General features: G+C 41.9%; 1 protein-coding gene across 1 annotated transcript; it reads right to left on the minus strand.

Annotated features, from left to right (window-relative positions):
* Positions 1 to 5,596: 5,596 nt before the first annotated feature.
* LOC126141633 (potassium/sodium hyperpolarization-activated cyclic nucleotide-gated channel 4-like) lies at positions 5,597 to 58,452 on the minus strand. The gene is made up of 2 exons (XM_049915271.1): positions 58,121 to 58,452; positions 5,597 to 6,164 (listed from the first exon to the last, which is right to left on the minus strand). Exons 1-2 carry the CDS (start codon positions 58,450 to 58,452, stop codon positions 5,597 to 5,599), a joined length of 900 nt encoding a protein of 299 aa, XP_049771228.1.
* Between the last annotated feature and the right edge of the window lie 13,637 nt (positions 58,453 to 72,089).

Below are 72,089 nucleotides of genomic sequence, written 5' to 3' on the forward strand. Positions count from 1 at the left end.
TATCAGTAGGTCCAAGATGTTATCTCCACGAGTCGGTTCTCTGTTTAATTGCTCGAGGTAATTTTCGGATAGTGCACTCAGTATAATGTCACTCGATGCTCTGTCCCTACCACCCGTCCTAAACATCTGAGTGTCCCAGTCTATATCTGGTAAATTGAAATCTCCACCTAAGACTATAACATGCTGAGAAAATTTATGTGAAATGTATTCCAGATTTTCTCTCAGTTGCTCTGCCACTAACGCTGCTGAGTCGGGAGGTCGGTAAAAGCAGCCAATTATTAACCTAGCTCGGTTGTTGAGTGTAACCTGCACCCATAATATTTCACAGGAACTATCCACTTCAACTTCACTACAGGATAAACTACTACTAGCAGCGACGAACACTCCACCACCGGTTGCATGCAATCTATACTTTCTAAACACCGTCTGCACCTTTTTTTAAAAATTTCGGCAGAATTTATCTCTGGCTTCAGCCAGCTTTCTGTACCTATAACGATTTCAGCTATGGTGCTTTCTATCAGCGCTTGAAGTTCCGGTACTTTACCAATGCAGCTTCGACAGTTTACAATTACAATACCGATTGCAGCTTGGTCCCCGCATGTCCTGACTTTTCCCCGCACCCGTTGAGACTGTTGCCCTTTCTGTACTTGCCCAAGGCCATCTAACCTAAAAAACCGCCCAGTCCACGCCACACAACCCCTGCTACCCGTGTAGCTGCTTGTTGCGTGTAGTGGACTCCTGACGTATCCAGCGGAACCCGAAACCCCACCACCCTATGGCGCAAGTCGAGGAATCTGCAGCCCACACGGTCGCAGAACCGTCTCAGCCTCTGATTCAGACCCTCCACACGGCTCTGTACCAAAGGTCTGCAGTCAGTCCTGTCGACGATGCTGCAGATGGTGAGCCCTGCTTTCATCCCGCTAGCGAGACTGGCAGTCTTCACCAAATCAGATAGCCGCCGGAAGCCAGAGAGGATTTCCTCCGATCCATAGCGACACACATCATTGGTGCCGACATGAACGACCACCTGCAGACGGGTGCACCCTGTACCCTTCATGGCATCCGGAAGGACCCTTTCCACATCTGGAATGACTCCCCCCGGTATGCACACGGAGTGCACTTTGGTCTTCTTCCCCTCCCTTGCTGCCATATCCCTAAGGGGGCCCATTACACGCCTGACGTTGGAGCTCCCAACTACAAGTAAGCCCACCCTCTGCGACCGCCCGGATCTTGCAGACTGAGGGGCAACCTCTGGAACAGGACAAGCAGCCATGTCAGGCCGAAGATCAGTATCAGCCTGAGACAGAGCCTGAAACCGGTTCGTCAGACAAACTGGGGGGCCTTCCGTTCAGCCCTCCAGAATGTCTTTCGCCCCCTGCCACACCTTGAGACGACCTCCCACTCTACCACAGGTGAGGGATCAGCCTCAGTGCGGACAGTATCCCGGGCAACCACAGTCGTAGTCCGATCGGGGGATGCGTGGGACGAGCTGGCCGTCCCCGTCAAACCCCCATCCGGACCCCCACAGTGATGCCCATTGGCAACAGCTTCAAGCTGTGTGACCGAAGACAACACTGCCTGAAGCTGGGAGCGAAGGGATGCCAACTCAGCCTGCATCCGAACACAGCAGTAGCAGTCCCTATCCATGCTAAAAACTGTTGTGCAAAGAACGTCTGAACTTATCTACAGAGAGCGCAAACAAATCGACACAAAATTTAAACGGTTATTAAAATACAAGTTTGCCTAGTAAATGCTGCTACTTGCGCACTGCTGACATACTGCTCGGCGGCGGAAGGAGACTACGCGATTTTACACTATTCAGGTACTAAAACGCGATGCTACAACTCTCAAATACTATAATACGCCCGAAATTTATGAACTAAACAATGCAAGTACCAAAAACACGCAAAGAAATTAAGAATTAAACTATGTAACAAATGAGTGAGCTAGGAGTATACGACTTGCTGCTGCAGCTGCTTATCCAACAGCGGCAGGGAGCAGGGAACTACGCAGCGATTGTTTCGTTGAAATGGTTCAAATGGCTGTGAGCACTGTGGGACTTAACTGCTGAGGCATCACTCCCCTAGAACTTACAACTACTTAAACCTAACTAACGTAAGGACATCACACACAACCATGCCCGAGGCAGGATTCAAACCTGCGAGCGTAGGGGTCGCGCGGTTCCAGACTGTAGCGCCTAGAACCGCTCGGTCACACCGGCCGGCGATTGTTTCGTGCGCGGTTTAATGTCGGTCGACATGGAGCTGTTCCGAGCCCTAACACAATCCTCGGATGGGCGGAAAACTTTAGATCAACTGGAAACATACTGGATAAGAAGCATCTTGGCCCGAGACGGAGAGTAACGACACCAGAAAATGTAGAAAGGGTGGGGCAAGCGGCAATCAGAAGCCCAGGACGGTCAGCTAGACGTCATGCTAGTGAGTTACGAATCAATCGTGAATCGGTTTGACGAATTTTGCATAATGAATTAAAATTCCATCCCTACAAAATGCTCATTGTCCTACAACTTAAGTAATCTGATTTTGCTGCACGAGAAGATTTCGCTTATAGAATGCAAGTGATTTTGGGATCAAATGAAAATGAAATTTTATTGCTAAGCGATGAAGCTCATTTTCATTTAAACGGGACCGCGAATAAGCAAAACCTACGTTACTGGGCTCCAGAGCGTCCACACCTTATCCACCAGTGTCCTCTACACTCTGAAAAAGTAACAGTCTGGTGTGTTCTTGGCTCTGTTGGCATTATTGGAGCTAATTTTTTTTTAAGAGAACGGGGCCACAGTTACGGTTAATTTGGTTCGTTACATTTGTATGGTTGAAACACTCTTGAAACGAGAACTAAGAAGACGACGAATCCCTTTAAAACGCGTTTAGTTCCAGCAGGATGGGGCAACATCGCACACCGCAAACACTTCAATGACAGTTCTTAGACCACGAAATTTCGACGAATTGAAGAATACAATCATCCAAGAAATTGCTGCCATCCCTGCAGAGATTTCAGTTCGTGCGATGGAGGATTTTGAGAAGAGACTTGAGTCCTGCATTCGAAATGATTGACATCACCTTAACGACATTATTTTTCACAAATAACTTTGTTAACTAAAGATTAGATTAGATTAGATTAATACTTGTTCCATAGATCATGAATACGACACTTCGTAATGATGTGGAACTTGTCAGGTTAATAAAAGATGTCTGTACAAGATATTACATTACACAAAATATTGCATGTCACTAATGTTTAACTTGTTGTTGTTGTTTTTCTTATTTCCCTTAATTTATATCTAAAAATTCAGCCAATGAGTGGAAGGAGTTGTCATCTAGAAATTCTTTTAATTTAATTTTAAATGTTAGTTGGCTATCTGTCAGGCATTTGATGCTGTTTGGTAGGTGAGCAAAGACTTTTGTGGCAGCAAAATTTACCCCTTTCTGTGCCAAAGTAAGATTTAACCCTGCATAGTGAAGATCATCCTTTCTCCTGGTGTTATAGCTATGCACATCTGCTATTACTTTTGAACTGGGTTGGATTATTAACAACAAATTTCATAAGTGAATATATACAGGGTGTTACAAAAAGGTACAGCCAAACTTTCAGGAAACATTCCTCACACACAAATAAAGAAAAGATGTTATGTGGACATGTGTCCGGAAACGCTTAGTTTCCATGTTTGAGCTCATTTCAGTTTCGTCAGTATGTACTGTACTTCCTCGATTCACCGCCAGTTGGCCCAATTGCAGGAAGGTAATGTTGACTTCGGTGCTTGTGTTGACATGCGACTCATTGCTATACAGTACTAGCATCATTCACATCAGTACGTACCATCAACAGGTTAGTGTTCATCACGAACGTGGTTTTGCAGTCAGTGCAATGTTTACAAATGCGGGGTTGGCAGATGCCCATTTGATGTATGGATTAGCACGGGGCAATAGCCGTGGCGCGGTACGTTGGTATCGCGACAGATTTCCAGAACGAAGGTGTCCCGACAGGAAGACGTTCGAAGCAATTGATCGGCGTCTTAGGGAGCGCGGAACATTCCAGCCTATGACTCTCGACTGGGGAAGACCTAGAACGACGAGGACACCTGCAATGGACGAGGCAATTCTTCGTGCAGTTGACGATAACCCTAATGTCACCGTCAGAGAAGTTGCTGCTGTACAATGTAACGTTGACCACGTCACTGTATCGAGAGTGCTACGGGAGAACCAGTTGTTTCCGTAGGATGTACAGCGTGTGCAGGCACTATCAGCAGCTGATTGGCCTCCACGGGTACACTTCTGCGAATGATTCATCCAACAATGTGTCAATTCATATTTCAGTGCAAATGTTCTCTTTACGGATGAGGCTTCATTTAACGTGATCAAATTGAAAATTTTCACAATCAACATGTGTGGGCTGACGAGAATCCGTACGCAATTGTGTAATCACGTCATCAACACAGATTTTCTGTGAACGTTTGGACAGGCATTGTTGGTGATGTCTTGATTGTGCCCTATGTTCTTCCACCTACGCTCAATGGAGCACGTTATCATGATTTCATACGGGATACTCTACCTGTGCTGCTAGAACATGTGCCTTTACAAGTACGACACAACATGTGGTTCATGCGCAATGGAGCTCCTGCACAATTCAGTCGAAGTGTTCGTACGCTTCTGAACAACAGGTTCGGTGACCGATGGATTGGTGGAGGCGGACCAATTCCATGGCCTCCACGCTCTCCTGACCTCAACCCTCTTGACTTTCATTTATGGGGGCATTTGAAAGCCCTTGTCTACGTAACACCGGTACCAAATGTAGAGACTCTTCGTGCTCGTATTGTGGACGGCTGTGATACAATACGCCATTCTCCAGGGCTGCATCTGCGCATCACGGATTCCATGCGACGGAAGGTGGATGAATGTATCCTCGCTAACGGAGGACATTTTGAACATTTCCTGTAACAATGTGTTTGAAGTCACGCTGGTACGTTCCGTTGCTGTGTGTTTCCATTCCATGATTAATGTGATTTGAAGAGAAGTAATAAAATGAGCTCTAACATGGAAAGTAAGCGTTACCGCTTTGTGTGTGAGGAATGTTTCCTGAACGTTTGGCCGTACCTTTTTGTAACACCCTGTACACTGTGAGGTTACTGTGAGGATCCCTAGATCCCTTAATAGATGTCTGCAGGATGACCGTGGGTGTGCACCAGAAATTATTCTGATTAAGAAATGGGAAATAATGAGCTTTGATTTTGTGTAAATAAACATATATTAATTTTAAACTTGGCCGAGTATTATTTCATTAAAAACCGTTCGTTCCACGTGTCTCACCCTGTATTACTTCCCCCCTACAACATCTTGCGTATTGACCAGAAAATTCAAGAAATTGGAGCCAATACAGAGGCTTACCGACAATCATTCTTCCCACGCACTATTCGCGAGTGTAACAGGCTTGGAGTTATCAGATAGTGGTACCGAAGTTACCCTCCGCCACACACCATTTGGTGGCTTACAAAGTACGATATATATGTAGATTTCACAGTGTGTATGAACGGTCCTGTGATTCCAATTTCCTACCCCCAATGTAGTCTTTATTTGTACTACCCATTTCGGGCACATAAGATTCCTTTTGGTGCGCCAGCTTCGAAAAATTTGCGGTGAAAATGTTTCAGATGGAACCAGCGTCTGGTGGCAGCCGCAGACCGGAAGGCGAACGCCGCACCGTCGGCAGCCGGCGCCCCCGGGCTACCGGGGTCTTCTGGCAGAGCGAACGGCCCCGGCGCGGGCCTCTGTGTGCCTGCAGCGACAACTTCCGTTTGCCCGCGGCGGCCTGCGGGGTGTAGGCACATCAAAGCGCCGCCATCATTAGGCGCGGCTCGTGTCAACACGCGGCCTGGCCCCTGCGCGCCTCTGCCGGCTCCGCCGCCTCCGCCCCCGCCGCCTCCAGCGCCGCCTCCCGCAATCGAATCGCGGCCGCAGTTTGCCCGCCGCCCTGCGCCAACACCAGTCCCGGCGACCACAGCAGCCGACACCAGCCGAAAGCACTTCACAGGCGGCGCTCCGCAAACAGCCGCGCCGCCCTGTGTGGGCGGCGCCGGCGGACCGCGCGCTGCCAGGCGGGACCGCTTTTTGTCCCGCCGCAGGACCTCTTCCGCTGTGCTACGTTCACTGGAAGAGGCGGTTCTTACAGCACGAGGGGTTTTCGCTCTTTTCGTCCACCGCACCGGCGAAATCACGTATAGGCTCCGTAGGCATAGCCTATGTAACGGTACAGGTCAGTATGTTGAGTTAGAGGTACGAAAAGTGGGCCTCTTGATCTGAAATAATCACACTGCCCCCGCCAAATTAACCGGTAAAGAGATGCGTGGATATAAAATATACGACGCTATAGCTTTGTTAAGTTGGTAAATGTGTAGATTAATTCTACCACTGTCTTCCTATACGTACGTTTCAACAAAGTATCCCCACTTGTAACAATGTTGTTAACTTCCCCATGTTCACGCATTACCTTTCTGGTTAGAGATGTGTCTTGCAGTGTGTGGGTAAAAAATCCCACTGTAGCCACTGAAACGTCCCCTTAGAAAAATTGTACATGACTGTGCTTAAACTGACACACAATATTTTAGCGCAACGCAATCTGACTTTCAAAAATCCCTACAAAAGAATGGCCCTGACTAACATTAACCTGTACGTTTCACGAATCACTTACCTCACAAAAATCATGGTTACTCGAACTACTGCAATACAGCGAGCGCCACTACTGCCAGCTAAATAAAAGATTCAAACTACGGAAGGCACTAACTACTGATAGGCATAGTTAGCAAATGAAAGATTCTAATAGAGAACAAACAATGTATTCACCTTAATAGTCATCAAAAGTCATAATATATATCTATAGCGGTTCATGACATCCAGTCTTACAAATTTCAAAACTCCGCCATTTCTCTCCCCACATCCACCACTGCTGGCGGCTCACCTCCAACTGCACAACGCTACGCGCTGTTAACAGCCAACTGCCCAAGGCTACAATGGCGAGTATTACAACAATGCCAACCAGCCACAGACTGCACACAGCGCAGCCAGTGATTTTTGTACAGAGCGCTACGTGGCAGCGGCGTTACCAATATAAGAACCTAAACAGCCTACTTACACAGCCCTCATGCTCCCCACAAAAAATTTTACAAATGGTTTTAGGCAGTGGCCAATAATGATTTGATAAAATTTTTCATAATTAAAATAACAAAGACATCAAATGCACACACTTATTGATACAATGTTGGTCAAAAGCTAAAATTTTCTCGCAGTCCATAAAGACAGTCCTGATCATTCATCACAGTAAAATTGTAGTGTTTTTTTTTTTTGTCAAAGTCTGAGCAGTAAAAGAGAATGCACACGGAAGTAGTGCATTTCCATGCAGTCTTGAAGTGGTATTGTCCTTCCAACGGAAATACAGTGCTGACTCTTGATATGCAGACGGGTAATGGGCCACAACAGAGCAAACCCACAGCAGAGTCAGTCGAAGCTGAAGAATATTGGTAGGTAAGTCATCACAGAGCAGACCACTGTAGTCTTGTTAGAGATTACGGTATTGGTGGGCCACCAGAGGTGCAGATCCATTGCTGTCTTTGTAGAAATAATGGTACTGGTGGGCCATCAAAGATGCAGACCCACTGTAGTCCTTGTAGATACGGCCAGCAGCCATCTGTAGCGACTGTGCAGGAGCACAATCAACATCGAAGAGTCTTGCGGACAATATAGCAAGTCCATAAACCATCGCTTGTGCAAAGTTTTTGGAGTTGACCTTAGAACCAGCAATGCTGTTAACCAGTCCCTTACTGAATTATTAACACACGTGCAAGCACTAACAGTCCTCTTTTTGTTTCACATATTGTACATATACTACGACCAACAGAAACGTGAGCAGTGAAATGATACTTAATTTGAAGAACTAGTGTCTATACAATTATAAATTTACAACATAAGAATACAGTTACAAAGGTACAAAATACATCATTAAAGAACATAACAGTACAGAGAACATTTGTAGTAGCACAGGCTTTACAAAATAATAGAAATAGACATATACATCAGTGTTACAAGAATAATGACATAAGTACATACATAAAAGATCAGAATAACTTTTGTAACATCAACTTCACACATGAGCATAAAAACAGAACAGAATTAATAATGTCTAAACATCTCTACAAAGTAAATAACATATTATTACAAAAAGTCTACAACATAACTCTTATTAGCTAAACACATGAAGACAGGAAAAACACAAATTGACATAGCATAATAACACAGAAGTACAGGACAGGGTTTGTTTTCAGTGTGACATTTGGTACTGTAGTCCACCCCAAAACTTCATCCCATATATCTTTCCTCTTATTTCAACATTTGTTTCCACCAAAAAAATTCTATCCAAGCATGCTTTCTGTATTTATATGTTCACACATTTCTTACCTCATTATTTATTTTCCATTATCTTACCTCATCATTTATTTCCAAGAAAATCCTACCTAAACCTGTTGTCCCTAAACCATACTTTTTGTTCATATTCTCTTTCATTATACTTTCTTTGGCCAAACCATTTTCTTATAGCTTCTCAATGCATTTCTTCCAATTCATCATAGTTAGTTTCTTATATAGTCTACCCCCTCTTAAGCTAACTTAAATCTACTGAGCTCAGATCTATATACCAAGGGACGAGGCAATGCAGCAGCACATAAAAAATTAACACAAACAGCGATGACAAAAAAATGAAAATTGGCAAAGCAAGCAGCAGTAAATCTAAATTTGGAGAGCAAATGCCACATTATCACTAATATGAGCCAATCTGCAGCAACAAGAAAAATAAATCAATAGTAAAACTGGCTTAACAGAGTAATACAAAGTCAAATTCAGTAGCACTATGCCTGGCAAACAGCAGCAGCAAATGAAATAACTTATACCTAAAGATGACATAGCTCAAGCACAAAAATTTTACACTAAAAATGGCCATGGCTAATACCTATGTGACATCATAATACTAGAGTGATGCATCACAAAAACTTAATCTGCAAGTCAGTTACCAAGTCATTAAAAATTATTTATGCAATTCCTGTGAAGGGAAATGTCTATTTGTGCTCTCTTTTCTAAGAAAGTACATCATAAACGTATTCTTTACTGAGTCTGTAGACAGAAAATAGTGATATTAGTACATCTATTAAATTTTATTTTAACCAATGCTGCAGTGCAGCTAGAAACTTGATATTAAACAAAATGAGCAAATATATATATATATATATATATATATATATATATATATATATATATAAAGCAACATATGAAACGTTATTCACAAGGCAAATGGCCTCTCCAAAGGCAAAAAAATTCTCTCAACTAGAAAGACAATAGATGTAAAATGTTTCTCATCATTTCATTAGGCATTTTAGTAAATATCATAAATTAAGGGCTCCACAGTGTACTCATATGTTTTCAAGTTTGAGCGTGTCGTATTTGCAATTCTTTCTACAAAGGAATGTCAGTAGCGAGGATAATGGCCCCTTTTTTTTCTCCACCTGTGCCTCTGAAAGGCGCACACTAATGGCTCCTTTCCAGGCGACTGTCACACAGCTGGGTGCCCACGACTCATTACGTGAAGATGGTCACTTAACTTTCTTACTGAAATATTTACGACACCAGTTTGCATTACAGTGACAGTCTCATATAACAAATTTCATGGGTCGAGAATTTGCGTTGCAAATGTGTAGAAACAAAATCCTATGAATATAACAGTGTGCAAAAAATTTTCGCCTGCATTGTGATACATTCACGCATTTACACACATTTCATAACTCTTAAAGTACGATTCTGGGTTTCCAACATCCTTTTTCACAAGTCAGAGTCGCTAACCACTACTCATTATTCCTTACCTTATTACACATATACATATTCATCGACACTTCTTCAATATTTCATCTTAATAAATACATAGCACAATCAAATTCCTCATATAACATCAGCTTATTGATCATAAACATACCTCAACATCATAATACACATTGTCATCGTAATAATAACATCATAAAAACTCAGACAAATCTAAAAAATGTCGTAGCTTTCTGCAATAATTTCAAAATCTAAAAAAATTCTCTGCTCATTTCAATAGTGTCATCTACCTCAATCGTACTTTAAAAATCGTGATCCCATACGAAATATATCATTCAAAGCTCTCATAATATCACAATGGTTCCGAAAAAAAAATGAGCGGTTCACAAAGTACAGACAAAATACAATTTCATAAGTGGGAAGTTACCCAACTGTGTAATTGGGTAAACATATGTCACTGATATAGTAAAAAAAATGTTTATCTCTCAGTTAAAAGAACAGTTAACTGTGTAATTTGTGTGTTAGAGAAATATGGTACCAATGTGTAAAGTTGTATAAGCAAATACCATATTAGCTAGGGCTCCTTGTGCTTGCCAAACACATGCTACACAAAGTAGCGTGTACCCCCTGAGGATTAATGTAATTATACCCTTAGGTGTTACAGATTACAGCAATGGAATGAAATGTATCACGGAAAACCATTGTATCATTGTACTTAAATATCTTTAAAAATAAATGATTTAAGTACAAAATTAATCACTCAAAAATGTGTATTGTAGCGCTAAATGTGCTTCTTGTTGTAAGATAATCTCTGTGGAAGTGTTGTAGTGATTGTCCTCCGAAAGCTAAGTTCTGCAGAAGCCAATGTACTTACCTCATGATAAACAAAAGTGAAATGCTTTGCGTATAGGTATCTTAGTTATTACGCTTATTGCCGTGATGAAGAAAGTACTGTGCTGTAACGTATTGTTGTGCTACGGAAAAGGCTGTCTCATTGAAGCTATACAACAAAAGTTACTAGTAAAACATGTTTTACTTCCCAGAATAATACATAAAAACTGTGCAGATATAAAACAGAAACACTGCAAAAGCCACATTGTAAATTGTCACTCATTAGTAGCGTCATGATAAAATCGTGTAGCTGTTACATAAACTAACCACTGTGTCATCTGGTATCTCATTGAAAGTACTTTAAATCCAGAATGTATTTTCAAGTAAACCAAAATGTTGCATTAAAATCTTATTAGCAGTACCAGTATATGTTCTAAGTATGTAAGCCCAATAGTCGTTATGTAATCGTGCAACTAACAAGCAAGAATGTACACACACAATAACATTGTGACATCTGTTCACTATAACAATGCATTCGCAATTTCTGTTTATATAAGTTCTCTTGGTTCTTGATTGGATATTTAACTTCAAACATTGTTGCATGGTAACAGTTTCTAAGTCTGACAATGCATACTAGAAATGTGAAGTGAAAAGTTTTATGGCAAAGACAAAGTTAAAATGCAGATTATCTTTAGATCAAGTTATCATGTACTATACATCGGATTCTGTAAGGTCCATTGTAAACTAGAAAGAATTTGTGACTCAAGTGTTTCTTCTTATGTGACAATGAATGAGCTTTAATGAGAACTTTCTGACCAACATATAATTTCTTTGCATTTGCTTTACCGTGTAGTTTTCTCCTTTTGTCTGCTGCAGATTTTATATTTTTAAGAGCCAAATTAATTATGTCTTTGTGTCGAAGTTTACGTATATTCGGGAAAGGTACAAGCTCTCTGATTCGGTTCGGTTGGTCTTCATTCTTCAGTACAAGTAGGTGGTAAAGCAGTGGAATCATGAGGCATTTCATTCAGCACATTTCGAAATAAGTGAAAATATCTGTCCCAATGCTGATGCTTTCTGTGACAATAAAGTCTGCAAAGCTTATTGATTTCTTTCATAATCCGTTAAGACGGATTACAATGTGGTGAGTACAATGAAATACAAACAGGTTTGATTTTATGATTCCAAAGCATGTGTGACCAAACAGCAGATCTGAATTGCGGTCCGTTATATGAAAAGACTTTACTAACGTGTCCAACTTCACGTAAGAAATTTTTAACAAAGGCGTTGGATACAGACCGTCCAGTGCCTTTACGCAACGGTGTGAAAGAAACAAATTTTGAAGTAAGTTCAACAGCGACTAGAACGTACGAAAATCTATTAGATGTTCTGACAAGAGGTCCCAAGAGAACGACAGCAGCAACTTTTTTTAATTTAGAAGGAATAATAGGAAACAATGGAGCACGATGTGAGGTAATTGATGGTTTCGCCTTTTGACAAAGTTTACAAATAGACAAGACTCTTAGAATTCTCTTTTCCATATTGTTAAAATAACAAGTCGTTCAAAGAATATGATAACAATTCCGTGGACCAAAATGTGCGTAGGTGAAATGAATGTACCAAATGAGCTTATTAACAAAATCGTCTGGAATGCAAAGTACCCATAGCTTGTCATCAACAGTGCAGCTTTTGAAGAGTATGTTGTTTCTAACCAGGTAATAATGCCGAATCTGAGTGTGTGTCTTTTCATGCCATTTACTTTTGATGTCTTTCCAAATCGGATCTTTATCTTGTTCATGAGCAATGTTCTTTAAAGATGTGGTGATGAAGTTTTCAAAGGTGACTTTCTGAATGTAAAGAATACTGAAATTTTTCTCGAGGTTGCCTTCTGTGTTACTTTTCTCAAGCCCAGCCGGTGCGCTTGACAGTGCGTCCGCAACAATGTTCTCCTTGCCGGGAATGTAGACTATTGTGAAGTGGAATTCTTGCAGAAACAATGTCCAACGTTTTAACCTGTCATGATTTAATTTTGAAGACATAAGGAATTGTAATGCACGATGATCACTGTATACTTTTACGTGCTTACCAGAAAGAATGAAACGGAATTTGTTAAATGCCTAAACGATAGTTAAAGCTTCTAGTTCAGTAACGGAATAACTTTTTTCAGATTTTGTTAGCACTCGGCTAGCAAAAGCAATGGTTTTCTGAACAGTAGTGTCATTTTCTGTGGCCTCTTGAAATAAATAGGCACCAAGACCGACTTTAGAAGAATCCGTGCTAAGGCAGAAATCTTGTGACAGACCTGGATGAGCTAGTATTGGCGCGTTAAGTAGCGATTCTTTCAAAGAATTGAATTCCAACTGTGCTTGTTCGTCCCAGTTCCAAATAGTATTTTTTCCAGTGAGAGAACAAAGTTTTGGTGTAACTAGAATTTGCATATTCGGAAATCGACGGTAAAAATTTACGAGACCTAGAAAACTGCGAACTTGTTTTTTTGTGGATGGAACTGGAATGGCTCTGATTGCTTCTAACTTTTCAGGATCCGGCTGAATGCCTTCAGAAGAAATAATATGTCCCAAAAACTTCACCTTTGTCCTACCGAATTCAGACTTTTCCAAGTTAACTGTAATTCCAGATTCTGCGAAAATGTGTAATACGCTGTTGAGGATGCGATTATGTTGTTCCCATTAGGCTTCTGCTATCAGAATATCGTCCACATATAAGGTGACGTGACGTTTTAAGAACTCAAGTAATATGAAATTTAGCCCGCGAATGAACACTGCCGAAGAAATGTTCAAACCAAAAGGAAGCTTCCAAAACTGATAACAAACGCCGAAACAAAGGAAAGCTGCGTATTTTCTACATTCTGGATTAAATTCGATCTGATAAAAGCTGGATCTGAGATCAATGGAAGACAACACTTTTACACCATTAAAATTTTGTGGAAGTTCTTCCAACGTTTACGGCCGGTCTGTTTCAGGGATAATGATAGTATTGATTTGTCTCGAATCTAAGACAAGCCTGATCGATCCATTTTTCTTCTCAACAACATGTAATGGATGGTTGTATGAGTTTACTGCAGGCTCAATTATGCCCTCGTCAAGCATAGATTGTATTTCCGTTCTAACACGGTTCCTATAATGTGCTGGAATTACGTATGGTCTAACACAAAATTTAGTAGGCCCACGTACACGAAATTGGTATTGAAATCCCTTGATTGTTCCTGTTTTGTGAGAAAAATTGTGGAATGTGCTTCTAAAATCTTAAAATGGTCCTGCCTATCAGTGTCATTGCAATTCTCAATTGTTTGAATTTTGTTGAGAATTAACTCATTAGTATGAAATGCGCCGTCGATATCATCCCTGTCAGTACTTGCAGAGTGATTGTTAGTGTCAAGTTCCGTCGAAAATTCCGGACTGTTGTCTAACAGGAGGTAAAGCCTATTAATTTCTTCGTCATGGTTTGAGAGCCAATCTTCAAATTTCAAAGCTATTGACCTACCTTCTTTCTCTAAATTTATTTCAGCATCGTGAAAGTTTAAGATTACTTTGTATTCATTCAAAAAGTCTACTCCCAATATAATTTCCGTCGACAATAACGGAACAATAAGAAAGTTAAAAGAGAAGCTGTGGCTTTGACAAAAGAATTCTAAGTTGGTTTGTTGGCGTACATCTACACTTTTTCCAAAGATTGCACCTTGTAATTTAATCTTACGTAACGGAAGTGTGGGACAATCGTTCGATTTGTTGCATTTGCTAAAAGCTGTTTCACTAATTACTGAAATGGGACTGCCAGAGTCAAGTACTGCCGTAAATTTTACGTCATTTACAGTAATGTGAATCACAGGATATGCAATGTTGTTATGTCGTGCTCTTGGAGTAAGATGTCCCTAATGTCTTCCATTTTTACATAATTACTAACTACGGCAGCTGCGTCGTCAGTTTCAAAAGTACGTTTTGTGGCTGCCAGCGGTATGAGTCATTGCCTATTGTGTCTTTGTTGGCGCGCGTCGTTTTTGGGATTTGGAGACCTAACTGCTACAAATTCACCTTGTCGAGAGGGCCCTGCTCTGTTTGAATCCCTCCAGTTCTGATGGAAAGAATTTCTCCCTGAATCGTAACTGCACGCTGGACCATTGCGTCTAAAGTTATACTGTCTCCCTTGATAATAATTATTTTGGTTCCCAAATTGTCTGTTTCTCTGATTGTCTCTGTGATAGTTACTACCACGTAGAGGTGATCTTTCCCTGCAATTATTACTACTCTGCCAATGGTTGTCATACGGGTGGTGTCTGTTTTGGTCACGACTTCTGTTGTGAGAATAGCCTTGTCGTCTCCAGTTATTATTTCTTTCATCGTGAAATTGCGACAGATGTGACCTGTAATTGTTGTGTTCCTGATTTCGCATTCCGCGATTGTCGGTGTCAATTTCTAATTCTTGTAAGAGTCCCTGAAAAGCTTCAATGTCGCCGTTGCAACGTCCTGCCAAAATAAAATGTCATAAATGTTCAGGTAATTTGATTAAGCAAATGCGGATGAGTTCTGAGGGGCTGTATGGGTTTGACAGGAACTGATTCTTGTGCAACATGTCTTCAAAATATTTCACAAGACTGGAAAATTCAGATTGTTCGAAATGTTTCATCATTATGATGCTATGTTTTACACGGTCTTGTGTAGCTTGAGACCAATATGCTGAGAGGAAGGCATGGTAAAATTCTCCTTCACTTTGACAATCGTGAATGACCGGTCGCATTCTTACAGCTGGTTCATTCTCTAAATAGCTACACAAAAATTCTAATCTGTGCTCTAATGACCAGTTGGGAGGAAAACAATGAGAGAATTGATGGAGCCACGCTTGTGGATGAATGTCGTTGCCAGAATTCTTAAATGTTTTAAATTTATGTGTAGTAATGAACAGCTTATAGTCAAAATCATCATGTCGGCAAGTCGCATACCGGTCATTGTTACGTCGTTTCGGCGGTTCCATTTCAAAATTCGGTGCACCTTGCCAATGTCTTTCATAATTTCCGAAATGTCCTGTGCTATTATTTTGTGGTTGTTCCGTATTTCTATGTCCCTCTTCCCGTACTGGAACGCGAGTGTCCTCTGAAATACGTAATTATTGTATTACTTGTGCCAAATGATCTTGTACTTCCCGGATTTCTCTTTTGTACTGTGTATTGATTTGGTTTTGATTTTGTTTGAATTTTCTAATTTGTTCATACTCTTCAGTGTCCGTGTAGGCTACACGTCTTGTGTCATTCAGATCATCATCTACCTTTGTAGATAAGTTAATGAACTGATCTGAAAGTTCGGCTACTTTATAGGATAGTGAAATTATTTCCTCTGTGTGTTTTTCTGAACCAAGTTTAAGAGTGTCCATTTATGTTGAAATCGTATCTAATGTGTCCTTTAAGTTTTCCTGAGTTTTTGCAAGTTGCGTAACCGAATCGGTAGATGCCACTGAATCAATTTTAGCTTGCAAGGTGCCGTGATTTTCATGAACAATAGTTTGCAGTTCTTTTATGACTGCTTCGCGATTCTGTAATGCATTTTCATGACGCGAAAAAATAGGTGGGAAATGCTCACAAATTTGTGTTTTTATGTCATTACAGACTTTTTGACACTTCGATTCAATGTTATGTAACTCAGTAGTTAAATCTTCACGTGTTTGTTCAAGTGTGGTGTCTAACTTCCGAAGATTTTATTCCATAGTGCCTAACTGTTGCTGTGTTTGTCTCTTGTGTTCGTCCATTGTGTCTAACGTTTGAAGATTTTGTTCCATTGTGTCTAACTTTTGAAGCTTTTGCTGTGTTTGTCTCTGATTTTGTTCCACTGTGTCTAACTTTCGAAGATTTTGTTCCATTGTGTCTAACTTTTGAACCTTTTGCTGTGTTTGTCCCATTTGTTGTATTAATTGTAATAACAATGCACTGGTGTCTGAAACATGTTCCTCAGTGCTTTTCGGCAGTGAATTTGCACCAGCAACATCACATTTTGACAAGCAGAAAATGTGTCTAGACTTATTTGAGAAAACGTTGAGGACCCAAAACCTGAATCTACAGTATTTGCGAGATTGTGTCCTGTCATTTTGGATTCCTGAGGCGAGCTATAGCCGACCGATCGATCGATAATGCTTCCCTGTTCACTAATTGTTTCACTGTTTACGCCATTATTTGCCGCCCGCACCTTTTCCCTATGCACAACTACCAAATTACTAGTTTGACCATTAGTTAATTCATTACACGGTGGCACTTACACACTGCTTTCATCTTCACAATATTTCACACGACAACACAGAAAAGCACAATTTGAAGAGCAAAATAAGAAAACACATTAACATAGCACTGAAAATAATATCTAGTTAATTGCAAGCGCATCTGCGAAATACTTGGTGCAAATCTACATGCATGCCACAACAACAATGAAAGACTGCAACTACAAAGGAGATTATCTCTACAATTATGCGCTAGCAATAAACAATAGCTACACTAATTACACAAACTACAAGAAGATAATCAAAAGATTCCAGTGAGGTATCCTGACAGCGTCTCCATATGAAACGTATCCTTCGAAAAATTGAACATGATTGTGCTTAAACTGACACACAATATATTTTGTGCAACACAATCAGACTTTCAAAAATCCCTACAAAAGAATGGCCCTGACTACCATTAACCTACACGTTTCACAAATCACTTACCTCACAAAAATCTTGGTTACTCGAACTACTGCAATACAGCAAGCGCCACTACTGCCAGCTAAATAAAAGATTCAAACTACGGAAGGCACTAACTACTGATAGGCATAGTTAGCAAATAAAAGATTTTAATAGAGAACAAACAATGTATTTACCTTAATAGTCATAATATATATAGCAGTTCATGACATCCATTCTTACAAATTTCAAAACTCCGCCATTTCTCCCCCCGCATCCACCACAGCTGGCGGCTCACCTCCAACTGCACAACGCTACACGCTGTTAACAGCCAACTGCCCAACGCTACAATGGCGAGTATTACAACAATGCCAACCAGCCACAGACTGCACACAGCACAGCCAGTGATTTTCATACAGAGCGCTACGTGGCGGCGGCGTTATCAATATAAGAACCTAAACAGCCTACTTACACCACTAAGCTTTGGGAGCTGACTGCATATTCCACTATGATAAGGGAATGTTCTATACAAGTGCGATGTACTTCAGGACAGTATTATGGAAATGGAAGAGGATGTAGATGAAGATGAAATGGGAGATACTATACTGCGTGAGGAGTTTGATAGAGCATTGAAAGGCCTGAGTCGATACAAGGCCCCAGGAGTAGACAACATTCCATTAGAGCTAAAGACAGCCTTGGGGGAGCCAGTCCTAACAAAACTCTACCATCTGGTGAGCAAGATGTATGAGACAGGCGAAATACCCTCACACTTCAAGAAGAATATAATAACTCCAATCCCAAAGAAAGCAGGTGTTGACAGATGTGAAAATTACCGAACTATCAGTTTAATAAGTCACTGCTGCAAAATACTAATGCGAATTCTTTACAGGAGAATGGAAAAACTGGTAGAAGCCGACCTCGGGGAAGATCAGTTTGGATTCCGTAGAATTGTTGGAACACGTGAGGCAATACAGACTTTACGAATTATCTTAGAAGGAAGATTAAGGAAAGGCAAACCTACGTTTCTAGCATTTGTAGACTTAGAGAAAGTTTTTGTCAACGGTGACTAGAATACTCTCTTTCAAATTCTAAAGATGGCAAGAGTAAAATACAGGCAGAGTAAGGCTATTTACAATTTGTAGAGAAACCAGATGGCAGTTATAAGAGTCGAGGCGCATGAACGGCAAGTAGTGGTTGGGAAGGGAGTGAGACAGGGTTTTAACCTCTCCCCGATGTTATTCAATCTGTATATTGAGCAAGCGGTAAAGGAAACGAAAGAAAGATTCGAAGTAGGTATTAAAATCCATTGAGAAGAAATAAGAACTTTGAGGTTCGCCGATGACATTGTAATTCTGTCAGAGACAGCAAAGGACTTGGAAGAGCAGTTTCACGGAATGGACACTGTCTTGAAAGGAGGATATAAGATGAACATCAACAAAAGCAAAACGAGGATAATGGAATGTAGTCGAATTAAGTCGGGTGATGCTGAGGGAATTAGATTAGAAAATGAGACACTTAAAGTAGTAAAGGAGTTTTGCTATTTGGGGAGCAAAATAACTGATGATGGTCGAAGTAGAGAGGATATAACATGTAGACTGGCAATGGCAAGGAAAGCGATTCTGAAGAAGAGAAATTTGTTAATATCGAGTATAGATTTAAGTGTCAGGAAGTCCTGTCTGAAAGCATTTGTATGGAGTGTAGCCATGAATGGAAGTGAAACATGGACGATAAATAGTTTAGACAAGAAGAGATTAGAAGCTTTCGAAATGTGGTGCTACAGAAGAATGCTGAAGATTAGGTGGGTAGATCACATAACTAATAAGAAGGTATTGAGTAGAATTGGGGAGAAGGGGAGTTTGTGGCACAATTTGACAAGATGAAGGTACCGGTTGGTAGGACACGTTCTGAGGCATCAAGGGATCTCCAGTTTAGCATTGGAGGGCAGCGTGGATGGTAAAAATCGTAGAGGGAGACCAAGAGATGAATACACTAAGCAGATTCAGAAGGATGTACGTTGCAGTAAGTACTTGGAGATGAAGAAGCTTGCACAGGATAGAATAGCATGGAAAGCTGCATCAAACCAGTCTCAGGCTGAAGACCACCACCACCACAGCAACAACAACAACAACAACAACAACATAACAGCTAGTATGTAGAACATCGTGCAAACGATTATGAGTCAGAGCGAAAAAGACCTCAGTTTCTCATCATTGCTTTAAAGGAAAAGTGGTTAAAAATTGCACCATCAAGAAACGCCTGCCCTCACTTAACAAATCTGCTGTGAGGTCATCACTGGAAGGGAAGAGCCAAAACAGAAGAAAGCTAAATTGTCTTCTTTGAGATGAAAGATATATCCTGAGAAAAAAGACCAGAATACCAAAAATAACTGTAAGTTAATATGTAAGGAAGATTAATTTTCAATTTACAAACAATAGATCGGTTATGATTCAGATTCAGAAATAAAATAAGGGCAGCAGAATGTACTCTCTTTGTCAGATTTAACTTTTATCATTATGAGAAGTGTTCGTTTACATTTTAAGTCACTATATACATCTTTAGAATGTGCAAAAGTTATGACAGACATGTTACTGTAAAAGAAAATGATTGGTAAATCCTAGAATTAACTGGTGAAACATAAGATTTACATCACGGTGTGGTGAACGCCCTAAATTTATTATTATGTGCATAGATGTAGAACGAGTACCAAGAGACGTTGGTAAATCTTAGAATGTACCCATACCAATAGGTAAAACCGTATTCATTTAAAAAAAATCAGCTTAGCGATTTATTGAAATAGTTTGTACGTATTGTAAATTTTTGTATTTTAAACATTGTTGCATTCCAATATGATTATAATGAACAATATTGCATATTAGTCAAAAAGTTGTAAAAATGTTACCTTGTGAACATTAATTTTTGTTGCAACAAGTCTGACTACTGTGGCATTTCGAATTACATAATACGAAAGACTATTTACACAACCATGTTTTAGTTGAACACTTTTTTAAGCAACTGCACTTTTTGAACCCTTCCCCTCCAACGAAAGATTATTTGGCAACCACTTCCCGCAGACTAATTTCTTCCCTTGCTACTTCTTCGACGTCGAAAAAATTTTCCTTCCACAATGTAATTTGGTTCCAGGATTACAACGACTTCCGCTTACCAGCTTTGGTTCCAAGTTGATATAATTCGTTATCTAGAATATCTACAGGTTAATTCTATGATTTACCAATTATCTTACTTTTAGTGTAACATACACATACATTCAAGTTTCCCGGAAAGTTACATCAAAATATTTTTGTAAGTAGGTTAAAATAGCTCCATGCATTGAATTAACGTTACAAAAATACACGAATGTGCCTATGGGTTAGTGATTAAGGAATTCGAACTCCACGGAATTAAACAGGAATTACAATTAACTCAGTTTCTTACGTTAAATGTACGTGATATATCACCTGAAAATATGCTGACAAAGCTAGACTAAATCTTTGCCAAAGTCCGACTGAGGTATATAGGGTCTGATTCTAATAAATGAGAATCAGTATAACACTATAATATTCATGAAGTCATACCGTGATTGCCGAAAAGTTACTATTAAAGGCGGATAGCGTTACAGAAGAATATACGTTTGCATCTGAGGTCATAAAGCATAATAATCGTAAAATGTGCAAGAAAGTCTTCAGAATGAAATTTGATGTTACCGGCTCAGTAAAAATAATTTGATTCTTCCTACGGATCATCTCGCTGTTACGTAAGATTTCACCTTGGTAGTCTGCAGGTGGAGGTTGAAGTGGCTGCAAAATTCAGCCATTGGTATGCGTATGTGGCTAAGTTCAACTCACCTGGAAAGTAGTGTGAGTCCCCTGCTCCTCAGCTCAAAGAGGCACCTGGCTGCAGAGACACTAAGCTGACGATATGCCTGGAGGAAGGGACATGGCAGAAAAGTCAGCTGGAGAAGTGATTATGTATTATCCAATATACATCAGTGAGAAAAAGTCTAGATCGAAATGTAGGTTTTATTTAAAATGACTGGCTTCGGCCTCGTCTTAGGCCATCTTCAGAATAACACTGAAGGACAGAGATCGTGCTAGTTACATTAAGAAGGCAGTGACCTAAAGTAATTTATGCTCACTAAAATCAAACAGTCGTCACCCATCAGCTGAAATTGACGATCTCCAGAAGAGTCAGTGGACTTCAGTCGCTGAAACAGCTGTTGTTGGCTAGGCAACACTGCGTCATGCAGATCTGGTGGGGGCTTGTTTGTGCTATATGACGTCAACGTCAGCGAGTGAGTAACGTTTCACACAAATTGCCTATCATTTGAAGATACAGTTCATCTAAAAGTGAATAATTATACAAAAATAGTGCCTATAGGAGAGAACAGATAGTTAAAAATAGCAAGTAACTGTAAGAAGATTATTTAAAGATTATTTCTCTTTTTTCTCCTTGTGGCATCTGGTGGAAATAATTTATTTCACAAGTAAAATACATCCATAGCATCGGCTATATAATCAACACAACGTGTATATAGAATAAACAAATCGATTTATGTAAAATAATTTTCATCTACGATAAATATACAGTAATTACACTGTGATCTGAATAACACGAAATTTAGTAGAACATTGGCGCACTCTTCTTGCCTGAACTTGCTACGTACGAACGCCGTTGCCATGGAGACGTCGTAGTATGATGGCCAGCAAATATCAAACATATATAACAGGGACGCCACGTGTTACCATAGCGACTGAGGTCGATTGCAGCTGTCAGAGATAATCAGGATGGTATCTTCTGAAATGGCGCCAGTACAATTTTTTCTATAAGTTACCAGGAAAAAGCTTGTCATATTCGTAATGAAGACCTGTTTTGCAAAAGAACAACAGTACTTGGAAGCCAATAACCCGTTATTTCTGGTGAAATTAGGTCAACGTATAAAACCTGATTATAAAACAGCGTCTTATCGTATAATAAAACTGGAATGCTGGTCACATTGATTAATACAGAAGTATTTTCCCACAAAAAGTACTTAGAAGCCCAAAAACCGTTATTTATTATGAAATTACTACCCACCTATCAAAAGATTGACTTGTGGTTCTCATAACTTTGATTGGCTGAACTATGAATATTTCGAAAGCTGACCAGTAAAATGATACCTTAAAAGAAGCTGGTTCCATTCCCTGAATCTTCTTTGAAGCAGTTAACAACTATCACCTCCCACAACACTTGCCATGAAAAACTAACTCCTCTTTCAATCTCTGTCCTGGACAGTCAGGTTTGACCTACGCAGCTCAGTCGAGTTTCTCACATTCTAAATCGATTTATGTTAGCCCGCTCTCGCTGATCTCACATTGGGTTAAGCATTTGGGTTTTGCAGTGCCTGAGCTTGGCGCAACCGCACGTCCTCACAGGTGTCATTGGTCCGAGGCTTTTGCTCCACTTCATGATATCAGTAGAGGTCAGCGTGTACATCCTATTTACAAATACGTCCTTCCAGGTCTACTTTTCACGTGTGCAGGTGCAGGTTGTTAAAATAGATTCTGCCGGTGGCTCTGCACTATAGGATATCGTGTCTGTATTGACTCCTGGCGAACGGCGCATAGGAACGGCTCTTCAGAGGAAAGATCGGTCTGACCGAGCACCACTGACATTAGCGGCTGCTGGCAAGTGTTTCTGTATAGTCTCCAGGTGGTGGCCTTTACTGGCTGGCCAACGAGACTCACTGCAAAATCGATTATCTTGCAGCCCAACTCAGTATGATTACATAGGGGCCACTTATTCAGCTGAACCATGCAGTTCTGTACGAAAAACGTAACCTACGTTAGTGAAGTAATGGCAATCATTGGCACTGATACGCACCTCATTTATCAGCGGGGATTCATTAATCCAACTTGATTAGTCTTTTTCATTCTAGTTTTAGGACCGTTATGGGACGGTTTCGGAAATATCAGTCGTGTAACAACAAATATAGCGGTTCACATGCATCTGCTTAATCCACCGACAGTAAAATAATTTTACACTACTGGCCATTAAAATTGCTACAGCACGAAGATGACGGCTACAGACGCTAAATTTAACCGACAGGAAGATATGCAAATGATTAGTCATTCAGAGTATTCACACAAGGTTGGCGCCGGTGGCCACACCTAAAACGTGATGACATGAGGTAAGTTTCCAACCGATTTCTCATACAAAAACAGCAGTTGACCGGCGTTTGCCTGGTGAAACGTTGCTGTGATGCCTCGTGTAAGGAGGAGAAATGCGTACCATCATGTTTCCGACTTTGATAAAGGTAGGACTGTAGCCTACCGCGATTGCGATTTATTGTATCGTGACATTGCTGCTAGCGTTGGTCGAGATCCAATGACTGTTAGCAGAATGTTGAATCGGTGGGTTCAAGAGGCTAATACGGAACGCAGTGCTGGATCCCAACGACCTCATATCACTAGCAGTCGAGATGATAGGCATATTATCTGCATCGCTGTAACGGATCGTGCAGCCACGTCTCGATCCCTGACTCAACAGATGGGGACGTTTGCAAGACAACAACCATCTGCACGAACAGTTCGACGACGTTTGCAGCAGCATGGACTATCAGCTTGGAGACCATGGCTGCGGTTATCCTTGACGCTGCATCATAGACCGGAGCGCCTGCGATGGTGTACTAAGCGACAAACCTGGGTGCACGAATGGCAAATCATCATTTTTTCGGATGAATCCAGGTTCTGTTTACAGCATCATGATGGTCGCATCCGTGTTTGGCGATATCACGGTGAACGCACATTGCAACCGTGTATTTGTCATCGCCATACTAGCATATCAACCGGCGTGATTGTATGGGGTGCCATTGGTTACACGTCTCGGTCGCCTCTTGTTCGCATTGGCGGCCCTTTGGGCGTTACATTTCAAATGTGTTACCACCCGTGGCTCTACCCTTCATTCGATCTCTGCGAAACCCTATATTTCAGCAGGATAATGCACGACCGCATGTTGCAGGTCCTGTACGGGCCTTTCTGGATACAGAAAATGTTCGACTGCTGCCCTGGCCAGCACATTCTCCAGATCTCTTACCAAATGAAAACGTCTGGTCAATGGCGACCGAGCAACTGGCTCGTCACAATACGTCAGTCATACTCTTGATGAACTGTGGTATCGTGTTGAAGCCGCATGGACAGCTGTACCTGTACACGCCATCCAAGCTCTGTTTGTCTCAATGCTCAGGCGTATCAAGGCCGTTATTACGGCCAGAGGTGGTTGTTCTGGATACTGATTTCTCAGGATCTATGCACCCAAATTACGTGAAAATGTAATCACATGTCACTTTTTGTATAATATATTTGGCCAATTAATACCCGTTTATCATCTGCATTTCCTCTTGTTGCTGCAATTTTAATGGCCAGTAGTGTAATTACAAAACGTAAAGCCAGTGTATCGAAATTCAAATGTGTGCTGAGTGATGGAAAAGTGCCGCAGCTGGAAAGAAAATCTTGTTAATAACATTTTATGTGAATCTTTTGCATGAAGTGAACATTTGAGCCAGCATGGACCAAAGAACAATGGAGCCCCCACATAGCAGTACATCCCAGGGCTGGAGTACCCGCGAGAACAACTTAGATGCGCTGTGGGAGGTGGTGGGGGGGTGGGGGGGGGGGGCGCAACAGCCAATGGACACGGCGAGCACAAACAGCAGATAAGGAGGAAGGTAATTAATTTATGTTCCATTTGAGTACAGAGTGACTTTTTTTAATTGCTGTGTTGATTTATGGCATTTATTAATTTATTTTTTTTAAGCTGGTGTTCTCTTGAGTTGAGTCATGCCAGAAGCAGCAGAACTTGATTGACATAGTCAAACGCCTACTCAAGATCACTGTTCATGATTTTTGTGCTAGTAAATTAACATATTCGGGGTATTTTTATTTGGCGGCGGCTCATTCGAGGTGAACTTTAATTTTTACTCTACCCTCAGGAAAGCGAAGGTTGAAGTAATTTTTAATAAACTCAACCATTCATATAACAAATGAACCACCACACTAGGAACTATAAGAAAGAGGGTAGATTTGAAAAAAAAGATACTTTATTGAAATTTGAAAACATGGAAAGGAAGACTGCAGAAAGGTCGTTACCGTAGCATTTGCTTTTTTGTTGTATTCAGATGGAGGGTGTTTGTAATTAGCATCGATTCGAATACATGTGGACATTGCTTTGGTTGTCAGTTTTCGTCATTGCGTGTATTAGCTCTCATTCTTAAAAACTAATAATAATAGTTCTGTTCAACATGATGAGGGGTGTGAAGAAACTAACCAGTATAGAGTAGGAATGAACTATGGAAATGTGATTCTGCCTTGAGCAAACATAAATTATTTTCATTTACCTCCCAAAGACGTTTCGGTAAAGTTTCACCATTGTCAGTTGAAAAATCTATTCTCTGTCATGTAACATACTGGTGAACCCGACATTGCTTTGCAATTACTAAATACATGCGGGTACTGCATGTACGTCCTAATCTCCTTCTCCTCTCTCTCTCTGTGCAAGTCTTTCCACACCTCTCTTCGTCCATCTCTTCGACTTCTCCCCTCTCACTGTCCATTTCCTACTCCTCCCCCTCTCGCAGACCATTTCCTTCTCCATCTTCCTTTCTCCATCTCCTTCTTACCTCTCTCTTTGTCCATCTCTTCCTTTCCCTTCATCTATTGTCTCTCTCTCCTCCCAACCGAGCGGGGTAGCTTAGTAGCTTGTACACTGGACTCGCATTCGGGAAGACGACGGTTCAATCCCGCGTCCGGCCGTCATGATTTAGGTTTTCCGTGATTTGCCTAAATCACTCCAGGCAAATGCCAGTATGGTTCCTTTGAAAGGGCATGGCCAACTTCCTTCCCCATCCTTCCCTAATCCAATGGGACCGATGACCTCGTCGTGTGGTTTCGTTCCGCAAAACAACCCAACCCTTTCCTCCTCTCTGTCCATCTCCTCTTCCCCTCATTCTCTGGCCAATGAGCCTTGTTTATAGTTACTGCAAATGAAACCTAGACTGAGAAATGAAGTCACTTAAAATGAATGAATAAATCGGTTATAAGAGGTACAGGAGATACCTCTACAGCTGCTGGATCTCTGAGGGTAGTAGTTTCAACGACAGTATATTTTACAGCTTTCATCTTTGAACGAGTACGACTGCAAAGTTTCAGATGTTTCAGATTCCGTAGTAGTATTCTAATCATAAGTCGATAAGCCATAAATACAGCATTCCCCTTTTCTCTTAAAACTGACTGCGACGAAGAAAACATAATGATCTGAATAACCGAACACCACCCATTGGGATTTTTTTGTGATCTCTCAAAGACTTTTGATTGTGTGAATCATGAAATTCTGCTAGACAAGCTCAAGTATTGAGGCATGAGAGGGACAGTGCACAAATGGTTTAATTCATACCTAACTGGAAGAGTACAGAAAGTTGAAATAAGCAGTTCTCATAATATGCAAAGATCAGCACATTACTCAAACTGGGGAACTATCAAGAATGGGGTTCCACGAGGGTCAGTCTTGGGTTCTTTGTTGTTCTTAATATATATTAATGACTTGCCATTCTATATTCATGAAGGGCAAAGTTAGTTCTCTTTGCTGATGATACAAGTATAGTAATCACACCTGACAAACAACAATTAACTGATGAAATTGTCAATACTGTCTTCCAGAAAATTACTAAGTGGTTCCTTGTAAACGGACTCTCACTGAATTTTGATAAGACACAGTACATACAGTTCCATACAGTGAATGGTATGACGCCATTAATAAATATAGACCTTAATCAGAAGCATATAGCTAGGGTAGAATATTCCAAATTTTTAGATGTGTCCATTGATGAGAGATTAAATTGGAAGAAACACATTGATAATCTGCTGAAACGTTTGAGTTCAGCTACTTATGCAATAAGGGTCATTGCAAATTTTGATGACAAACATCTTAGTAAATTAGCTTATTACGCCTATTTTCACTCATTGCTTTCATATGGCATCATAATTTGGGGTAATTCATCACTGAGGAATAAAGTATTTATTGCACAAAAGCGTGTAATCAGAATAATAGCTGGAGTCCACCCAAGATCATCCTGCAGACATTTATTTAAGGATCTAGGAATATTCACAGTAGCTTCTCAGTATATATACTCTCTTATGAAATTTGTTATTAACAACCAAACCCAATTCAAAAGTAATAGCAGTGTGCATCACTACAATACTAGGAGGATGATCTTCACTATTCAAGATTAAATCTAACTTTGGCACAGAAAGGGGTGAATTATACTGCCACTAAAGTCTTTGGTCACTTACTAAATAGTATCAAAAGTCTGACAGATAACCAACAAGTATTTAAGAAGAAATTAAAAGAATTTCTGAATGACAACTCCTTCTACACCATAGAGGAATTTTTAGATATAAATTAAGAAAAAAAAAGAAAAAAACAAACAAAAAAATTATTTAAAAAAGTAAAAAATAAAAAATATAAAAATCACAAAAAATAAAAAAGTTGTTATATTAACTTAAGTATGTCGCTAAATTAACTTAATTATGTCATGTATTGGAAAATTTGACTCATTCCACATCATAACGAAATATCGTATTCATGATCCATGGAACTAGTATTAATCTAATCTAATCTAATCTAACAGCATAGGCTGTTTGCAAGCCTTCTTTGTTTAAAATTATATTGGAGGCCGTGCTGCTAAGTAATACTTCAGAATTTTTTTCTGTGAAAACTTTTATAACTTTTTAAGAGAAAACGAACGTTATTAACATTGTACGTCTTTATTCTTCAGGATTACATATTTATTTTTCAACTTAGTGTCCCTGGTGTCGAACACAAGTCTGCCGACTAGAGACCTGTTCGTTGATACTGTCACTGTAAAATGTTTACAGAGTTAGCATTCTATGGAGCTGATTCACTGCAGGAGCAGCACAACTTGACTGACAGTCAGACGGATATTCAAGAGCCCCACTCATGAGCAACATCACCTCTGTTTCCCTCTCTTCACCAATACCAAAGTAAAGGCCTCGAAATCGTTCTTTAACTATTAGAAACAGATGATAATAGGATGGTTGGGGGGGGGGGGCATGTTGGGATTTTATGAAAGATGACTGATGATAGTAAGCCAAAGACGTCGGATTGTAGGTGATGTTGCAGTGCGCGTATATGGTCTGGCATTTTCATGCTGAAGGAGAGGGTACTCCACATGTGGATGAACTCTTCCACTTCGAGTAGTAATCATGCGATACTTTTCTGTGAAGATGCCGCACCTCTCATTCATCAAAACGTTACAAGAAAATAGTTTACATGTCGTTAAGTTAACTACGTTTCTGGTAAAACCTACCTTATTAACGATAAACACAATAAATGAGTTCATTGTGCTGGATTTCGTACTGTATCACTAGTCGGACACTTACTAAGCAGCTAGGGCTGCGTAATGTATCGGCCTGTAATTCGCGCAGATCACACTACAGTGGCTTTTTTGAGTCGGCTGCTGGATATATCATCAATGGCAGTGGTTTTCAACTGCCCATTGGAACCTTTAGCACTGTTTCCAGTCTGCCGAGAAGCAGTGGAATCACTTTCAGTAATTTACACGGCAGTTGCTGTTCTTTGGTATTCATCTCCTCGAATCTGACAAGTTTTACAAGATGTTTGTCGTCGATTCTGCTATCACCAGAGAAGGTAAAGTCAGTGGCACATACTTCCATTTTCTCTACAGTTTTGTAATGTCTTGTGCGCGGTGTTCCAGCATTTGATTAGTCTGAAGTTGTAAATCTCACCGCAGTTTATTATGTTCCTTTTCGACAAATTTTGTTTCTTGTGGTCCCAGCATTCCTTTGCCGCCGACAGATGGTAATTTTGACTTCAGTTATAGTGGATCATTCTTGCCGCATCACTGTGCGTCTTCTCGTAATCAGCCTAGGAGGTCTTTTAGCAGCAGCTCACGATATTATAAGCTGTTTTGTCAGCTCCCTTGCAGACTTTACTTCGAATTTTTTTTCTGATTTATCAATCCTGTCTGATGGCATTAGTCCTTATGACTCATTCGACTGCAGCCAAACTCAGTCCTTCAGTATTATTTTTTAGGGTTCCGTTGTTAACTGAAGACAGTTCGTTTCTTTAACTTCCACAGAAGCTGGTCATTCGAAACGAACTGTCAGTACGGTCTTGAATTAAACCTTTACGCTTTGATTCTTGCTTTCCTCTACTCTGAGAAGCTTCCCTTTGTTTACTTTACTTGTTATGTACTAAAGACTTTTCTTTTATAGTCGTTAGTCTTCAGACTGGCTTGATGTGTCCCTCCATGAATTCTTCTTCTGTGCCAATCTTTCCATCTCAAAGTAGCACTTGAAGCCTACGTCCTTAATTATTTGCTGCATGTATCCCAATCTCTGTCTTCCGATACCCCCTTTGGTTACCTCTAGTAACGTGGAACTTATTCCCTGATGTGTCAATAGATGTTCTATCGTCTTCTCCCTTCTTTTTTTAGTGTTTTCCACACATACCTTTCCACGACGATTCTGCGGAAAACCTCCCAATTCTTCACCTTATTGGTTCACCTAGTTTTCAACATATTTCTGTAGCACCACATTTGAAATATGTCTATTCTGTTCCGATTATCCCACAGTCCATGTTTCAATGCCATACAGTGCTGTGAACAAACGTACATTACGAGAAATTTCTCCCTCAAATAAAGATCTATGTTTGATACTACGAGATTTCTCTTGGCCATGGATTCACCTTTTCTAGTGTTAGTCTGCTTTTTAGATCCTCCTTATTTCGTCCAACATGGGTCATTTTGCTGCCTAGGCAGCAGAATTCGTTAACTTCAGTTACTTCGTGATCACCAATTACATCATTAAGTTCCATGTCGTTCTCATATCTGCTACCTCTCATTATTTTAGTCTTTCTCTCAATCCATATGCTGTACTCACTATACTGTTCATTCCATACAATTTCTCCTGTAATTCTTCACTTTCACAGTGGATAGGAACGACACCAGCGAATCTTAACATCGATATCTGTTCACCCTGAATTTTAATCCGACTCTTGAACCTTTCTTTTATTTCCGTAATTGCTCCTTCGATGTATAGATTGAAAGGTAGACATGAATAACTACACCTCTGCCTTGCACCCTTTTCAATCCGTTCTTTCCGTTCTTGGTCTTCCATTCTCATTATCCCCCCTTGGTTCTTGTATACATAGTATATCACCCGTTTTTCCCTACAGCTTACACCTATTTTTTTCAGGATATCGAACTCGTTGCACCATCATAAATTTTCGAATGCTTTTTCTCAGATCTAAAAATCCATTGAAAGTTTCCTGACTTTTCTTCAGTCTTACTTCCATTATCAACCGCAACATCAGAACCGCCTCTCAGGTGACCTTACCTCTCCTAAAACCGAACTGATCGTCATCCAACAGGTCCTCAGTTCTCTCCCATTGCTCTGTATATTAACGTCGTCAGCAACTTGGATGCAGTTGTTGGCTCTTGCAGTCTTGGAGATCTTGTGAATGATGTTTTACTGAAAGTCTGATGGTATATGGCTAGTCTCACACGTTCTACACACCAGTGTGAGTAACCATTTTGTAGCCAATTCCTCAAGCGATTTTAGAAATTTCGGTGGAATGTTATCTATCTTTTTTCTTTATTTGATTTTAAGTCTTCCAAAGCCCTTCTAAATACTAATCCTAATTCTTGATCACCTACTTCTTCTTTTCGACTCCTGTTTCTTCTTCTATCACGTCACCAGGTAAGTCCTCCCTCTCATAAAGCTCCTCAACATACTCATTAAACGTATGCTCCCTCACCTCTGCATTTAACATGAAATTGCGCTCATAATACAACCACGCTTTCTTTTAATTTCATCGAACGTTGTTTTGACTTTTCTATGTGCTGTGTCAGCTCCTCCGACAATCATTTCATTTTTGATTTCTTCACATTTTTCATGTAGTCATTTCGCCTTAACTTTCCTGTACTTCCTATTTATTTCATTTCAAACTGTCTTGTATACTGCATTCCTGAATTTCATTGAACGTTTTTGTACTTCGTTCTTTCGACGATCAACTGAAGTATGTCCTGTGTTACCGGTGGTGTCTGCGCAATTATCTTTCTTGCATCTACGTTTCTTCTTAGAGATGTTCATTCCTCTTCAGCTGAACTGCCCACTGGGCTTTTGACTATCGCAGTCTCTATAGCCTTAATACTTTCGTATCCCACTCCTTTACGCAATATCCAACTTCTCTGCGCATTGATTCTTCCTGACTACTCTCTAAAACATCAGGCCATTCTCCATTATAAGAAAATTGTGGGATGGGTCAACATCTGCCTCTGGATACACAAAAAAAATCTGATTTCGTAATCTGTGCCTAAGCATGATGGAATCTAATTGAAATTTTCAGTATCTCCCGGCATTTCCCAAGTATACAACCTCCTCTTGTGTATTCTTCACCAGGGTATTCGCTATTACCATCTGAAATTTATTGCAGAACTCCATTAGTCTTTCTCTTCTCTCATTCCCACTACCAAGCCCATATTCTCCTGTAACCATTTCTTCAATCCCTTCTCCTACAACCACATTCCAGTTCCACATAGCTATTATACTTCCAACTCCCTTAACACACTGAACTACCCGCTCAGTATGCTAATATCTTTTTTCTATCAGTTCATTTTCTGCTAGCGACGACGGCATGTATACCTAAACTACTGTTGTCGGTGTTGTTCTGCTGTCGATTCTGATGAGAACAGCCCTGCCACTGAACTGTTATCAGCAACTGATTATCTATTCTTCCTCCCTATTCATAACGAATCTTACTCTCATTATACTATTTTCTGCTATATTTGCATATGCTCATCTTTCCATAAATCCATGTCTTACTTCTATTTCACATCACTAACAATCACTATATTTAGAGTCAGCCTTAGCATTTCTCTTTTCGAATTTTCTAGCTTCCCTGTCACGTTCAAATTTCTGACATTCCACGCCCCGATTCGTAGAACGTTATCCTTTCGTTGGTAATTCAATTTTTCTCTCCTGGTCACATCCCCTGTGGCAATCCTCTCGTGGAGATCCGAATGGGGGACTAGTCCGGAATCTTTGGTCAATGGAAAGATCTTCATAACACTGTTTCAGTTACATGCCACGTGTCTTGATGATATACGTCATTCGTCTTGAATGCAGTGGTTTTCCACTGCCTTCTGTACCCTCGTGCCTTTGATCATTGCTGATTCTCCCGCCTTTAGGGCAGCTTCCCACCACAAGGGCAAAAGAGTATTACACATAGTATGAGCTATTAAAGACGACTGGTGTTTGAGGGTCCTAATCTTTTCAAATGAAATAAAAGCATAAATAAACTATGCTCCTGGAAATTACTCCTTTTCCCAGAGAGACACAATGCACCTCTTTATGTGTTATTATCTACATTGTTTTACAGATATAGCGAGCATGTGGCCCCGTTGCACATTACGCGCATCATAAAATAATAATAATTTATTGCTCTCAACAAATCTGTCGCTCTTCAGAGGAGTGTGTACTGTGTACTAAATCATTTCTCCATGTAGCTCTCTCCTACAACTCAAACATCACGTAAGTTCTCCTGCACGTCTTGTTTGACCAGCATTTGTGAAAGAAGGCGAGGTATCGCATTCAGTTCTCAGTTATATACAGTATCAGTTTGCCAGGACGTTTGAAAACAGTGTGTACTCCAGTACTGAGGTGTGTGTGTGTGTGTGTGTGTGTGTGAGAGAGAGAGAGAGAGAGAGAGAGAGAGAGAGGCCCTCTACAAACAGTACCCTGTGATCTGAGTATGTCACTTGTGCTCAATATTCTTCCCTCCAGGCGTATTAAAGCAGGTGGGTACGCATGAAATATGACTGTACTGGCTGGTAGACTCAGGGAATGCTGATACTGATCTCATCAAAGATCCCTCCACAACATATGCTGCCACTCTGCTGCCATGAAGTCCCATTTTAAGAGGGAAAATGCACCATTAAATTAAATGTAGATGGCACTTCTATAAAGAGTGTAACAAATGCTAAATTTCTAGCAATGAATATTAATTCTCAGATAATCATCAGTGTGTGACAGTGAGAGAGGACAAGTTACTCTCTCACCTATTTCCACATACAGAAGGTTATTAAGGATTTTATTACAATAAGACTCACCTTCAGTGAGACTCAAGAAAGTTAATGGCCTGAGCAGATATTGATGGAGCCTTGTACAGCACTAAAAGCATGAGGTATTTTTATTGCTCTTAGATTGCAGGTTGGGAATTGAAAGCAATTGGCGGCGACCCCATCCATTAGTAAATCTTTCCCAACAGGCCCACAGCCATACAGGCCAGACGGGGCAGCCCCTTGTTGAGAGAGGTCTCCAGCAGAACAATGCCGCGATACCTGCTGTGGCGCCAGCAGAAGGCCTGGGCTGGAGCGACGGTCTGTAGGAATATGTCTACACAGTGGAGTCATAAACTGGGCATTGTGTGCAGAGCCATGCATAATCACATTTCACAAGTTTTCGTGTTCACCGAAGGTGTAAATAGGATGGGGAACCACTCCCCCCGGACGCCTTGGTTGTATAAGGAAAATCTGGCATCTGAGAAACGTTTAGAGATAGAAACTTTATTACATCTCATAGCTAGGACTAACAAGCACCAAGGCAGCGGCGATTTAGATAAAGATCTTTAAGATTGTATCTGTTTGCTTGTTGCTGTCTCTTCGTCCTCTGAGAAAACTTAAAAAAGCCAATAATTGGCGGTTTCTTTTTCCTTCAGAGACGCAGGTTTCTTAACTCTTTCCCCCGTTCTACATGAGTTCATGCTGTCGAGTGGGAGGGGCGATTTAGCGCCTCTAGAGCCCTGTGATTGGTTCAAGACGGCATGAAGGCGATGTCGTTCGTGCACTTTCTGGGAAAACCGATTTTTTTTTTTTTTTTTTTTTTGTGGAAAGGTGCGAAGCACTTCGGTGGACTACTTTGGCCTGGAAGCACTACTTCTGGTCGAAACTCTGGCATGTGTTATTGGTACTTCGGAGCTGTCCTAAGACTGACTTCACTTGTGAGTAATTTAGACCAGCCTGCGGTGTTCTTACTGTACTGACAGTGTGGCTTCCAACGTCTCGAACTACTCGTTTGCTGACGGAACACTTATTCGTTTTGGTTTACCAGTCTTGACGTTTGGTACCCTTGAGCGTTCTGTCGTATAAGTGAGCCAAATTGGTCCTTGGTACGACCAGCGAATGGGTATGTCACACATTGAAATCTACCGTGATTTCAGGGCTCTGGTAGAGAGTAAATTGCGATCCGTCTGCCTGATCACTAGACCGTGAGATTTTACCATTTCTTTCTTTTCCGCGATCGATTCACAGGTTCCGCCTCCAAGTCTCACCTCCGCCGCACACATCTCGCCAGCTGCAAGTTACATTGCAGCACGAAGCAAACAGGGTAAGGTACTGCCGCTCTGGCATTGTCACGGCGTACAGATCTCAGTCGCCACTTCCTCTCAGCTGCACCTATGTAGAGAAACTACAGTAGATTTTGATCAGTCAAAGTCTGCTCAGCTTCAGATCAATTCAGATTGCGTTATTCACGTTTTTAGGGCTAGAGTACTTGACTCACTCCACTAGTCAAACTATCTCTGCCACCCAGGATCTTTGTCCAGTGTAATCTTGAATCACATGTTACTTGTTTACGATATTCGATCAATAACTGGTTTTACATGATTTATGTCTGTTTTAAAAAAAACATAAATGTTGTTAGAACACTAAAATTATGACAACATTTTCAATCAATTTAAACAGTCGCCACTAGGGTTACCTTTCAACAGCCAGAATGTTGCAGGTGAAAAATAGGTCCGCAACTTGTAACTGAAATAAGTAGTTGTAGCTCAGTCATAAGTTGCACTGAGAAGAATTTTTTTATTTCTTGATGGTGACTAGTTTTGGACGCCTGTGCCCATTTTCAAACCGTTTTGTGCTGTAAGTGTGACAAATACAGGCGATAACCCCTACAGTGTACATATACGGCATTGAGTACTTCAGGGTCAGTTTATTTACATGGGCTGTCACCCATATTTGTAACTCTTACTGCACAGACGACTTGAAAATGGACACAGATATCCGAAACTTATCAATGTCAAGAAATAAAAGAAATAGGGTTTTCTCTATGGAACTCATGACTGAGCTGCAACAATTCAATTCAGTATCTTTTAGTTACATGCTATTCATATGTACAGCAAGTTAATAGTTTTGGCATTCTTATTTATGGATCATACTCAAGAAATGTGAAACCACTTTCAAACGGCAGAAAAGAGCCGTAACAATAACGGCGAAAAACAGTAGTCGGGCTCATTGTAAAGATCTGTTCAAAACACTGGGGATTTTAACTGCGCCGTCTGAATACATCTGACAAACGGTTGTACACATCAAAAGTAACATTTTTAACTACTACACAGACAGCTCTGTCCATGATCATGGAACAAGATATAGACTGAACCTACGTTTACCACTAAAGAATGAACACAAAACTGAAAACATAATTCGGTACCACAGGATGAAACTGTACAATAAATTACCAGAGGAGGTTAAACAAACTGCTACAACAATTTAAAGATGCATATAAAATGTGCCTGTTAACAAAGAAATTCTATGGACTGAATGGTTACTTAGGTAACATAGAATAGTGATTTGATAAAAAATTTAACAGATATTGTAATATAACATCTCATATTCCACATACATTTTCACACTGTATTTCATTCTTCTTTTTCTTACCTTTCCTGGAAAAACGTATTCCCAAGGCAATGGAATGTGTAATATTAGCACCTTATCCTCTTCATGAGTCGAACCTCTCACTCGTTATAGAGGGATGCTGATCAAGTTTTTCAGGCTAGCAATTGGGAAGTTGGGTTTCACAAAAGCGAAAACAGATAACATCGCTTAGTTCTTGCCATCAGCTGGTAGTGTGTGAAATCTTACATCATAAAACAGTATGTGTATAGTGTGCGTCGTGTGTGGCAGTGACTGGGTGTTAGGAATGAGTGAACAGTGTAGCACAAGGCTTTTGCATTATTAAATAATTTCCATGAAAAACAGTGTACCACACTATGAATAAATCGAATGAAGTATCACTGCTTTAAACAGATTAGCTTTGTACTCGCGAGAGTGGAGGCTCCCTTCAGAAACCAGCTAGATTTACTTTTTTCGCCGTTTCCCTAAATCACTTCAGGCAAATGCCGAGACAGTTCCTAATATAAGGCCATGACCATCTACTTTTCCCATCCCGATCACTGTAAATGTCGATATATGTGAATTACATTATTTCTGTTTCTCCCAAATTGTAAATTCAAGAGATGTCCAGTATCCTTGAAAAAAGAGATCTACCGCTAAATAAAACTACGACTACCACTAGTGTTACTCGTTCTAGTTAGCGGTTGTTATGAATCATAATTGGTCGTTACTGTCCGCACGGCAGAGCAACGGAATATTTGTATTTTCTCGTAGAAGTACGTTGGGTAAATTAGGAGATATGGTATCTGGGATAGTTTGATAAAGATCGCTTCTGCCTTCGTCTAACATGACGAAGATATTATGGTAATTACAGCTACTCGGGCGCGTATGCAGATATACCGTCAGTCGCTCGTCCCCAGATCCATCCAGGAACGAAATAGGGAAAAAGCAGGTGTAAGAACGTCCGTCTTGCACTGTAGTGGTATGCAGCACGTACAGCGCAAAGAGAAATTCGCGCACTCGGACACTTCAAAGTGCTTCCCTCGGTGACGGCTGTCCTGTAACGAAATTTTGCGGAGCGACATGGCGCCGCGGCCAAACACTGGACCATATTCGGAAAGAGGACCCTTTAGATCCCCAACCGGACATACACATTTAGGCTCTCCGCTATTTCGCTTTACTGCCTGAGGCGAATGTCGAGATCTTCCCTCTCTCTCTCTGTCTGAGTCTCTTTTAGTTTCATTTCTTGCCGTAACAATATTTAGGTCTGCGAATATTTCCGATAGCGATCAAGGAACAGATATTTGAAAACGCTGTAATCACATTTACAACATCAAACAGTACGATGTAACAGTGCTGAGACTGGTATTACAGTGGGTGGAATGTTGGATTAAAATGCTGGAGTTTCTGCGGACTCTATATCCTCTCCACATCTTTTATAGAATGTTTAATATTGTACTACTGACGTAACAGGTATGGTTGGTCGAATTGACATACAGGCGTGGAAAGTAGTAAAGTCGCATTACCGCTAATATCTTCGCGGTAGTGTTACGAAGTGGGTGGAAGATCCGATTAAGAGTTTTGCTACTCCTTAAATTTTTCTTTAATTGATTAATTCAGGAAATAGTTGCAGTTTATATGCATTTTTTTATTCTGGTAAAAGTTGTGCATCTGAAGCACGTGGAAGCAATGCTGATAATGGAATGGAAAGGAAGCATGAATATTACACACATTCGTTTAAAAGTTTGCACTTCTAAAGGCAAAATACATCTCTAAATGGCGAATAGTAGAAAATATTGTGTTCCCATGTCTGTGTGATTATTAAATAACCTCATATGTAATGTTCACAGCCTACTGTAGTTTTTGTGTGCCGATTTGGAGGCCAAATACTAAAGAGGAAGGAAGATTAGGATTTAAAGTCCCATCGGTGATGAGCGATGAAGCACTAATTCGATTTTGTGACGGATGGGGAATAATCTCCGTCGTCACTTTGTGTAAGAAACAATGCAGCAATTTGCCTTAAATTGTTTAGGAAGATCGTGATAAGCACAAATTCTGACGAATGGACTAGGATTTGAACCACCTGTCTTCCGAATGCGAGTTATAACTACAAAAATTTTCCGCTCTTCTGCTTTTGTCCGGTTTCCAGTGCCTGCTGAGCTCGCAGTATTTGAAAGTATATTAGTATGAGAACAGAATTCTGAAAACACAAATACGTATAAACACACGCTTATTTTGAGTGCAATGAGATACAGTTCAGAGAGCTCTTCTAGATTATGTATGTTCGCAGCAACTGCCAACAGCAGGAAAGCAATCTGTAAAGATCTTCATTTACTTTTTGAAAAATGAAAGTGATGTGACAGTAGGGACATAAAACGAACATAAACAGTCTCGATTGTAAGAAACATTTATTTTTGTGGTTTCTGGTTTCGGTCAGTTTTGGGCCATCTTCAGACCTCACATCATGATGGTAGGCGATGGCGTAGAAGGGAGCGGGCGTCACGACTCCACGAACGTCAACTGCTCCGATGTTCGTGGAATCTTAAAGACTGTTCCGTTCACCGCCACCGCCTATCATCATGGTATGAGGTCTGAATATGTTGTAGAACTGACCGAAACCGGTAACCACAAAAATAAGGATTTCTTACGCTCGACACTATTTACGTTAATTTTCAAGTACAAAAATAAATCGGTGTTCTACACGACAAATGTTCTCAAAATTTACTAGTTTAGACACAGTTCTGCTCATGTCAGCGCCTAATCGACTGGAGAGAAACACTACATTACAACTACGAGTCCCGGCGCGGCCGGGTTGGCCGAGCAGTTCTAGCCGCTACAGGCTGGAACCGCGCGACCGCTACGGACGCAGGTTCGAATCCTGCCTCGGGCACGGATGTGTGTGATGTCCTTAGGTTAGTTAGGTTTAAGAAGTTCTAAGTTCTAGGGGACTGGTGACCTCAGAATCCAAGCCCCATAGTGCTCAGAGCCATTTGAACCAACAACTACGAAATCAAAAGGCATCAGTTCTATATCAGTCGGGAGAGGTGCACTATTGCAGTTGTTGAGTGGTACTTAACGTAGGTAAAGAAATTAGTGGAAGCAATGGGAAGTGAAGTAGAAATTAGAAAATAAATGAAAAACTTCGTTTAGTTTAGAAGAATTACACACTGGGAAACAGCAGACAAAGCAGCAGTGGCAACGGCTGGCGCTTGCAAATCAGTCAGCACGTTAGGAAAAGCCATCGCCCTTCCGTTATAAGCCGACGCTGTCGATTCAGCCGTCAGGACATCACCCAACTGGCTCACGTCAAGAAGATTCTTCGAGAAGCTTTTCAACGTGACAGAAGAGGCCATCGCCCTTCCCACATAAGCGGAAGCTGTCGATTCATCCGTCAGGGCATCGACCGACCGGCTCACTTGTATCTCAATTGTCACATGTGATCAAGGGCCCTCGACTACATTCCAAGAGCCAATGACCGATGTTAAGAAGATTCTTCGAGAAGCTTTTCAACGTGACAGAAGAGGCAATGACCGTGAAGTCCCTCCAGTGAACTGAAGTGAACAAATACGCGAGACGCAGTGGGCCCGACGAGAGTACCAGTAGTTTTCAGTCAGTTTCGGTGCTGAAGACCGTCATGCAAGAAGAGACTACATCATACACAGACGCACCAAGTCCGCCGCTGTAACGGAATAGCAAGCAGCAGCCTCGGCGCCAGAAGACAGAAGTTAAAAGGTATTTGAAGACTGATTTTTACGTACCCGGGTGACTCGTGAGGACGGGAAGGAGACGGCCTCACATCAGCAGTCACCTGTGAGCTGGGATGAAGATCTGACAGCCGAAGACTGGCAAGCGGGAGTCCGTGGTTCGAATCCGGGACACTGGCCTTCCCCCGCCGCGCCGATTCGCTGGCCGACGCACAACACTGACACACGCGGCCGCTTAGAGAGAGAAACACTGGGACGCCACATCCAAGGTATCACCATCCGATTCACGACTTCGTTCTCAATAATTAAACGGGCCACAGCACGATGCGCGTCTCCAGTCAGCTGGGCGAGACGGCGACACGAGATACACACCGCGACGCGTAATCAGACGCCGCCGCTGCCGCAGCAGAAGGTTTAGCAAACGAGACAGCTGCCGCTCTCCGAACCAGAACATCCAGTAAGGGAACAGTTGTACAAAACATTTAATAAAAGTTATCTTATGTAAAAATACTGTTTCATTCTACCTCATACCCGAGCCAGGGAAGAACCCACCCCGCCCACATGTTGTTAAGAGAGTAAAATCAATTTATTTAGTATTTACACCCTGACATAATGCTTTAGAATCAAATGCCCTTTGAAGTAATGCTCATCCTGACAATTGACTAGCATCAAAAGAGAAAACCCAGTTAAATTTAGTATCAAAAGTGTTACACAGTGTGCAGTGGCTGAAGCTCGCACTGCCTCACGCAATATGCCAGATACCATACCACGCGGATCGAAATTAGCAAATAAGCAGAAATTCTCGTACTACAAGAATCAAAATCTCTTCCTTACTACGTATCACTACCACCTCCCCAGATGAGGTAGCGCTGATATGCCGTACTGAATAAATGTACCTGCCTTGTATGTTGTGCGTTTATGGAATCAGTCCTCCTTCTTAAACTCTGACACATAATGGTACGGATTTCCGTGAGTATACGGACCTGGATGAAGATAATAATCGTGTGATTATTTGCATACCAGTGTAACTATCACAGTATTCTAGGTAATCGTATTCATGACAAGCGCCTTACGGAAGAATACGACTCTTTTTCAGTGCTGTGTAGGAATGAGGTAGTACACTTTAGGCACAGCATAAAATCGCAACACAAGTTAACTGAACTAAGTCTGCCAACAAACGGACACTCTTCTAACAACCCACAGACCCGTATACTTATGACAGTGCTTTGGACGCAAGACATTACTTAAATCTACAAATAGGGTTCGGAAAGTGCGCGCTAGAGGACAATTAGCATTGTACCATATGTTTGGGTTTCTTTCCGTTCCGATCACATATGAAGCACGGGAGGACATCCTCCTTAAATACTTTTGTTCACGGTGTGATCGCTCTAACCTAGTCTACACGGTTCCTGTTGAAGAAACATATAGTGACATGAAGAATATCTCTAGATTTTTCACCTAATACTGGATTTTCAAATATTGTAAGTAAACTTTCACATGAAAAATTTCTCCTACCTACGAGGGCCTGCCAGTTTGGCTTCCTCACCAGTTGTAATACGAATAATAATAACTGGACTCACTAAATGAATTTTAATCGGCATGCATACGACAGCAAGTGTACCTAATATATTCCAGAACGCTGAATATAAAAACGAGATATTCCGGTGCTAATACATCGGGTTCTATTGGTGATTAAAAGGTAGAATAAAGTGTTTTTATAGCCCTCGGGCAAGGGTCCATTTGTACACCAAACATAAGGATCGTCTAAGTGCCTCTATCCTACAGTACGGCGACAAAGTATGAATATCACACACTTCCTCTTGCTTAGGCTCAAATGGCTCTGAGCACTATGGGACTCAACTGCTGTGGTCATAAGTCCCCTAGAACTTAGAACTACTTAAACCTAACTAACCTAAGGACAGCACACAACACCCAGCCATCACGAGGCAGAGAAAATCTCTGGCCCCGCCGGGAATCGAACCCGGGAACCCGGGCGTGGGAAGCGAGAACGTCTTGCTTAGGGAAATTGAGCAAATCGGTTGGCTATTTTTGCATTTGATGTGGTCTGCGGTGGACTTGTGTAATTTATGGAGGCATCATTAGTTCACGAACAGTTCTTCGAACCTCCCCCCAACCCCTAAACGGTTTTATGCTATATTTTCACAGTCACCAGTGAACCAGAACTCAGCCAAGGATTCGAAGACGGCTACGCGTATCAAATGGCTGAAATTTTTGTAATGTATCACTAACATAACGATCTCGAAAATATTCGCGCTTTTTTTTAATCATGTATCTCTCCCTAAGCTCCCACAAGCAGCCTTCACTATAACCCAGTAGTCTATCGCTGTAAGTCGCTCATACCCGTCCACTTCCAGTGGCCCTTTCTCACGCATTTACTCAGTCCAGCTCATTGTCATTATCTCTTTATGTCTCTCTCTCATTGTCTACTGTGCCACAACCACAGTTCCCATCTTTCTGTCCTTCTATCGGTCTTCTCTGTGCGTGACTGTCCCCCTCTTGCTCTCTCTTACTGATAATATATGAATCCTACCTTCCTACCGCAGTTGTCTCTTCTTACTGTCGCTGTCTCTCTCTTCCTCGTTGTCATTATCATCTCTGATTGTCACTGGCTGTCACCCACTTCCATTTTCTCATTCTCTTTAATGCTACCCCACCCCCCCCCTGGTAGTGTCTCCTTCACACACTTTCTAGCACTGTTCTGTCTATCAACTACGTTCCACAGTCACTCTGCCTCTCTCTTTCTCTCGTATAGACATCGTCTCCTTCGCTCTTTCTCGAACATAAAACTGTCTACTATCTTACAGTATTTATTACTTTCCCTTTCTGTGCCACTGCCACTGTCTTCTTCCGTCTCGGCACAAAAAAAGCGCGAATAAATATTTTCGCACGTCAACATTGCAAAAATTTTAGCCCTTTGATATGCGTAGCCGTCTTCGAATTCTTGGCTGAGTTCTGGTTCGCTGGTGACTGCGAAAGTATAGCATAAAACCGTTTAGAGGTTGGGGGGGTTCGAGGAACTGTTTGTGAACTAATGACGCCTCCATTAAGTTACACAAGTCCACCGCAGACCAATTCAAATGCAAAAATAGCCAATCGATTTGCTCAATTTGCCTAAGCAAGAGGAAGTATGTGATATTCATACTTTGTCGCCGTACTATAGGATAGAGGCACTAAGACGATCCTTATGTTTGGTGTACAAATGGACCGTAGCCCGAGGTCTATAAAAACACTTGACTCTATCTTTTAAAGGAAGGGGAGAATGAGGCAGTTTGTGCCACACTTTTCAATCAGGGTATCTTAAATAAAGAGGGACATACTTGCATTTTTTGTGCTGCAATAGAACACGTTTTTCCAGTGGTTCCCTTTTTTCTTGGCTGCATCAGAAAAATAAGTGTATTGGCCAGTAAAATGTAGATAGTTTACTTATGTGAAACTGAAATAGCTCAAAACTAATTCTACACATCACACTGAATTTTGCGTGCAAAAGAAATCTGCATGTGCTTCAGTACTGCAACATGGGGTTCCCTGATGATAACGGAGATACTTTGCAGCATAATTCTCCATTCTTCGTCACTTTGTAAACTACGTTTCCGCCTCGCACCGGATTTTACGTGCGCATTTTACGTTTACGATTAGTGTAACTTTGAACCTCTGCATCTCCGATACGGATAAATACAGTATATCAAGAAAATTTTGAAGGTTCTTCGTGAACGGGATATTGGAAATTTATCGTAAAAATGACAGCCCTTTGCTGTGCATAATCGCCTAGGAATCGGCTTCTGGGATTTGATTCGCTGGTAACAGCGAAAATATAATAAAAAATAACTTTTTTCGGATTTTCGAGGAAGTGTGCATGCACTAATAGTGCCTACGTAAGTCCCATGAAGCCCACCACAACAAATTTAAAAAGAACCAACTGATTTGCTCCAGTTGCCTAAGCAGGAGGAAGTGTGTAATATTCATAATTTGACCTTGTGTGTGGGACAGTGACATTAAGACGATTCTTCTATAGGGCATACGAATGATTCCTAGCGGAAACGCTATCCATAACACTTGACACTACCTCTTTATTACCAATAGAAGCGGAGGTATGAGCACCGGAAAATCTCGCTTCATTTGCGGCGTTTTGGAACATAATTACTAGGAACACACAGTGTGACCTATAACAGTGTTGCCGAAGTTTCAATACCTGACGTCTATTTTGTGGACGCGCTTTTCACGCATAAGTTTTCTGCATTTTCTATGAACAATTAAAGGTGCTAAAAGCTCGGGTGGAGGAATTACTCAAATGCCAGTGTATGCATGCATTGTCCGTATATGTATCTTACTTTTTCCTCTACTTATTTATTGTCCTTGTGAGTAATTAATACTATGTGATCAAAAGTATTCGGACACTCGGCTGAAAATGACTTACAAGTTCGAGCCCTCCATCGGTAATTAAATATGGTGTTGGCCAACCCTTAGTCTTGATGACCGCTTCAAATCCCGCAGGCATATGTTCAATTAGGTGCTGGAAAATTTTTTGGGGAATGGCAGCCCATTCTTCACAAAGTGCTGCACTGAGGGGAGGTATCGACGTCGGTCGGTGAGGCCTGGCACAAAGTCGGCGTTCCATAACTTGTCAAAGATGTTCTATAGGATTGAGGTCAGGACTCTGTGCAGGCTAGTCCATTACAGGGATGATGTTGTCGTGTAACCACTCCGCCACTGGCCGTGCGTTATGAACAGGTCGTCGAACGTGTCGAAAGACGCAACCGCCATCACCGAATTGCTCTTCAACAGTTTGAAGCAAGAAGGTGATTAAAACATCAATGTACGCCTGTGCTGTGATAGTGCCACGCAAAATAACAGTGGGTGCAAGCCCCCTCCATGAAAAACACGTCATAACCCCACCGCCTCCGAATTTTACTATTGGCGCTACTCACGCTGGCAGATGACGTTCACCAGGTATTCGTCATACCCACACCCTGCCCGCGGATCGCCACATTGTGTACCGTGATTCGTCACTCCACACAATGTTTCTCCACTGTTCAATCGTCCAATGTTTATGCTCCTTAAATCAAGCGAGGTGTCGTTTGACATTTACAGGTGTGATGTTGAAACGTCTCCTTAGAAAAATTAATGAATTACAGTGCTGATAAACCTCTTACCTTATTTGATTTTTAACAGCTGAGCAGAACTGAGTGTACTCAGACATTTCGCTCTTTAGCTATTCTGATCAACACTAAACTGACACGCAATATTTTTAGCGCAACGCAATCTGACTTTCAATAATCCCTACAAAAGAATGGCCCTGACTATCATTAACCTATACCTTTCACAAATAACTTACCTCACAAAAATCTTCTTTACTCGAAGTACTGCAATACAGCGAGCGCCACTGCTGCCAGCTAAGTAAAAGATTTTAACTACTGAAGGCACTAACTACTGATGGGCATACTTAGCAAATGAAACATTTTGATAGAGAACAAACAATGTATTTACCTTAATAGTGTTCAAAAGTCATAATATATAGAGCAGTTCATGACATCCAGTCTTACAAATTTACTGTCTCTGATGGACACACGTCCAGATCATCCGCTCTCAAAACTCCACCATTTCTCTCCCCACACCCACCACTTCTGGCGGCTCACCTCCAATTGCGCAACGCTACGCGCTGGTAACAGCCAACTGCCCAACACTGCAATAGCAAACAACAATGCAAACCAGCCACAGACTGCACACCGCACAGCCAGTGATTTTCATACAGAGCGCTACGTGGCGTTACCAATATAAAAAACCTAAACAGCCTACTTACAATGTGTGTGGGTTATGAGCAGCCGGACGACCATGAAATCCAAGTTTTCTCAACTCCCTCCGGTCATAATAATTGCAGTGGACCCTGATGCAGTTGGGAATTCCTGTATGATGATCTGGATAGACGTCTGCCTGTTCCACATTACAACCCTCTTCAACTGTCGGCGGTCTCTGTCAGTCGACAGACGAGTCGATCTGTAGGTTTTTGTGCTGTACGTGTCCCTTCACGTTTCCACTTCACTGTCAAATCGGGAACAGTGGACCTAGGGATGTTTAGGAGTGTGGAAATCTCGCGTACATACGTCTGGCACAAGTGACACCCAATCACCTGACCACGTTCGAAGTCCGTGAGTTTCGCGGAGAGCCGCATTCTGCCCTCTCATGATGTCTAATGACTACCGAGGTCGCTGATATGGAGTACCTTGCAGTAGGTTGCAGCACAATGCACTAATTTGAAAACCGTAAGGTTGGGGCGGGGGGGGGGGGGGGGTGGGAGGGAATGGGAAGTCCGGATACTTTTGATCACATAGTGTACAGGGTGTTTCAAAAATGACCGGTATATTTGAAACGGCAATAAAATCTAAACGAGCCACTAGAACTACACCGTTTGTTGCAATATGCTTGGGACAACAGTACATTTTCAGGTGGACAAACTTTCGAAATTACAGTAGTTACAATTTTCAACAACAGATGGCGCTGCAAGTGATGTGAAAGATATAGAAGACAACGCAGTCTGTGGGTGCGCCATTCTGTACGTCGTCTTTCTGCTGTAAGCGTGTGCTGTTCACAACGTGCAAGTGTGCTGTAGACAACATGGTTTATTCCTTAGAACAGAGGATTTTTCTGGTGTTGGAATTCCACCGCCTAGAACACAGTGTTGTTGCAACAAGACGAAGTTTTCAACAGAGGTTTAATGTAACCTAAGGACCGAAAAGCGATACAATAAAGGATCTGTTTGAAAAATTTAAACGGACTGGGAACGTGTCGGACGAACGTGCTGGAAAGTTAGAGCGACCGCGTACGGCAACCACAGAGGGCAATGCGCAGCTAGTGCAGCAGGTGATCCGACAGCGGCCTCGGGTTTCCGTTCGCCGTGTTGCAGCTGTGGTCCAAATGACGCCAACGTCCACGTATCGTCTCATGCGCCAGAGTTTACACCTCTATCCATACAAAATTCAAACGCGGCAACCCCTCAGCGCCGCTACCATTGCTGCACGAGAGACATTCGCTAACGATATAGTGCACAGGATTGATAACGGCGATATGCATGTGGGCAGCATTTGGTTTACTGACGAAGCTTATTTTTACCTGGACGGCTTCGTCAATAAACAGAACTGGCGCATATGGGGAACCGAAAAGCCCCATGTTGCAGTCCCATCGTCCCTGCATCGTCAAAAAGTACTGGTCTGGGCCGCCATTTCTTCCAAAGGAATCACTGGCCCATTTTTCAGATCCAAAACGATTACTGCATCACGCTATCTGGACATTCTTCGTGAATTTGTGGCGGTACAAACTGCCTTAGACGACACTGCGAACACCTCGTGGTTTATGCAAGATGATGCCCGGCCACATAGTACGGCCGACGTCTTTAATTTCCTGAATTAATATTTCGATGATCGTGTGATTGCTTTGGGCTATCCGAAACATACAGGAGGCGGCGTGGATTGGCCTCCCTATTCGCCAGACATGAACCCCTGTGACTTCTTTCTGTGGCGACACTTGAAAGACCAGGTGTACCGCCAGAATCCAGAAACAATTGAACAGCTGAAGCAGTACATCTCATCTGCATGTGAAGCCATTCTGCCAGACACGTTGTCAAAGGTTTCGGGTAATTTCATTCAGAGACTACGCCATATTATTGCTACGCATGGTGGATATGTGGAAAATATCGTACTATAGAGTTTCCCAGACCGCAGCACCATCTGCTGTTGACAATTGTAACTACTGTAATTTCGAAAGTTTGTCTGCCTGAAAATCTACTGTTGTCCCAAGCATATTGCAACAAACGGTGTATTTCTATCGCTGCTCGTTTAGTTTTTATTGCCGTTTCAAATATACCGGTCATTTTTGAAACACCCTGTATGTTCAGTATGCTTCGAAACATCATATCATGAATTAGTAATGCAGATAGCGCATGCGTTAATCTTTCAGATTATTAGAAGTCATGGAGTACGGAGGAGAGATTGCTTCCGCCGGTCAGTGTCGGCGTACGGTTTTCCACTGCGGGTACATACTTGGCGCTCTTACAGAGACGACAGACTGGCAGCATCAGCATTTGCTGGCGGGCCAGCCGGCTCGCGGCCGCAGAACGGGGACCGCCGGTCGCTTTGCGGCTCTCGCCCTCGTTCGGCCGCACGCGCTGGTTCTTTCAGGTAGATAATGAACTGCGGCCCGATTTATCACTGTTTATCCGTTCGTTTCATTTAATTACTAGGTGTAATTGCCAACTGTGTACACAAGTGTGACAGACGTTCAGAACCATCGACGGCGGCCCCACTGCGAAAACGTTTGTGCTGAACGGTGACTAATTAAGCGAGGCTATACAACAGTTCTGTGCGAGATGATTAAACACGCGGCCGGCAGCGTGCGCTGGCCACATAGCGGCGGTGTGGACCCTCCTGACCCCTGTGGCACCGCTGGGTAACCCTGCCGCGGCAGGGAAGGGTCCCACAGTGCTAACAGGAGACATAATTAATACACCGGGTACCCGGGATTCTGAGTTGCAGCAAACCTGCATTACTTTTCACCTATCGCTGGTACACCATTTGACATTTCAGTAAGACTTTAATGGCTGAAAACGACACTTAGTCGAAGGAACTGTACCAATTTCTTTTTCGATGCCGTTTTTTTTTTTCTATGCGCCTCTTATTTCGTTGTCGTTGTAGTAGTAATCTTCAGTCCGCACACTGGCTTCATGCTGAGCTAAAAGCTATTCTTCTCTGGCAAGCCACCTCATTTCTACGTAATTACTTCAGGCAACATCCATTTCAATCAGGTGATTGTAGTCAAGCTATGGTCCTTCTACAATATTTACCACTCGCTCATGCAATTTCAAACGTTTGTTAATGTAGGACCAGCTTCTACGTAATTACTTCAGGCAACATCCATTTCAATCAGATGATTGTAGTTGTAAGTAGGCTGTTTATGTTTCCTTATTGGCAACGTTACGCAGCGCTCGGTATGAAAATCAGTGGCTGTGCTGTGTGCAGTCTGTGCCCAGTTTGCATTGTTGTCTGCCACTGTAGTGTTGGGCAGCTGGATGTTAACAGCGCGTAGCGTTGCGCAGTTGGAGGTGAGCCGCCAGCAGTGGTGGATGTGGGGAGGGAGATGGCGGAGTTTTGAAATTTGTAAGACTGGATGTCATGAACTGCTATATATATTATGACTATTAAGGTAAATACATTGTTTGTTCTCTATTAAAATCTTTCATTTGCTAACTATCCCTATCAGTAGTTAGTGCCTTTCGTAGTTTGAATCTTTTATTTAGCTGGCAGTAGTGGTGCTCGCTGTATTGCAGTAGTTCGAGTAACCAAGATTTTTGTGAGGTAAGTGATTTGTGAAACGTATAGCTTAATGTTAGTCAGGGCCATTCTTTTGTAGGGATTTTTGAAAGTCAGATTGCGTTGCGCTAAAAATATTGTGTGTCAGTTTAAGCACAGCCGTATATAATTTTTCAAAGGGGACGTTTCATAGTCAAGCTATGGTCCTTCTATAATATTTATCACTCGCTCATGTAACTTCAAACTTTTGTTAATGTAGGACCAGCTTCGCTTTCATTTCATGAAGGGCTTGTTGAAAAACTGTCACAGCTGCAATAGATGTATTTTGCCTCCTAGTTTCAAACTAGCTCGTTCATTTCAACCCTGACCTTCCGAGGCTGCAATGCAAGTGCCTGATGTCAGTAACAACCGTCTGAAATCGGCAATAGGTGCGTCACACAGTTACGATAGATAAACGTCACAATGCACATAAGCTCTCCACACATGTCTGAATATGTCGGATTCAGACTGTTACTGGTTTGTATCGGGAGCGTATGTACCTTGTGACATTTATCTACCGGCCGCGTGGGGTAGCCGTGCGGTCTAAGCCGTCCTGTCGCAGTTCGCGCGGCTCCCCCCTTCGGAGGTTCGAGTCCTTCGGGCATAGGTGTGCCTGTTGTCCTGAGTGTAAGTTACTTTAAGTTAGATTACGTAGTGTGTAGGTCCAGGGACCGATGACCTCAGCAGTTTGGCCCCATAGTCCTTACCACAATTTCCTAATTTCCTTTTACCTACCGTCACTGTGTAACGCATGAATCACCAATTGCGGTTAATTGTCATTACGATCAGGTACTTTCAGAGCAGCCTCAGTAGATCAGGCTTGACAATGAAACAGTCGGTTCTAAACTAGTCGCCAGAATATCTGTACTGTAACTGAGACAGATTTGTAACAAACTCTTCGTTCATCACTCACACATTCTTTCAGCTCGGTACCTTCGCAACATTTACTCCAATTACCGATTGATTCGTCAACATTCTCTTGTAGCATCCAGTTGCAAGAGCGTCTCCTCACTTTTTGTCTTAACTGATCATCGTCCACCTGTCACTCCACAGAAATACTTTCAGGAAAGACATTTACATGTGATGTTAAATTTCTCAGTCAGACATAATTTTCTGAAAGTCAGCATTTTATACCGTCTGTATTACTGGCAACGTCAGCTGTTTGGCCACCAAATAGCAAAACTGTTACACTTCTTTTAGTGTCGCATTTCCTCATCAATTCTCCCCAGAAGAGCATGATTTACATTTCTTCTCTGTTTCGCTTTTGTTGGTGTAAATTTTACCTTCTTCGAAACCCTTTACATTCGGTTGAACTGATCTCCCAAGTCCTTGGCCGTCTCTGATAGATTTACTTTGGCATCGGGAAACCCCCAACGACTCACTTTCTTTACCCTGAACTTAAATCCCTTTTCCAAATATCTCCTTGAACCCCTTCACAACTTCCTCAGCGCACAGATTGAGGTGTCACAGCACTGCCTCACTCGCTTCAGTACTGCTTCGCATTAGTTTCCTTCGACTTCTGTAACTACTGTTTGAATACTGTACAGGTTGCGGATAACCTACCGCCCCCTGTGTTTCATCCCAGTTTCGAAGTTAACATTTTCAAAAGCTGTCTCTAAATCTATACACGCTACAAAGGTATATTAGCCTTTCATAAGACTTTCGTCCAAGGTAATTCGTAAGATCAGTATTGCCTCTCGTGTTGATACATTTCTACGAGAATGAAACAGATTTATCTCGAGGTCGGCTTCTACCAGCTATTCTATTTTTTTATATAATTGCGTTATTTTCATACTCATGAATTCAGCGACATTGTGTTGCCACGAAAAGCACAAAGAGCGTAAGTAGAGAAATGCGAGAAGCCTTAAATTATTCGAATTAAATGTTTCCAAGCATTACAACAAAAGCTCCTACGACCTGCCGTTCTTACATAAAATCAGCAATCAGAATGAAATAATCCCCTCAGTATCTCAGTGAGGCTTCTTTCACCGAAATCTATGTTTACAGACAGACAGACATCTGCGGAGAATGTTTCTCTGTGGGTGATATTATCTGCTTACACTTGTCGCAAGAAAGCCGAAATGACATACACTGAGACAAGTTATAGCGAAATATAAAATAACAGAAAATTACACAACCATAGAAGAACATTTGGCCCGGACGTCATTTGTCTGAGGCTCTACAAATACCTTACGAGAGAACTAGCTGTCTTTCTACCAGGAGATTATCGTAGGACTCTAGAGCAGCTAAGGGTACCAAGCTATCGAAACAACCGCTGATCGCTCGTGTTGTCAAAACAGAGTGTCATACAGATGAACATAATTTTTAACTTATAACACTGATGTCAGTTTCGTTTATGACTATGGTAAGTATTTTTTGTTCATGCATTTTGACATTTTATGGAAAACAAATTCTGTTATATAGATATCTTTGTGAGCTTGTGATTCTACAGCTTTTCCCGGCGTAATACTAAATTGTTCACGGCTGAACTAGCATATGTCAGTGTGCAATGGACCGATTTGTTAATAGTTTCTGGGCTTTTACACATATAGCTCTGTTTGTTTAAGGTGAACAGATTTGAAGACAATGTTATAGAAAGAGAAGAGAAAGTAGGTGAAGATAAGATGGAAAATACGATTTTGAAAGAAGAACGTGACAGAGTATTGAAAGACTCAGGCAGAAATAGCACCACGGCATGTACGACAGTCCCTTAGAACTATCGTTTTTGGAAGAGTTAGCTCTGACAAAATTATTCCCCTTGGTGTACAAAATATATGGGAGAGGAGAAATAACTTCCAACTTCCAGAAGAACGCAATAACTCCAGTTCCAAAACACTGACGTGCTGAGAGGTTGAGACACCGGCAGCTATCCATTTAATAAATGATGTTTACAAAATGTTGACATGAAGTGTGTACAGAGGAACGGAAAAACTATACAAATCAAAAAAAGTTTTGTTTACCTCGGTTCCGAGACTTCCGGAACCTGTACAGAAAATTGGAATAGAGATCAACATAAACAACATTTCCGCCCTTTTTATTACTCATGAGAACTACGGAGGTGGTGCTCCAGATTGCTGTACACACCAGTACCTCTAATACCTAGTAGCAAGTCCTCTTGCATTGAAGAATGCCTGTATTCGTCGTGGCTTACTATCCACAAGTACATCAAGGCACTGTTGGTCCAGATTGTCCTACTCCTCAACGGTGATTCGGCTTAGATCCCTCAGAGTGGTTGGTGGGTCACGTCGTCCATAAACGACCTTTTTCAATCTATCCCAGGCGTGGTCGATAGGGTTCGTGTGTGGAGAACATGCTAGATACTCTAGTCGAGCCATGTCGTTATTCTGAAGGAAGTCATTCACAAGATGTGCATGATGGAGGCGCGAATTGTCGTCCATAGAGACGAATGCCTCGCCAGTATGCTGCCCATATGGTTGCACTATCGGTCGGATAATGGCATTCACGTATCGTGCAGCCGTTACGCTGCCTTCCATGACTGCCAGCGGTGTACGTCGGCCCCACATCCTGCCACCCGAAAACATCAGGGAACGTTCACCTTGCTGCACTCGCTGGACAGTGTGTCTAAGGCGTTCAACCTGATCGGATTTTCCCCAAACACGTCTCCGACGATTGTCTGGTTGAAGGCATAGGCGACACTCATCGGTGAACAGAACGTGTTGCCAATCCTGAACGACCTATTCGGCATGTTGTTGGGCCCATCTGTATCGCGCTGCATGGTGTCGTGGTCGCCATAAATGCTGGGAGTGAAGTTGCTGCTCACAGTTTGAGTCGTAACACGTCGTCCTGCGGCTGCAACAAAAGCATTGTTCAAAATGGTGGTGCTGCTGTCAGTGTTCTTCCGAGCCGTAATCCGTAGGTAGCTCTCATCCACTGTAGTAGTAACCCTTGGGCTCCCTGAGCGAAGCATGTCATCGACAGTTCCTCTCTGTGTCTCCACCATCTCCGAACAACATCGCTTTTGATCGTTCCGAGACGCCTGGACTCCTTCGTTGTTGATAGCCCTTCCAGACACTAGGTAACAATGCAGGCGCGATCGAACCGCGGTATTGACCATCTATGCATGGTTGAACTACGGGCAACTCGAGCCGTGTACTTCCTTCCTCGTGGACTGACTGGAACTCATCGGCTGTCGGAACCCATCCTTCCAATAGGCGCTGATCATTCATGGTTCTTTTCATCGTTGGGTGGGCTTAGTGACATCTCTGAAGAGTCAAAGTGCATGTGTGTGTGATACAACATCCACAGTCAACGTCTATATTCAGAAGTTCTGGGAAACAGGGTGAGGCAAAACTTCTTTTTATGTGTGTATTAGAAACCGTTTCGCAGAAATGTCGGCACAGACGAGGGAATACTGGACCTATTACTTCTTAGAACATTGGGAAACCTACGATTATAGTATTTGAAGAGTTCGTAATTACTATTGATAATGTGCACAGGATTATACTCTTTGAAATTTTGAAGGTAGAAAGAAATACAGCGGACGAAAGGTTGTTTACCACTTGTGCAGAAACCAGACTGCAGTTACAACTTTCAAAGGACATGAAAGCGAAGTAATAGTTGATAGTGGGATGGGATAGTTTTGTAGCCTATCCCTGATGTTATTGGGTCTGCACGATGCTGAGGCTGCTGACTTAACCAAAACAGAAAGTGCGAAAGGGAATTAAAATTCATAATGAAGGAATAAAAACATTCCGGGATGCCCATGACTTGGAAGAGCAGTCCAACGGAATGTATAGTGTCTTTAAATGAGATTATAAAATGATAATTAAAAGACTTTAAAAAGAGTATCGGAGTGCAGTTGAATTAAATAAGATGATGCTTGAGGAACTGGACTAGAAAGTAAGACACTAACAGCAGTAGATAAGTTATTATTATTTCGGCATTAAAACAGCTGATGATGATCGAAGTTACGAAGATTCAAAATGCAGACTGGCCAAAGCAAGATAATCATTTATGAAAATACGAGGTATTTGTTAACATCTAATGTAAATTCAGTTTTATATGAAGGTATTTGTGTGGAGAGTAGCACTATACGGAAACGTGGATGATAAGCCGTTCAGGAAAGAAGAGCATAGAAGCCTTTGAAATGTGGTACTACAGGACAATGCTGAAGATTATTTGAATAGATCAAATAACAAATGACGAGGTACAGAACAAAATTAGGAGGAAAAGGAATTTATGGCATTAGTTGACTAAAAGAAGGAATCGGTAGATCGGACACATCCCTATGGTTCGAGTAATTGTCAATTTGATAAAGTAAGGATATGTGGGTGATAGAAATTGCAGTTGAAGTACAAGACTTGAAAAGATTAAGCTCGTTGGAACAGAAATAGGTTGAGGATATTATTGGGAGATGAGGCTCGCACAGGACAGAGTAGCGAGAACTCCTGCGTAAAACCAGTCTTCAGATTGGAGACTTCAACAATGACAACCGATGATAGCAATCTGCCAAATATCGCAATTTCCAGTTGACTCGCGTGAATAAATTGGAATGGAATCAGTTCTTTCATTGTACTTCTTTCCTTTTTTTACACTGTAGTGTCAGTGGAACAGAGGGATAAGAGCAGGACTTCTACATACCCACGTATCACGGCTGTTGAAACCAGTTCATCTCAGAGTTCCATCGCCATTTTTTTCTGAGCAGTGCTTATGACACGAAATTCCTAGAATTTTCTTGACGATTTAAGGTACTGAAATGGTTTTTTAACAGTATTTTAGTCAAAGTTGGACGTAACTTTGTGGCATAGTCAGTGCTTGTAATTGTTGTATCAACGGAGACTCTGAAGCAATTATTGACAGTCTACAAGACACCTTCTCGTACTCCTAACATATCATGTACGTGACACTTACATGATGATCCTTGTATGGTCAAATAATGAATATGATGCTGTAGAGAGGTACTGTAACATGGAATGAAACTAATTTTTAAAGAACAAGAATGAATCAATAGGCAATGGGCTACACAGCCGAAATTGTTCTACTGTATCCGGAAGAAATAAAATAACTGCGTAATGATGAAAGTATTGTCATTTATACAGTTACACAAGACCTAATAAGAGGTAAATCATCGTGAAAATAGAGTATTACAGTTCTGAGCTCTGTAGACAAGGAAGGGAGAACGTAAGATGCAGTGATTTATGTCGAAGATATAGTAGTCAGTTATTTTGATATGGTGAATTGAACGTTGACGTCCTGCTGATAAGTGCTTCGAAACTCGAAACGTTTTCGTGTATCGAGTGAATAGTATTGTAGAGTATGTTGAATCATACAACATTATGTACACCAGTTTATCAATGTCATTGTAACAAACGTCTGCAAGTGACATATCACGTCATGGGGAACTATTGTGGTTAGAGATAGAATGTCCTCTGACAATTTTTGACGACGTCGGGCATCGTTTTATTGAACTCACCAGTCGACGTACGATGCGATTTCACTGAAGTAACAGGATCCACTAACCAGGCGTGCTACTCTAGTAAACTGAAAGTGATTCTGAACAATAAAACCACAAGAATGAATGTCTGTAAGCGGGGAAAGTTATTTTAGAAACTTAACTTACGCCCCTATCATGTGCAGTAGATGCCTGGCTTATAGGCAACACCTACGCAATGCATGCGGACCCCGTAGAGTGCTACAACCTATCGCCTCTCTGGGGCATAATCAACTGTAGAAAGACTCCTAGTGTCACCAGGAAAGTGACAGCGAAAATTTTGTCTTCAACAAAACTTGTTTCTCATGACGTTATGTATCGCCTCTAGACGTATGTCGCAGAGTTACTTAGTTTTATGTTCCATAGATACTCTTTTGTTGAAATAATGTGGAACACGTCAGTTTGCAAAATATGTGCACAATATCATTGTTGACATTAATTAACACAATACTTTTAGACCTAATTATGGAACTACATTAAAAAAAAAGATTTTTTCAATGTGCCACTTTTTAAAAAGAAATTCATCCATGGAAAAAAATGAGTTCTCAAGGGGAACTGATTTTAGATTTAAAGCTTGCTTTGTTAACTGTCAGAAATTTTAGTAATTTTATTTATTTATTTAACCTTATCTTATTAGGACCACTAGCCACTCTCTTACGTCAGAACATGGTATCACACATACAGTACTTTTTTTACAACATACTTATCTAAGAAATAAAACTTTAATGTGAGAAGTAGCATTGAAATGATCTGAGTGATTGTAGAACAGTGTAATAATGACCTGTAACACCTGTAATACTTACTATGAACAAATGAAGTTATTGGACAAATGGCAACAAACTTTTGTTCCTGAGTATTGATGTACTTTCACAGCCACTGAGAGTTTTAATGAATGGTAGTAAAGTCAATTTTTCCTCTAGTGATGGCGGTATGAATATCACTATTCTTCAGAAATTGTCGTGGATTGTTTATGACGAACTTCATTAGCGAATATACGTCAAAAAATTAATTCATTTGTTTACGAAGCCACCAATTATACGAAAAGCAGAAGTAGCTCAACTTATTTGTCTGAGGAATTCAGTGACACGCTTTTTTGAGTTGAAGCTTTTGTGGTGTCACCGCCAGACACCACACTTGCTAGGTGGTAGCCTTTCAACGCGCCGCGGTCCGTTAGTATACGTCGAACCCGCGTGTCGCCACTGTCAGTGATTGCAGACCGAGCGCCGCCACACGTCAGGTCTAGAGAGACGTCCTGGCACTCGCCCCAGTTGTACAGCCGACTTTGCTAGCGATGCTACACTGACAAATACGCTCTCATTTGCCCTGACGATAGTTAGCATAGCCTTCAGCTACGTCATTTGCTACGACCTAGCAAGGCGCCATTACCAGTTTATATTGAGATTGTAAAACATGTACCGTCAAGAGCGATGTACACCAATTATGAATTAAAGTTAAGTATTCCAGCAGCAACGTACCTTATTGGCTATATTAATTACATTGTCCTGTTCCAGACCTCACGCCAGTTTGCGTGAGCTTAAACGCGTGCATTTCGGCCTCCTCTGGCAACATGGTGTTGGCTCTTCTGCCAACACATTACTTTTCATCAGTATAAACATCAGGTATCTGGACATTCTGCACTACTAACTGACCCCTGTTACCGTTCTATGTCAATTACCTGTATGACCATTTGTTAGATAGAAGTGAATATAACGTGTGTTTTCAAAGTTAAGGGAGAGTCCGTTTTCGGAGAACTACTTACTAATTCTTCGGAAAAGTCGTTAGCAGTCCCTTCTTCCGATTTCTGTCTAATGAGATTTATTATAACACTAGTATCATATTCAAAAAGGACAAATTCTGATTGCTGAATGTTAAGTGGAAGGTCATTCATATACAGTGGTGTAAGTGTTGAGATTTTTAATTGGTGACTGAGGCCAGTGTACTGAACAACGTTAAACCAGTTTATTTGCTGACTGACAATAATAGCTATAATGAGTAGTATGTTTTTAGGTCTGTTAGCAGCTCCACGTACACCTGGCAGGAGGACGTAAATGCTTATTTGCCCCTGAGCAGCAACTCAGATGCTCAAGTATTGACACGTGGACGCAAAATGGGCAATCTATACTGACAGCTGTAGCTCACTTGATGGTGCAGGTACGACCATGCAGAGAACATCAAGTAGTAAATTATGTGACACATTTAGAGGATGACTGTCAGATGTAGAGAAAAAAAACGACTAACCCACTGAAGTGTGTACATATTAAGATAATAATTATCATAATATCTCCACTTATACCCCTAGCAATCAGTAACAATTATCATAATATCTCCACTTATACCCCTAGCAATCAGTATAAGGAATAGAAGCATACCGATCCCCAATCACTAAGACTTTCTACTCTTTCAATTCTGATACTTTGAAACATTCTTTATATGGTGAAACTTATCTCAGGTCTGTATAAATGTTATGTTTCGCTTGTTAATGTGGAATGAGGGAGACACTGTGACTGTACACGACGATGTTTGCCAGCAGTTGCATCCGCGGCAGCACAGAGGCGTGGCGTGTCCCTGCTGCTGCTGGCCGCACTCTATAAGGGGCGGCGCGGGCAGCACAACACTGCGGCCGATCTAATCTGTGCCGGGGCAGGGAGCCGCGTTTTATCCCGCCCCCAGGGCCGCTGCCGGGGGCGGACGCCCCAGCGCGGACCCTGATTAAGCCGTCAAAGCGGCGCGGCGCCAGGGGCCGAGGTGAGCCGGCCGGCGAAAATTGCCGCGTTTTCAGGGTCCGCCGGCGGGTTAACGCGACAGTTACGAGGGGTGGGCCGCCCCCGCTGTCTCGAGGCATTAGCGGCCGCCACCCCCACAATTAGGGGCGCAGCCGCACGTCCGCGTTCACGTCCCACGTTCCCCCAGCCGGGGGGACCCCGCAATACTGCGGCCGGCTCCACACCAGGTCGCCAGAATGGGCTTTAGGGCCCATCTGTGTGTGCGATGCGGTCCGGCGTCTTCCCGCGGTCGGGAAATCCCCGCCCTGCAGACGGAGTTTTTGTCGGATCCGTTGAAGGGGGGGGGGGTGGGGGGTGGGAAGCAGGTCGGTCGGTGCGAGCGAGGTAGGGAGGGGGAGAAAGGAAGGCGATTGGCGGCAGAAAGCGGCTGCTGTACGGGTCAGGAATACACGAGTGGATGTCCGGCACGAGACATTGTGGTCCTAACACAGCGTCTGTCTCAAACTACCAAATTTGTGTCCAGCAGTCCATCACAGTATTACGGCACACACTCAAGATTCGCCTTGCTTTTGCTGTTCAGCTACAATGACATTTTATTTCTTGACGACACAGTCTGCTGTTTGCCGTTTGAGATCTCATTGGAGGACTGTTGACGTACTGCCTGCACTCTTACATATAGCTACTGTAATTTTTAGATCTATATTGGAACAAATAAGCCCCCGGTCACAAATATTAAGTCAAAATTGACATGGTTTCAACGCTACTATGAACGTCGTCTTCAGAAATAGACTAACTGTTCTAAAACATATTAGGTAGGGGAAGGTGGGGCAAGATGGGGAAGCCTACATTAAACCCTTACAAAAGGGACAAAAATGAAGAAATTCAAGTAGGTTTGATTATCACTTGTTTACTTAACCATTGAATTACAATAGCATGCAAAGAAACCTGCAAATTTGTTACATTTAGTTAGAAATATCTCGATTTGAAACATAAACCACCATTTCCCCGTCTTGCCCCATATGCGGGGTAAGATGGCGAACTAGCATGAATTCATCTGGAATAATGAAATCATGTGACGATAAGGTTTCGAAACATGGTTCTGGGAATTGCGGAATCAGGTATTACGTTTTAATTAGGCCTCTTATTTTCACGTAGTACACAAGTGTGGACAGCTTCGTCATCATCACTTTCTATCCCGGCACAAGTGTCGTGCTCCCAGCGTCCGCAGCTAATACACCGTATCCAGCCATCTTCAAAGGCTATTTACAATTATATTCAACGTATAATGTACGTGTTGAAAACCCGCAGCGAGGTAAACACATGAGACGATAAGAACGTAATAGTTGGACAGACAGTATGGGCAAGACGCGGAAGCTCCCCATCTTCGCCCACCCCGTCTTGCCCCCTCCCTTGCTGTCAGGTTATGTTGCGGCTACATGAACACCATTTAGTGACCATTGACTACTGACACACCAGTTTACTGTTAATAAGACGTACTATTCAGTGCCATATATACAGTCTGGACAAATGTTCACGAAACACATGTTTTAGGACCTCGAATGGTGTACAACATCGCAAATCTCACAGAAACCGCCGCGAAAGTAAGGTTCAGCAATCTCAACACACTGGGACCTGTGTATTGATGATGTTAACGTAGCTATCCACAGATGGCAGCACTCTGACTTTAGCTTATAGCCCTTCCCCGTCTTACCCCACCTCCCGGTCTTGCCCCGCCTTCCCCTATATAGTACATTAATAAAATTAGAGTTTGTACTGACTGGAAAAGATGCAGTACTTACAGGTCATATACAGGGCGTTTCAAAAAGAAAGAGCAGATTTCAAACATTTATTTCTCAAAAACTACAAATGATAGAAACACAATTCAAACGTTTCTTGTCAGAGAAAGGTTCAAAGTTTTTCAATGGTCCGCGCAGAAGTTCCATGCAAATCCGCAGTGGCGCTGGCGTTTGTTTGTAGGAAAATGGCGACGACACCACAGGAACGATCATTTTGTGTGCTGCAATTTGCAAAGTTAGAGTCCATTGTTGGTGTGCAACGTGCATTCCGCCGTCAATTCAACAAACAGCCGCCTCGTCATAAGCAAATTTATGAGTGGCATCACAGATTCGTAGAAGATGGTTGCATCTGCAAGCGAAAAAGCACGGGTCGTCCACGCACATCGGATGAAAATGTCGAGCGTGTCCGTGCAGCTTACGAAAGGAGCCCTAGAAAATCCACGACACGGGCAAGTCACGAACTAAACATGTCTAAAACAACGGTATGGCGCGTTCTGAGTAACCGTCTGCACATGAAGCCGTACAAACTGCAGTTATTGCAAGCATTGCGTCCTGACGACCACAACAAAAGGTTCGAATTTTCAACTGCAATTCTACAGGACATGGAAGAGGACAATTTTGCCGAACGATTAATTTTTTCAGATGAATCAACGTTTCACATTTCTGGTAAAGTTAATCGGCATAACGTACGAATTTGGGCGAGTGAAACTCCGAGGGACGTTATTCAACATGAAAGAGACTCACCAAAGGTTAACGTCTTTTGTGCAATTTCGGTAAACAAAGTTTATGGACCTTTCTTTTTCATGGAGAAAACTATCACAGGAACCATTTACCTGGACATGTTAGAAAACTGGCTATTTCCTCAACTTCAGGAAGATTCAAATCACTTCATCTTCATGCAAGATGGCGCCCCACCACACTTCTCTGAACCTGTACGACGGTACCTAAATAACACCATTCCAGGACGGTGGATTGGAAGAGCAGGAGCACAAGATCAATGTCATCGTCTGTGGCCTCCCAGGTCACCAGACCTTACTCCCTGCGATTTTTATTTGTGGGGGTACATAAAGGACTGTGTTTATGTCCCACCTATGCCCGCTACTCTTCAAGAGGTACGACATCGAATTGTTGCGGCCGTGAATTCGGTAACTAAAGACCAGTTGCGTCGTGTGTGGCAAGAAATGAGATACCGGTTTGATATTTGTCGTGTAACAAATGGTGCTCATATTGAGGTACAGTTTTGATATTTGTTGTGTAACATTTGGTACTCATATTGAGTGAAGGACCGTTGGAATTGTGTTTCTATCATTTGTAGTTTTTGAGAAATAAATGTTTGAAATCTGCTCTTTCTTTTTGAAACGCCCTGTATTAAGGGGCTCCGGAACGCCCTATACTTGCAATGTTAAAATAATGCTTATAAATTACTTCCTTCCTAACAAAGTATTTGAGGTAGGAAGTTGAACTTTTTACATATTATTTATTGGGATATGGGCTACAACTTAACACAGGGATTTTACAAAATTTTATTTTTTTTCAATTGTAATGAAAATTCACAACATTTTTTTGCAATTTTTTATTTATATATTCAAAAATATACAGTTTTTTGGAAAAAGGCTGTGTTAAATTGTGCAGAAGGTACTGTGTAACATTTACTGAAAGTTTGAAACAAATATGTTTGCAAGATCCTTAGAAAACATGTAATTAGTATGAGAAAATAAAAGTTTTGGGAATCGAGCGACAAAGATTGGATTAACTTTTTAGTGCATTCCAGGTCCATAGGATGGATTATCTTCATCCTCTGCAAACTCCACCTCCAGCTTCCTCTTGTTCCTCCTCCTGTTTACTCTTGCTTGTATTTCTAGACTCTTTACAGCCCTGTCTGCAGCCCGAAGGCGTTCCTTGTCTAAAGCAAGCATCGCTCGTACCATGTTAGAACCTATCTTCATTCCCTTATTTCTAAATACCTTGCACCTTACAATGTTGCCATCATTGGAAGTCGCAACAGCAACTTTACTTTTACTCATTATTATACTTCAACAAAACGGAGACTCAAGAATCAGAATTAATTACGAATATTTTCGAGATAACGACAGAGTAAATAAACATGAAACAATCGACAATCACACCAGCGATATATATTGAACCATCACAGGTTAGCCACATCACATACTTTATCTCACATCACTAAAATGTACCTGATGAACACGGACGTTAATAATAACACCATTTGACAGCAGTTTAACAGCGCCACAGTGGGTCACGCCCATGTAGAACACATTTCAAAAAAAATTTAAAAATAGTTGTAGTCTTCGGAATTGAACAAATTATATATCTATTAAAAGGTAATAGTCTGCAGATTCAGAAAACGCAAAAAAGTAAAAATTGAACCTTTCATGATTTTGAGCCTTTCCGGAGCCCCTTAAAAAAGATCTGAGCCGGAAAGGCGACGTCATGAACAGTTGTGAGATGGCGAGCCGCTAAGGGCTGCTCGTACTGTGAGTGTCTCGTTGCAAACCTTGTTCACAGTACGAGCAGCCCTTAGCGGCTCGCCATCTCACAACTGTTCATGACGTCGCCTTTCCGGCTCAGATCTTTATTAACATGTGACTTGTAAGTACTGCATCTTTTCCAGTCTGTACAAACTTTAATTTTATTAGTGTACTATATACCTAATATGTTTTAGAACAGTTAGTCTAATTCTGAAGACGACGCTCATAGTAGCGTCGAAACCAGGTCTATTTTGACTTAATATTTGTGACCGAGGGGTTAATTGTTCCAATATAATTCTAACACGGTCACTGAACCTTAGTAGCTATGTTCAAAGTTTTTATTTTTAGATCTGTTGCATTACGGATTAGATTAGATTAGATTTACTTTCATTCCAATCGATCCGTAGTGAGGAAGTCCTCCAGGATGTGGAACATGTCAAAGAAATAATAATACATGACAAATAACTACAACTGAGACAAATAAAAAAATGGTTCAAATGGCTCTGAGAACTATGGGACTTAAGATCTGAGGTCATCAGTCCCCTAGAACTTAGAACTACTTCAACCTAACTAACCTAAGGACATCACACACATCCATGCCCGAGGCAGGATGAGACAAATAATCTAACGTACCTTCCACAGGTCCCAAGTGGAACGATCGTCATTTTTTTAATGAACACTATATGAAAGAATAATGCACTGAATTTAAAATAAAAAAAATCCAATTCGCCATTATGGCGTTGGAGTAGCTTGCGTGGCGCAATCAAGACATCGACAACAATGGGAGCTCATTGTGCTGTACTAATTAAGCTTTATGACAGAGACGAGAAGGAGAAGAACTTCCTTGGTAGCTTTGAATGCTGTTTGAGACTGGGGACAGGTATTGGGTTTAGGCATAACCACTTTCCCCTTCGCCTAACCCACTAATACTAAATGGCTCCTTGGACGAACTTACAGAAAGCAAGAACAAATCAGTGTGTTTTTCATATGATTAAGTGAAAAATCCTCAACAGTCACTACTTGAGACAGACAGGCCGACTGTGTTCAGTGCAATTCCAGTGAAAGCAAAAGTACTACTTATCTGAGAGTTGTCGTTGTGCTCGCCAGGGCAGCGCAGTCTTCTTGTATCTGATGTTCCTACTGCTCCATCAGTGGCTGCTGCTACCCCCTACTACAGCGACCACATACCCAGGCGTCGCTCGTTGGCTGCTGTTTGAGTACCGGTAGAATACTCCCAGAATACTGGATGAACGCTGACTTCCCACTGCTCATGGCCTCTCCATCTACATATACATCCACATTTATACTCCGCAAGCAACCCAACGTTGTGTGGCGAGGGCACTTTACGTGCCTCTGTCATTACCTCCCTTTCCTGTTCCAGTCGCGTATGGTTCGCGGGAAGAACGACTGCCGAAAGCCGCTCGAATCTTGTAAGTAGGCTTTTAGGTTTTCTTATTGGTAACGCCACGTAGCGCTCTGTATGAAAAATCACTGGCTGTGCTGTGCGCAGTCTGTGGGTAGTTTGCATTGTTGTCTGCCATTGTAGTGTTGGGCAGCTGGATGTGAACAGCGCGTAGCGTTGCGCAGTTGGAGGTGAGCCGCCAGCAGTGGTGGATGTGCGGAGAGAGATGGCGGAGTTTTGAAATTTGTAAGACTGGATGTCATGAACTGCTATATATATTATGACTATTAAGGTAAATACATTGTTTGTTCTCTATTAAAATCTTTCATTTGCTAACTATCCCTATCAGTAGTTAGTGCCTTCCGTAGTTTGAATCTTTTATTTAGCTGGCAGTAGTGGCGCTCGCTGTATTGCCGTAGTTCGAGTAACGAAGATTTTTGTGAGGTAAGTGATTTGTGAAAGGTATAGGTTAAAGTTAGTCAGGGCCATTCTTTTGTAGGGAATTTTGAAAGTCAGATTACGTTGCGCTAAAAATATTGTGTGTCAGTTTAAGCACAGTCATGTATAATTGTTCGAAGGGGACGTTTCAATCTCTCTGATTTTACATTCGTGATCTCCTCGGGAGGTATAAGTAGGGGGAAGCAATATATTCGATACCTCATCCAGAAATGCACCCTCTCGAAACCTGGACAACAAGTTACACCGCGATGCAGAGCGCCTGTCTTGCAGAGTCTGCCACTTGAGTTTGCTAAACATTTCCGTAAAGCTATCACGCTTACCAAATAACACTGTGACGAAACGCGCCGCTCTTCTTTGGATATTCTCTATCTCCTCTGTTAACCCGACCTGGTAAGGATCCCACACTGATGAGCAATACTCAAGTATAGGTCGAACGAGTGTTTTGTAAGCTACCTCCTTTGTTGATGAACTACATTTTCTAAGGACTCTCACGATGAATCTCAACCTGGCACCCGCATTACCAACAATTAATTTTATATGATCAGTCCACTTCAAATCGTCCCGTACGCATACTCCCAGATATTTTACAGAAGTAACTGCTACCAGTGTTTCTTCTGCTATCATATAATTATACAATAAAGGATCCTTCTTTCTGAGTATTCCCAGTACATTACATTTGTCTATGTTAAGGGTCAGTTGCCACTCCCTGCACCAAGTGCCTATCCACTGCACATCTTCCTGCATTTTTCAGCAATTTTTTTAATGCTGCAACTTCTCTGTATACTACAGCATCATCCGCGAAAAGCCACATGGAACTTCCGACGCTATCTTCCCTTTATACATCGTTCTGGAGGAAGTCTCTACCTGAGTACAGCTTTCCCTAGATTAGTATCCAATGCTTCGGGAATATTTAGTTTTTGTAGACCCTTACTGACTGACTCTTGCAGAGTTCCTGCTCGAAATCTTCCTACACGCATATAAGGCTGTGGGATCTATGCTCTCGATGGCTCACCGAGTTTAGCTCGCGGTTGTTATTTCGGAGACGTTATCTCACTGTCTCTTGACTTGCCTGTCTGGTTCCGCATCGCTAAGTGGCCCATATATCTGTGCTTGCCCAGAGGTACTGACTCAACCTTTACAACATGTCATATTGTATCACAAGTTAATTTTGATTTGTAATTAAAATACTCTACTATCACGACTCATCTGATGATAGCTGCGAAATCGAAACCGATTATCAACTTCTGTAAAGCAGGTTGTGACGAAAGCATTGGCTCTTACAGTCTACTCCGATACATAGTTCACTGCACTCTTCTGCAGGTCCAAGCGGTCACATTACGCGGACTACCTCGCCTCCTAGTGTGTTACCCAAGAGGATACCATTGTCATTACGTCATAAAAAAGGTAGAGTTTCATGTCCTCGGCTCTAGTTTCTAATTGTTTTCAACGGTTTTAAGTATCACCATATCAAAAGAATGTTATCCAGGCTGTTTCTTCTGCAACACCTGAAAAGACTATTGTTACTTTTCTGTAACGTAACATTAATCTGGCCTCTACAGAGATACTCCTGAACTGTGCTTACCCCTACAGAACGTCCATTTGTGTCGTTGAAACACGCAAAATACCTTCCTGCGGCAAGATCCGTGATTCATGGTCAATGCTGACGAGGTTAAGTTGAGACATGACACACTACAAGTAGCGGGTAATGCTTTGTGAACTGGGCAGCATAACAACTGACGACAAGAAATGTAGAGAGGATACAGAATGCAGACTAACAATAACAACGAAAAGAACCCTAATAAATAGAAATACGCTAACGTGAAGTTTAAATTAAAATATTAGGAAGCCATTTCTAAACATATTTGTAAAAGAGTGTAGCTTTGTACAGAACTGAAAGCTGGGCAAGAAAAAATTCTGAAAAGAAAATAGAAGCTTTCCAAATATGATATTTCCTGGGAACACTGGAGATGGGTACATTGCATAACTAATGAGAAGGTATAAAATCGAATTGTTGAAAAAGGGGAAAAGAAATGTATGCCATAACAAGAAGTGACAGATTGATACGATTCATCACCCTCAGCCATTGTTACTGGAAGGAGCTAAGTGTGTGTGTGTGTGTGTGTGTGTGTTGTGTGTTGTGTGCGTGCGTCCGTGCATGCAGGGGTGGTTGCATGTGTGCTGTTGGATGGGGTTGCAGTTATAAAAGGAGAAGGATCCAGTGATTCAGAAGAAGTGATAGAAAAGGCTCTTGTCTCTCATAAAAATTCTAAGGTTGACTACAATGAACAGGTTCAGATCGATGCAGTTAGTGGTAGGTATGCACAGATGAAGACGCTTGCACGCCGTAGACCAATGGCCACAGGTCCATCGAGAGGCTTCAGATTGAACAACACAACAGCTACACAGTGGCTCTACAGTTTATGGAGAACTTCATAGTATAGAAACCAGAAGACAGACCTTAGATGCGAAGAACGTAAACCATTTTTAGTAATTGAGAATGGAGGCAGAGCTGTGGCCTAAACTCTGTTATTATTCGATTTCCACTTGGAGCAAGCAGCAAATGAATACCTTGCAGGCGACCCTGGGGATGGTGGGTAGGCTAAGGCGCAGAATTGCTGACGATGGGGAGCTGAGGTGATATATTATTTGTTGCTTATACTTATAGCCTGTTGGCTGATAGGCTAAAATAGGCCATACAAATCACTTTTCCGTGTATCTATTTATGTAAATGTAATTTGTTCTTTGTTTGTTCATCTGTTTTGGTACATTTAACTCTCAGTTACCAAAAATAACGCTTTTTTCACTCAAACGTCAGCACTGTGAGATTTCTTACCCACAGCACATGGGGAGCCATGTTGCCTCCATGCTGACAAACAGCATCCAGCCAGTTGGCTGATGACAGTGAGCAGTAAGGAGCATGCAGTCTGGTTACATAAGTCACGCCGCAAGCAACCAGCCAGCTATGTGGTGGATATCCATGTCTCCATGGCTATTCGTTAGTGGTGCAATGGCATCCACGCATCCGCAACTCGATGGTGGAAGGTAACTGTCTCGGCCAGAATATGACTGACTGCCCACTTGCTGATGAATTAGGATTTGAATGCCCTGCTGTGCCGTGGCAATGAGTGTGGAAGGTGGACATTGTGTAGGAGGAAGTTTATCATGTTGGGGACCCAACCTTATGAATGCTACTGGCGCCTCCATGTGTTCCCCACAAAGCCCCCTCGTCCTAGGCTGTAGGGGTGCCAAGCAGAGACACATCTACATCGTCAGTATGTAGCACCTTTCTATCATCGTTCAGTGCTAGAAAAACATGATTAGTAAAATCATATTTATTCATTCAGATTTACAGTTCCATATCTTCTTGTCAGCCTTAGCTGACGCCTCATACCAGTGATGTGGCGAGATTCTACTGAGTCCTGTTGTCAACACAGCTGGCTATCAAGACCACCGCTCCAGCAGTTCAGCAGAAGTCTTGTGGGACGCCATCTGGTTTTCTGTAGAAGCAGCAGAGAGAGATTATGCCCCAAAATGTGTTAGACCATCCTCGAACCCAAATCAGAATATGATTATAGTCTGTGTTGGCCCTACAGGGTGTATCATGGTGTCAGAAGTCATGCAGTTGGCTGATTCTGGCTCCACTGGACATGTAATTTCTTGGGACTCAGAAGTGAGACTAGAGATGATTAGGAACAGAGACGCTGGATGACCTGCTCACACAGCAGTGACAAAGATGTTAGTGTGGTAAGTGCCATGAGATATACTGGTGCTGTATTACCCACAGTCTCCCCATCAGCAATGCGGTAGGTGGTGACCAATGCTAAGTTCCACGAGAGATTACTTGGCAGTTGTCATCCCGGGAACAGCAAGCAGTGTGTTCATGACAGGTGCAGGAACATCGAATACATGGCCGTCACTACACCGTAATAATCATTTATTCGAGTGCTTTGGTATGAACAACAAGAATCCTAATTATCAAGCGAATTCAGACCTCGAAAATCGCTGAATTTGTGGAGATGGGTGGGAGGGAATGACTTGAGGCTTCATTTGCTATGACCAAATGTGGTCAACGGTCGTCGTTTCACTATTTTTGCTTAACGATTTGCTAAAGGCTATTAACAGAGCTTTCAAGTCTCTGAAAAGTATTATTGTGTCTCAGGTAAAGCTTGCTTCACGAAACAAGAGGTAATGGATATATCTCCGTCTGTCTCTCTCTCAGTGGACGTTTTGCCGAGTGTGTAACATCTGCCAGGAGATTGGTGCCAATGTAGCAATACTTGCCCTTGTTCCGATTTGCAATTATCTTTTTTATTTCAGATGCATATCTATGTCACCAGCTCTGCCTTGTGTCACCTGTGCCTGCGGAAGTGTGAAAGGATAAGAATAGATGAAATGTCAGAAGGAAGCAGCATTGGAAGAGGTGTTAGACAAGGTTGTTGCCCTTCCCCACTGTTGTTTAACGCATGAAGACATTATTGCGAAAGGCTTAGATGGGACAAGCAGAAAATGTATTGGAGGCAATAGAATAGAATGTATGAGATTTGCTGGTGACAGCGCACAGAGAATAACATAATGAAAGATCTGAATGAAGCATATGGGGAACATAGGATGCAAATAAACACAGAAAAAATAACAAAGAACATGGTCATCAGTACAAGACGTAGACTGTCCAATATTAAAATAGGTACCATTAGCCAAGTAAGTGCATTTAAATATCTTGGAAGCACAATAATTGCAGACTTGAGATGTCACCAGGAAGTGAAAACTCGAGTTGCCACAGCGAAGGAGGCATTCAACAGACAGAAAAGACTCTTATGTGGCAGATTAGATAAAGGTCTAACGAAAAGGCTTGACAAATGTTTTGTCTGGAGTGTGGCACTATATGGGGCAGAAACATGGACGCTGAGACGAGAGGATGAAAAAAGGTTAGAAGCATCTGAGATGTGGAAGTGGAGGAGAAAGGAGAGAATAAGCTGGATGGAAAGAATGAGTAATGAAAGAGTATTGGAAAGGATTGGCGAGAGAAGATGTATGCTAAAGGTTGTAAGGGAAAGGAAAAATAACTGCTTGGGACATTCATTGAGAAGGGAGTGCTCCCTAGCAGATGCTTTTGAGGGATTGTTTTGTGGGATAAGACTGAGAGGAAGAAGGAGATACAAGATGATAGACGACACCAAGGGAAGAGGAAATTAGCAGACCTGAAAAGGATGGCAGAAGACCGGACAGCCTGGAGGACTACCATGTGAAAACCTGCCTTTTGGCAGAACACTGATGATTATGATGGTGTAACAGTGCTATCAAACTGACGAATACGAGGTAAATTCCGAAACTTCCAGGCAGATTAAAACTGTGCCGTACCGAGACTCGAACTCGGGACCTTTGCCTTTCGTGGGCAAGTGCTCCGCCAACTGAGCTACCCAAGCACGACTCACGACCCGTCCTCACAATTTTACTTCCGCCAGTACCTCGTCTCATACCTTCCAAACATCACAGAGGTTCCTCTGCGAAACTTGCAGGACTAGCACTCAGTTGGTAGAGCATTTGCCCGCGAAAGGGTAAGGGCCCCGAGTTCGAATCTTGGTGTGGCACACAGTTTTAATCTGCCAGGAATTTTCAAACTCAGCGCACACACCACAGTAGAATGAAAATTTCATTCTGGAAACATCCCCCAGGTTGTGGCTAAGCCATGTCTCCGCAATAACCTTTCTTCCAGTAGTGCAGGTCCTGCAGCTTTCGCAGGAGAACTTCTGTGAAGTTTGGAAGGTAGGAGACGAAGTACTGGTGTAAATAAATTGTTAGGACGGGTCGTGAGTCGTTCTTGGGTATTTCAGTTGGTAGAGCACTTGTCCGCGAAAGGCAAATGTCCCGAGTTCGAGTCTCGGTCCGGCACACTGTTTTAATCAGCCAGGAAGCTTCGAAATCAGCGCACACTCCGCTGCAGAGAAGAACGATGTCTCCCGCTATGTACCTGGATCCGCTGACAGGCTTCGCCTTTATGAATGCAGCCCACCTAACACAACTGCCACGCACTTCCTTCCTCATGGCAATTCTCAGCTGCAATCAGTAGGGGCAGTGAAGACCCTCCTCCAGCCTTTTCAATGGGAAGTGTTCGATCACCCACAACACAGCCCTAATTGGCTTGTCCTGAGTGTCATCTATGTTCACATGAAACACTGGATATGAAGACAACTCTAGGGCGCAGGCTACGCGCTATAGACCAGCGTAGAGAATTATCGGATAGCACAGGAGGCTGCCTTCCGTGACGATGGTGTTGCAAATTTGGTATAACGCTCCGACAAATGTCTAAGTTTGAGCGGCGACTATGTAGAGAAGTATCTGGAAAGTGTAGCTAACTCCTGTAAATAACATGTTTCTAATTTTCACTGTGGTGTCCATTTAGCGACCGATCGGAACTTACTTTCTGGACAACCACCGTATTTATACCAGATGGCGGTACTCCTTTTGTGACATTTCCAGTCACACTGTCAACAACACTACTGAGAACTGTTGGTACAGAAAGCCTCTTGCCGGAATTGCAAGAGCCATGCCTAATCACTGCGCTTTCAAGTTTCACTAAGATGAACTAGGCACAACTCCCATGAAATCAACAGTTCTGTTACTGCAAACAGAACGCCTATGGCCCAAAGTCACCGGCGGCTGATAGCTGCTACAGTACTTCATCACCATATTCCCACACACTTGTCCAGAAAATATTAGTGGAACTTACGACGATACTGGGCACTACACATTGAAGTTTGAGTAGTTTGGCTGGAGCCCTCTAGTGCTATGGCACTCAGCTTAATGGAGTTGCCCAGAGATGTGGCTGGCCTCACTCTTTGGCTACGTTTTTCGTCATAGTGTGCCAGCTCACACCTGTCGTAAACGAAATTTTTATGCTGAAATAAAATATAACGACGCAATGCAGGCAGATGTTGCGGTGAAATTTAAAATATTGAGTCACTCACGTTGATTTATAATTTGAACAGGTAGTTTGTTTTCTTCAATATATTGAGTTACACTCAATATGTAGTCTGTTGGACTTGTACGTAAGTGCGGTCGTTAATAACTGATGCTACAACAGTTCACTATTAAATTCATTTGTCGCGATCACGACACTCGACAGTATGTTCACAGATCAAAAAATACACTTTGGTCTGCTGTCTTAATCCACTATATTGCGCTCCACTTGATCGCTTTCGAACGTCTCTACATACATACTTCCAGGCACCACTATACTTTTACCAAGATAAACACGAAAACCACTAGGCCATCCAGAAAATTCTTAAAACTTATCATACGTAAATAGTACACAGCAAGGAGTCCCTTAAAAAAAAACTTCGCCAACATACACATGATAAATTATCCTCTAACTGCCTCTATGTCTGCCAGTGCTATAGGCTATGCCCTGACCTTAATGTGTTCATGTAGATTCACTCTGAGTGGATACTCAACATCAGTCACCTTCCCTGGTTTTTCAGCAAAACACATCTTTGTTTTTACTTAATAACTGATACAATTCAGCCTTCTCGTCATCATAAATTCCCTTTGTACCATTTACGTTACTCCTTATCTCTTTTTAAGCCTCCATCTCATCCATTAAGCACTGTGCT

Source organism: Schistocerca cancellata, unplaced genomic scaffold (genome assembly GCF_023864275.1).
Source record: "Schistocerca cancellata isolate TAMUIC-IGC-003103 unplaced genomic scaffold, iqSchCanc2.1 HiC_scaffold_732, whole genome shotgun sequence".
Lineage (NCBI taxonomy): Eukaryota > Metazoa > Arthropoda > Insecta > Orthoptera > Acrididae > Schistocerca > Schistocerca cancellata.

What these genes read in the sequence shown, in the direction of transcription:
- LOC126141633 (XM_049915271.1), bottom strand. Translation starts at nt 58,452, where the DNA reads ATGCCTCGAGACAGCGGGGGCGGCCCACCCCTCGTAACTGTCGCGTTA. An exon ending in CTGCTGGCAAACATCGTCGT is followed by an intron (nt 6,165 to 58,120) that starts GTACAGTCACAG and finishes CGCCTCTTCCAG; the next exon opens with TGAACGTAGCACAGCGGAAG.